At 31.7% G+C, this 72089-nt stretch overlaps 3 protein-coding genes across 3 annotated transcripts; 2 read left to right on the top strand and 1 right to left on the bottom strand.

The window, feature by feature from the left end:
* The first annotated feature begins 15834 nt into the window (after positions 1-15834).
* On the top strand, positions 15835-26019 carry LOC124369745. The gene is made up of 3 exons (XM_046827815.1): positions 15835-15992; positions 21011-21094; positions 25354-26019. Exons 1-3 carry the CDS (start codon positions 15947-15949, stop codon positions 25494-25496), a joined length of 273 nt encoding a protein of 90 aa, XP_046683771.1. The 5' UTR covers positions 15835-15946; the 3' UTR covers positions 25497-26019.
* Positions 26020-33179: 7160 nt separating this feature from the next.
* On the top strand, positions 33180-34013 carry LOC124369536. Its single transcript, XM_046827560.1, has one exon. It carries the CDS (start codon positions 33180-33182, stop codon positions 34011-34013), a length of 834 nt encoding a protein of 277 aa, XP_046683516.1.
* Positions 34014-40576: 6563 nt separating this feature from the next.
* Positions 40577-48348, bottom strand: LOC124369746 (vasotab-like). Its single transcript, XM_046827817.1, has 3 exons — positions 48226-48348; positions 46691-46840; positions 40577-40720 (listed from the first exon to the last, which is right to left on the bottom strand). The coding sequence occupies exons 1-3, from the start codon at positions 48254-48256 to the stop codon at positions 40689-40691; spliced, it is 213 nt and encodes a 70-aa protein (XP_046683773.1). The 5' UTR covers positions 48257-48348; the 3' UTR covers positions 40577-40688.
* Positions 48349-72089: the final 23741 nt, after the last annotated feature.

Genomic DNA, 72089 nt, shown 5'->3' on the forward strand with positions numbered 1-72089 from the left:
TACAATTTTCCAGTATTATTTGTTACTGAAAATCAATCTATTCAAATAATCAATGACGTAGTTTTCAAATAATTATGTGAACAGCCCTTTATAAGTGGGTGCAAAATTAATGAACTTTACTGTATCCCTGAAGAAATAAAACTTTAAACTCTTTTCAAAATGTTTACAGCGTTACTAATTATTCAAATCGCGTTACTTTGTAGATGGGTTTTGGAACAATTCAACGCCTTAATGTTGTTGAATGTGTTCATATATTGATCTCATACACCCATAAGGTTCAAACATATATCTATTTATTTCACTGAAGTATAGTTTAATTCTTTGTGTTTGTTATTTTTAATGCATTTTTTAATGTTTTATATTATTTACTGGCATTATTATATTGTTAGTTTATAATACAGATATATATAACAAATTTTTTGATTACCAAACTAAAATTAATTTTCGACGATATAAATGCATTAAATTTTTACATTTCACACACACATTATTGACACAGGTAATTTGTAAATTGCATCATTTAAATAACAAATTATTGATTTATTAACCTCTTTTGGAATAGGTGAGAAGATAGACACAAGGAACAAGTGACAGTAGTATGTAGAGTTGAGGTGACGCATTCTTGGACGTCATACGTCAGACGGTGCCAGGCGCCACCGAAACTTTATCATCAGTTCAATAAACAAAGAGGCGATAACAAACTGCAGAAACCAAAACATTGCAAGCAGTTACTTGGTAAAGTGTGATTATTAAGGCAACGAACAAATTATTCACTTTCATGATTTTCTTTTTACCATTCGGTTTCGTTATTATACGATTTAAGGATTAAGAGCAGGGTACATTAAAACAAGTTCCATTCATGGTCAAAATTTTCAGTTACCTTTCATCCTAAACAGGAGAAAGGAAAATTAAATTATTTGATAGTTTAATATAAAACCGAATTTCTTTTACTGTATTCGGAATATAATAAATGTGATTTGGGCAACTATGTAAAGATTTAAGAGAAGAGATGTGATATAGGATCTAAAATTGAATCTAACTGAATTTTGATAAATTTTTATTTCAGTAAATATCATGAATCATATCTATTCTTCACAGAATTCAATCTTGCCAAAGCTGTGTGTTATAATAGAGAATCCATGTTTTCACCGTAAATCGGCCGTGTAACTCACAGTATATTTGTCGATCCGTAAATATTAATATACGGATATGTCAAGAAGGATATGGCATTTGGTTATTTTAGGGAGAAAAAAGAAGTATTAATGTTACCACCATAACTTTAACTTTTATACAGACAATCACACTACAGCTAACTTGAAATGAAACAATCATATAAACACTCCACTGACATGGATACACGCCTAGCCGATAACCTTCTAGGAAATTTGTGACAACGTAACATTGTTTTCCAAGGTATTGTCCATTCGTTACCGCTCAATCGCATTGTTCAACTGATATATTCTGGTAACATATTTATTTTCTTACTTTGTAATTGTAATCTTGTCGGTATTAGCTGGGACACAAGCCTAAAAGTAAATAAAGACCCTTTGGTATAAGTTAATATAAACCATAATTAATTACACAGACCATTACTAATCATAATAAATAGGGTCTTTACCATACCATTCAATAAATTTATAGCAAACCCTGATGTTATTTGTAATAAAATTCTGGGACCCAGCTATGTGTCAATGTTTTTAGGAAATCTCATCAGCCGTATTTTAAGGAATTCAGAATTTGAGGTTTTCTAGTAAAACATGCTTCGCCGTACCATATACACATACATACAATATGTATGTAGTTTTCGTATACTTCCCATACTAAAGTTCAAGTAAATATGGCATCAGTGTTATAGTTGGCTTATTTAAAGTAACGTTAAAGACATCATAGTTTTACTACTTCTCAGTACTTTAGTTAAGACGATTTCATTTATGGCATTTTAATTTAAATTAGTTGCACTTTTCTTAATACTATTCTTAATACTGAGGACACTCATTCTTTATTTTAAAACAGTACTATTTCTATTTTTCAAATGAAACTGCATGCACTTTATATTGTAAATATAAACCTTACGTAAATATAATCATAGTTTTAAATAAAAGTAACTTCCAGTTCAATAAAACTTTTGCCTAATTTATATTTGCGATTTAATATGCTAGCGTATTCTAAATTACTAATAATCAAGTCGTCAGTCGTTTGTGAATGTATATAAAATCACTAAAATATGTTTATAACTTCTAAAAACCTAACGGGACCCCGTTTTATATTCAAATAAACAATCAATTTACCAAGTATAAAGTGTTGTAGCGCCTGCACTACTTTGTTTAGCAACCTCTATACAGGTCTGTATTGTGCACTGCATATACAAGTAGATTGGGCGCACAACGCTTTCACGTTCTCACAGCATAAAAATAGAGTATACTCAAATCCGAAGACCATCATCAGTACCATCACCTGTTGGGTGAGGATTACAACTTAATTTCTTTTTATTTGTATCAAAACTAATATTTTGTATATATCAAACATATATTGTATATCTTACCATTATATTCTTCTCCATCATCGCTCTCCAGTACTAGGTTTCATTTATATTATGCTCTAATGCAGTTAATAATACTTAACTTTAAGGCTTTTCTAAAACGAATGTGCCATGAAAAGTTACTGATTGTGGATTTGATGGTTATTGACAGCGCTTTAAGAAAGAAAACAATATTTTTAAGAAGAAAAACTCATAATACTCAAAAAACCCTAACTTAATACCAATATTGTTATATTATTATTCGGACATTTGTTTCAAAGTAATTGTAGATTCTTTTTGTGTTTTATTGTAATTTATATTTTATTTCCATTTGGTTCAATCCTTTACTGTGTTTATATTTACTGAAATGTTGGAGCTCTTAACAAGAACAGATAATTATTTAATTCATGTTCTTAATGTATAAATTAAATTTCACACGTCCTTTTGATATTTCAAATTATAAAAGTTTGAGTAGCCTGTATGTTTTACCAAATTAAAAAGATATATAATAATAATAATATGTTCATACTAAATCTTTTATTATAAAACAGTCATGTTTAAAGTCCACAATATAAAGTTATGAGAGCGCACAAAAGCTAAAGTGAACATAGATTGCAGCTCGGAAAATGAACAAAACTCTTCAATCAGTATTTGTTAGTCTCAAGGGGGTTTCAAGCCATTTATTTGCAAATAGAGCTGAGCAGAGATGTTCCTTTTTGTTTGAGTTGTGATACCCCAGAAGATTAATGTAATACTGCAAATAAATATCTTGATTTATGTAATAATGTTATGGTGGAAACTACTAAAAATGTTAATATCTTTTTTATGAATATTACGTTTAACATGAAAAAAGAACTACAAACTTACTGAAACTAAGACTAGAATTTTCATTATATATCATTTTACTCGGCATTATTAATTTTTTTGTTATTTATAATAATGATAATATTTGGAAATAGATGTGCATTCTTGCGAGTGTTATATGTATCCTAATTGATGAAATACTAAAAATCTCTTATTAATAATGAATACAGATTAGTCATAATAGTGCAAGAGTCTAGAGCCAATTAGCTCTGTAATAAGAACAAAAATTGGTTTTCTTTGAAATCGATGGAGAAATATTTCCAGAAAAAGAAATGTATTATCAGCAGGTCTAACTGTGGTGGAGGTAGTAATAGGAGGGTATAAGGGTCAAGCAATTTTTAAAACGTTTGAAATTATATATTTTTCGTATATTATGTATTTTTTTATAGCTTGACACTTCAAACCAACTGTTAGACGTGTAAATAAAATATTAAACCCACGAAACTGAGAAAAAAATTATAGGTTTATCCGTTTTCGATATCGGCCACCACAAAATGCAGTTAAAAAGCCAGGTTGTGTGTTTATAAAGTGGAAATTGGCTCTCGGCTTCTAGACTTCAAATGTAAAGTTAAGCTTTACATTAATCGAATAGGTGAATATTTTGGTAAAGCTACTATTTTAAATCATACATGCAAATGCTGAGAATTTATTTATTTATTTATTTATTTATTTATTTTTATTTTACATGCTCCAAAACAGGTAATAACCCAATTACATTGGGGCAGTTCTCTTATTACAATACAATATATTGTGGGTTAAAGTCCCCAACCACATGCAACAAGCAATAAATTTTAAAAGCAATAATAATTGAAACTACTACTTAATAATAATTATACCTACACCTTAATTTTAAGGAATACACACGCATATATATCCTTTATGTAAATAGACATAACTCACTCAAATAATATATAAATACAACAACAAATAAATAACAACAATAAGTAAATAACAACAATAAATAAATGGCCAGAATAAAAAAATAACAATAACAATATATAAACAACAACAATTTGTGAGTATAACATGCATTTGGAATTCACAAATAAATCAATTGTACTTTAGTTAATAATCAACAAACAAGCAACATATTTTAAGTTGTACATTTCAACATGCAGAAAAAAAGCAAAACAATATGTTGTGTAATATATCTATTCTAAAAATTTAACAATTTCATAAATAAATTAATAAATAACAATGTTATACATAATTATTAAGATCTCAGTTTAAGAAGCATTAGACACTTGTTTTTAAAAGTAGAATCCGTTTCGAAAAATATATCTATATCACCTCCACCTGAAAGCATCATATTATGTGATCTCACCATCCGGAGCAGAGGCGAGGACGCGTGCGCCACCGTCCGCACGTGTGGCAGTTCAAACAGTAGCCTGCCTCTACTGTTAAAGCTAGGGACCCTAAAACTTATAACCCCCAGACCCTCAGCGCTATAACCCTCAGAGAATATACTATAACTGATCACAGTATGTTGAAGAACAATATTATTACGGCATCGGACGAAATTTACTTTGAAAACTACGAATTATGCATATTGAAGCCCTTAAACAAATGTGTATCATATCTGTGAATGAATTAACCAGTTTAACATAATTAGCAATTGGTAGATGATCACAGTCGAATAGCAATTACTAATTATTTAAAATCAATTTCTTTTGCTAGGCATTCGTACAGGCCTTGTACGGATAAGCTAGGAGTAATAATGTGCCTTTTCCATTTACTGATTAATTGATCATGTTTTGCTCGAGGGTGTTGTTCGGTGTTTTGCTGGAACGTCATTAATTAACTTTGCCACACCCCCACAAGTATCCTGTTTACAGCTAACGTGGAGCATTATTTCAATCAATGCCACATGCCACATTTAGAGTTTCATTAATAACTCATTATTAATATTTCATTAATAAGGATCATATTGGTTTTAATAATGTGTCGCAATTGAAATGTAATTTTTCTTTTTTTTAACTATTTTCACATAACTCTCTGGACCGTAGTCGATTATTTTACCGTTCATTACATAAATTCCTTCCTTGTTCTCCAAGTCGGCAGGCGTGACTCGGAATTGAAGAATGGCTACTCGCAGTTCAGATTAGTTTTCTTAGTTTTATTTGTTCTACCGAGGGAGTCTTACGATGAAACAAGCCATAATTCTTGAAACGTATAACTTAATTCGTACGTACATCGTCAACCCTAGTGACAACACGAGGTGTAGTGTGCTATCATGAGACCGGAGTTTGACTGAGCTAGGGGAAGAAAGTAGCTGAAGGGATTATCATTCCCTTACGTGTCGGGGACAAGTCCAAAGTGTGTTGCCCTAAATTAGTGGGAAATTATATTTGTATGAATAAAAACCCATTTCATTGTTCCCAATCATTTTCCATATGCATTCGGTAAAACATTCTTATATGCAACCATTTTTTTGAGTGTCTTATAGAAGTTATGTTCAAATACTACTTTTAATGCCTGCAATACTTTGTCGAATGAGGAAAGTTTTTGATCTGTTTTCGTGACTTCACGAATGGTATGTTAAAGGGCTTTGACCAAACGATAAACAAATTATCTCCACCTAACAACGATTACTTTTATGTTGCAGATGATTACGCTATGACAATTTTGTTCAATTATTGCTGCTTGTTGAAAACACCAAAGAAATTTATACAAATGTATGGTTTATGCCAGGAATATATGTTTATAAAAACACTTCAATGTTTATTCGCAAATCAGTCACAAAATGTTAATTATGTGTCGTATTGTTGATAAGTAAAATTATGTTACATCACAGTTATTATCTGAGGACGCGTTAACAACTGTTATTGTAGGTTTTGAACCGTATAAAAGAAATGCTAACCTTGAAATTCCCCTTGGAAGCCCTGATGGAATCGTTGAACAATGCATCGTAAATTTAACAACAGGTGTAACTATTACGTTCCGACGCGTACGTCAACCATGACTTGGTTTATAAACTAACAGTTTGATAGTGATATTATGTACTTGATTATAGGTGACTTTTATTATTTAAAAAGGCACTCCAAATTGTATTCTAATGTTAAATCTACGATACGTTATACAAGTCATAGTGCAGCTGTTTTATTTCTAAAATTGTACATTTTTATAGTTCCTTATTCAATAATATTTATATGTATAAAAAATATATCTAAATTTGTGTACATACATTATTTATTATTTCCTTTTTTTACTTCATTGCTCCATGTACTTTAATTTTCTAAAATGTCAAATAATTATTGTGTTGAGAACTTGACATAGGGCTAATGAACATATGGTAAAGATTTTGTTAACCTTATCTTGAATGGTTCCCAATGTATGTGTCCCAAAATTTAAAAAAGTAGATCTCTTAGACTTAAGCAGAATTTAATTTCACAGCAAACATTTTAACTGTTTCTTTTATTGATAATTGATTTGTTACATGAGGGTTTGTCTGGATCTTCTGTAGTTTCATATATTTCCTCTAATTTTCGTCCAAGTAATTTTCGTTAAGAGTTCCACCATCTTTATTTTAGTTATGTAATCATTATTGAAAGAGAGATCTGCTACAAGATTGAATTGACAAAATTTCTTACTCTTTTGTATGATTGTTATGCTGGGATCCCAAACAATTTAATATTTTTCTGAAACCAATTTTTCAACATATTCTTTGCAATTTTCCCGAATAGTAATACGTTGTTTTATAAAAAGGTAAATCAATAGCAAATACAAAATAAATCTGGCAAGGATGGTATATAAAATCAGTTTTCAAATCAGTGTTTTAAATTGGTTATATTTCCTTCGTCAGGGAAGAGAAGAAAGAAAATAAGGTTCATGTTATTAAGGTTGAAATCAGGTCACTTTGTGCGTAATAGAAATCCTTTTTATTACTCAGCCAGGTGGGGTTTTTCATTATGTCACCTTTCCTGCTTTCCATCCATTTCCTACTATTTTTAAAACAACAAAAATATAAGATTATAAGCATGTGAAGTATTCTGCCAACCTTTTAATTTATAGACAGCAAACCTTTATTGTGCTTACTAGAACTTCTCAAATTATAGAGTGAATAAATCGACTTGGATGTAAATATCAATATTAGATTTTTTCAGTCCATCTAAACCTTCTTTCAACATGAGCTACATTTCAGAAACAAAAATAAAATACATAATACCTTCCACTAAGTAAAGAAAACTCCACAATTGTTTAATTATCTCAACCGCTTAAAATTCACCTCCTGTGTCAGAGGACCTAAGAGTATATTTTTATCTTCTTTTGGATTGTTTTAAATTCCTTGTTGGGCCAGTGATGGTTGATAACGTGCCTTAAAAAATATGTAAGTAAGTTGGCATAAACGTAATCTGGACCCATATCTGTGTCTCATTAGTTAAAAACGTGTCATTGATGCTAAGTAGGAACGTCATTCTCCCCGATCAATATTTTTATTGCCATTTTTAAGAATAAGAAGCATAAAAGTATAATAGTGTAAGTTATGTTTTACTATTATTGTTTTAACAATAAGACAACCGCTCTACTTCTGTTATTAGTAAAAAGTTGTGGTGGCTGTTGTTGAACATAACCTAATTGTGCAAAACTAAAAACTATTCAAGACACTATCGAAAGCGTTTAACTTCATCAACTAAAGAAGCAATTAAATTATTGAACTACATTAATGTTTGTTCAATTAAATTGAACTTTCTGTACACCTCCAAAGACACTTGACATAATGTGAGATGGTGCACAATGAATAAAGTGTTCTAATTTGATCATATTTTGCATATAGGCTTAAAACGACGGTAATTTTTTTTTATTGGAAAGGTATTAAAATTAATAGGGCACAGCATCACATTCATATGCATAACTACAACATATTTCATATAGAGTCCTTAATTGGTTGTACATAAATTAATAATTACGCTACGAAAACTGTAATAAAGAGTTATCGCTATAGATGTATTAAGAACTAGAAACTAAGTGAATTGAAAAAGGAACTTGTGAGCAAATGTTCATCAAAAACATGAATATAGAAATATGACAAAATCAATCACAACTACCTAACTTAACTACGCCAAGTGCAGAGTTGCAGTATTGGTTGACTCATAACTCCGTTCTGTGGCATGTTCTTTCATATCTTATCATATTTTCTTTTGGGAACTTTGGTATTTAAAACACTTTGTTAAGTATTAATATTTTAACAATCTCAAATTATTATGATCAAGATTTAACTTATACCAATAGATTTCTATGTCAGTTTGTTGGATATATCGAGAATGAAAAATGAGCTATAGGCTTGAAATTGTGCATGCAATTTCAACTAAACCTGATACGTGTCGTCTAGCGTACGCAATTATTATAATGCTGACCCGATCTATAGTATATGACAATTATCGAGTAATTTCTAACTTATAGTGTTGTAACCCACAAGTTATATTTATTTGATTAAGGCAGTTTGAAAATGCAATGAACCAAGTATAATGTTACAGAACAATTTTATTCGTTTACATTTTAAAATACAAAAGATTCAACTAAAAGACTCAATTTAATGGCTGTTTTTGTATTTTTGAGTCCCTAAATATCATTATTTAACTACTATGCTAAGAACACAGGTCTCGAATATTTTGAAATGTTTAAATGTCTGCATGCATGAATGATTACAACTAAATATGAGCGAATAAGCAAGTTTAAAATGTACGGGCTATCTTTAGTTGGCAGGAGGGGCCCCTCCATCCCCACTCTTTCTCTCCGAGGTGTATGATCACCATCTGAATGGGGTCCTATACTCATAGGTCGAGAAATGTTTCGTTTGGCCGCTAGTCACTTTTATTTTTGCATACAAAAATATTATCTTTGGAATTAGTAGATACACACACCAAACGTTGCACATAGGTACAAAATACATAAAAAAACATACATAAGAGAACATTTAAAAAAATAATTTGTTATTTGCTTTAATATTACGAAATGTCGCTTGTTGAAAATTGTTAAAGTTAAAAGTCTTTTATAATATTTTCAAATAAGTTCAATGTAAAGTCCCATTATCTTTTTAATCAAAATAATATTTCTCTGTCTGTATAACTGTACAGTATAACAACTCTGGAGTTGAGTTCATAGAGACTAATAACTGATTACGTTGTACTTTGTAATCTAGGTAATCGATGGACATTTTTCGTTTCGAGCTTCATCGACGTCGACTTTTCATTGATTGCTTCAGACGGACATGGCTCCAGATTCCAGGAGTAGTCTGTAACAGCATCAGATTCCAGATGCTGCATTAAGAAGATCCTGTTTGGTTCTAATCGCTATATGCAGGAGTTGCACATCCCTCAGAACTCATAACACCCCACAGAAAAAAATCCGTGAAATTCAGATTAAAAGATCTTGCATGCCAAGGAAGACTCCTCAGCATATTATTCTAGTTGGGTGATCTAGAAATACGATAAGTTCTTAAACTTATCGTACGATAACTTTTTTAAGGCAACCTCCTTTTTTAAGGAGAAGGTGCTTTTCACTGCCACAACATACACATGTGGGTGACCACTCATGCAATCTCGGCCGTCATTAGTAAAGTGAGTAGAGGCGTTAGCTTGTAGCTACATAATATTTTGACGATTGGAGGGATCCATTACACACAAATATTGATGCTAATTGTGTTGTAAAGGTCATGATACATCACCTCAGTTACCTCATTAATGTAAGAAACGATCGCCAGTTACAGCTTCTCATAAGTTAGCTAGTTAGCTTTCTTTGAAAGGACATTTATCTGGCTGTGTTCAGGTTTTCAATAATCCACATGTGTACGTTGTGGCAGTGAAAAGCACCTTCTCCTTAAAAAAGTTATCATACGATAAGTTTAAGAACTTTGTTCAAATTACAAGAAGTATGAAATTCATTATTGTGTATAACACTCTAAACTGTAGTCATTCTGTCTACACCTGCCAATTTCCCAATATTAATCTCTTACTTGGTCCATAATTTTCTCTTCAACGTACATTTCCAAAGCTGTTGAACCCCGCATCACCCGCTCCTTGTGTTCAGATTCACCAACTGCAGTTCCACGCTTCCCTGATTTTAAATCGATATTTTGCATTTACCTCGAACATATAAATGGCACAAACCCACTAAAATTTTTTATCCAGACAACACGTAATATTATTATCTTTGTATAATATATTATCTCATGATAAAGTGAGTTATAATCAGACATTAGGAGATTTATTCAGCTATTTTTTCATGATGATTTGATGAACATAACATATACTGCCCCTATATTAATTACTATTTTTTAAGAATCTCCTTAAACTATTTATTTAATGCATCTTATATTAATAGAATTTTATGTATCTAAATCTTGTTGCTAACTGTATACTTCTCAACATATTGTAAATAAATTAAGAATTAAAAAGAATTTCCGTTTTGTTCTATCTATTCCATAGTCTTCAAAATCTTGAAATACCTGACTCTTCATAATTAATAGTCTAAAGTTAGATAGTTAAATGAATTATTACACTTAATACAAGTTATTAAAAAATCAAAGATTTCAATAATGAGAACATTGAAAGTCTTCAAAAATATAGTAGTAAAATGTTTTAAAATTGCTTAACTTTTTCAAAAGGTTGAATATTTTACATACTGTCTAATACCTTTAAAACGCGCTACAAATATATGCTCAGTTGTAGAAAGCTTCCATCTTGAACTTTTATATTGAAGGAGGCTTCCTGACAAACCTTGGGTATATGTCATTAATATTCCCATATAAAGGCAGTGTACATTATGGGAGTTATCGTCTCCACGAAGCAGCATTATGCAATATGTATAAGCCCATCTAACCTGGACAGTCCCAGTGTAACCTAAGGGTAACATTGTTCTTAATCACATTACCCTGGCTGGGACTGAGGAGATTATTGAGTATGGGAGCCTCACAGTACAATGTGCTCCAACTCTGGATATTATTACATGTATACAAATCGGAATCGGAAGCTTTCAGTGCACAACTTTAATCTGGACCAACGGATAATATTATCACATTGTACACGTCAACCCAAGTTTACCGTTTGGGTGACATTGTTCTTAATCACATTACCCTGGCTGGGACTGAGGAGATTATTGAGTATGGGAGCCTCACAGTACAATGTGCTCCAACTCTGGATATTATTACATGTATACAAATCGGAATCGGAAGCTTTCAGTGCACAACTTTAATCTGGACCAACGGATAATATTATCACATTGTACACGTCAACCCAAGTTTACCGTTTGGGTGACATTGTTCTTAATCACATTACCCTGGCTGGGACTGAGGAGATTATTGAGTATGGGAGCCTCACAGTACAATGTGCTCCAACTCTGGATATTATTACATGTATATAAATCGGAATCGGAAGCTTTCAGTGCACAACTTTAATCTGGACCAACGGATAATATTATCACATTGTACACGTCAACCCAAGTTTACCGTTTGGGTGACATTGTTCTTAATCACATTACCCTGGCTGGGACTGAGGAGATTATTGAGTATGGGAGCCTCACAGTACAATGTGCTCCAACTCTGGATATTATTACATGTATACAAATCGGAATCGGAAGCTTTCAGTGCACAACTTTAATCTGGACCAACGGATAATATTATCACATTGTACACGTCAACCCAAGTTTACCGTTTGGGTGACATTGTTCTTAATCACATTACCCTGGCTGGGACTGAGGAGATTATTGACTATGGGAGCCTCACAGTACAATGTGCTCCAACTCTGGATATTATTACATGTATACAAATCGGAATCGGAAGCTTTCAGTGCACAACTTTAATCTGGACCAACGGATAATATTATCACATTGTACACGTCAACCCAAGTTTACCGTTTGGGTGACATTGTTCTTAATCACATTACCCTGGCTGGGACTGAGGAGATTATTGAGTATGGGAGCCTCACAGTACAATGTGCTCCAACTCTGGATATTATTACATGTATACAAATCGGAATCGGAAGCTTTCAGTGCACAACTTTAATCTGGACCAACGGATAATATTATCACATTGTACACGTCAACCCAAGTTTACCGTTTGAGTGACATTGTTCTTAATCATACTACCCAGGTTGGGATTGAGGGGATTATACATATTGAGTAAGGATCCTCACAGTGTAATATGGTCCAACTGAAAATATTATTAAATTCTACACATATTGACACGGAGGCTCACAGGTATGTATACTGTAATTTGTTCCAACTGGTGATAGTGAAATTAACTGAAAAAATTTTTAATACAAAATGCCTTTAATTAATTTGACAAGCCCTCTACACCACTCAAAAGTATATCATGTACAGAAAATGAGCAATTGTTAAATCTGTATTTAACAATTGCTCATTAAAATTTTTAAGTCATACCTGTAATAAAATGTGGACAATAATATAATTCTTAACCAAAAACAAATAAATAAGCTTAAAAATACAAAATAGAGAAGATAAAGAAGAAAACCGATTCAACCACCCTAATGTACGTCTGGCCTCGTGAACGCCACCAATTGCACCGCCTGTCACCCCTCAGTAGCAAGTCCCTAACCCTGCAAAGGAAAGCCTGAATAGTAAACGTTCTATTAAAATTTGTTGATCTATGAATTGGAAAAGATAATAAAGTAACTTCCCTTCTTATAGGTCGTTCATTAATTCCGGAGATAAAATTGAAATTATCAAACAGTAAAATTGGAGTTTTAGTTTGATAATTGAATGTAGAATTGAAAGAATATGGAATATAAGTATTTAACATTATTACATTCTATGCGTTAGGTCCACTGTACCCAATGCATGTCATTGCTCTAAAGTACATTACCCAGGTTGAGAGCGATCAAACGTTTTATATATAACACATACAAAATATATATATATATATATATTTGTACGTGTTTATATATACTGTATGCAGAAATATATGCTCAGAGGCTTCTTTAAACAACACATTAAACACATTATAACTCGGCGGCTCACAATGCATATACTATAATGTGGTCCAACTGATCGGAATATTACATACTATGCGTCAGTCCCAGTATAATAGAAATAGCTTCATTGTTTACAGATCTGACACGGCAGAAAGGGGGGGGGGGCTTGCTCGGTGTCACAAGAGATCTATTTTCACTCAGGAGGTTTAATCAGGAGTTGTCTGGGTTTAGTTTCGATTAACTGGAGGCAAAAACTGTTTGTTTGTTTTTTGCAATTATTTCGCTTCTTCAGTTCATCCTTATGTCCTTGATGCATACCTCAAAAAGTTGTTGCCTATCAAGGACTTCATGAAAATATCTTGAGTATGGATTACTCTACTGCTTGTGGCTATGAATTTACAGTATTTCTGTGTTCATTACCAAAGATACATCCGATATTATTGCTTCTGTGCCTATACATCGCATGCATAAGCAGCACTGTTCAGATGAAGTTTATTGATAACCCGTTAGTAAGAGTGCGATAGTCATGCTGATTCTTAAATAGTGACACTATGCTCTCTTTACGAGTGATTTCTGTTGTATACGTTGTATCAACAATATTTGAAAACATAATGAGCAAATTTCTTTATAAAAATGTTTTGTAAAATGTTTTTTGTACGTGTAAATTCACAGCTCTCTCTCTCAGATAACTTCCCTGAATACAGAAAAAGTAAAACATTGTATCACTCCGCGTGAAACAATCAGACTCATATGAAAAGAGATTGACATGTTTTTTTTGTTCTATCATTGTTAAATCAAATTTAAAATAATTATTATGACATGTTTTAACATATTTTGTTCTTAAAAATTACGTTTTTATAAATAAAAAACTTGTGACTCATTGAAGCTATAACTCATGCGTATGCTGTAAACATTTAACATTTTGTCTTTAGTCGTGTATGCCTGTAATTTACGGGGAATGATTAAAAAACTGTATTTTACATAAAAACCTTTGGTAGTAGTAATCCTTCTTACTTTTGCATGTTTCATCACAAGCAGTAAGCATGCGGGATCTTGGTGTTCTCATACGTTTAAAGTTTATCTTCTCTGATGAACTTGTCTTGGGATTTGAATCACCTTGATCCATAAATTATTATTAGTATGCCTCCACTGATGTCTAGAGTAGGGGCAGAGATTACGCAGATATAGCAGTTGAGGATATAGCACAGGAGATTTCTTTAGTCAATGGTGTAGAAGCTTTCTTAAAACTCGTTTAAGTAGATATACGAAATTAATTACAATTCTCTGCACTTTCAGTTTTTGGTTGTAGTGGATTTGTTATTCTTGTATAGAGTTCATGGTTATTATCTATCAGAGGAAAATATACTTACAAGATTTTTGAGTATAACTTTCTCATGAGGGATTCATTTCTTAATCCCTATTTTGCAGTATGTGATCCGATAACAGATAATTCGGTACTTTGAGAAAGAAAACACGTTTAAGAATTTATATTTGTTATTAAATTTCTTACGGAGCTCGAATATGTTATGTGATCTGTAATTTAATTAAGTTCTACTTTTAAAGTCAGCTTTTTTGATAAGGCATGCTCATGTGTTTCGTGCATGGCTGTTTCGGAAACTTGATTTCTTTTAGCGTTCTATTGGTCGGGAACCACTGCCCAGTAGAAGGTTCGGTGAGGTATAGTTCATGTACAACAAATTATATTTTATTTCGTAGATTCATCGCTACAGTACTGGGTCAGTGCTGTTAACAGTTTTTATCTATTACGAAGTTTTTAAAGCGTTTTTACGGCGTTAATAATAGAAATAGACAAAGTCAATTTTGAATCCATCATAACATTCATGTCAAAACCCGGTTCATTGTTTAGTTTTTCTAAGAAGTAAAACTATTTGTTATTACCTCTTATAAAAACAAAGGAAATATATCTATTCAGTTGTGTCAGTCAGAACTAACAACTGCTTGTTGAATTTTGTTTTTAGTTTCAGGGAAACTTAATTTTCTAAATTAACTGCTTGAATATTTTATAAAGATAAGATTTATTTTAAGTCCACTTAAGCATGTTGAGGAGAGGCTATTACGTTTTTTTTAACATTGTTGTAGTAAATTTTATCTTTTCGGGTTTGTTATAAAAATGTATGCTTCTAATTTATGTTGTGTTTATTTGTGTTGACTCATTTTACGCATAAATAAATTCCAGATCCTAAAATACACTGTTTATTAGTATTTAACTGAAAGTAACATTTTCCTATTTTTATTTTTCACACATTTTAGCTGGTTAAACAGATTTTTAGATATTATTTACAAGCGACAGCATTAGTTGTTTCTATTTTTTACAAGCACTAATGCTTGTTCAAAAACTTCGTACATTTGCAGTAATGTTTATGGACTTGAATGACTAAACACGATTTTGCGGAACCCTCCGCGTAGCAGCAGACAGTATACCTGTAGATAGTATGTACGAGAATGAATCAGTGAGTTGCTTGGTGACGACGCGACGGGAGAGGCTGTACTGAATCACCGGCCCTCCACCGCTTTATCTCAGAGATAACAGTGTCACAACAGGTGATAACAGATTAGCTCGCCACTCCTAGCCTCGACAGCTCACCCGCTCACCTGTTCTCGCGTGTGTTCTACCAAAATGGGGCTCTTCCTCAAGTTTGCCAAGTTGGTTTTCTTCGCACTCTGTAAGTACTGTGGATTGTTTAGAGTTTAGCAGATATATCGCAATCATTGATTCAGTTTTATTGTTTGGAAAAAATTGAAATAATAGTCACTTTTTCAGTTCAAGCAACCGCATTTTCTCTACAGTATATCTCTAGCATAACTTGATTTGTTGAAAGCCTGACAACATCCATAATATATGTTTTTTGTAATATATAGCTACATATTCTGTTTTGTAACGTCAAGCTCATTGTTTTAACATAGCCATCCACATGTCAAAAATTAAAAAACAAGGTTTAACCTTATGATTCACCTTCTGTAGTAGTTTTGTACGTGACTAACAAAAGCGTGTTAAGTACTGTATTGCAAAATTTCACGGATATACTCTTAATCGTCACTCCTCCATTACAATTCTTATATTCTGGATAATCAGTGTAAAAATGGAGCAGTAGTCTTGATTTACTGAACAAAAATTTACTGAATGCATGTTGTTGCTTTTAACTCGGTAATTTTTTTTTAATAATTCAATATTCCTTCTATGTTCAACTATACAACTCATTGGCTCGTATGAACATGCCTCCTTAACTCGCTAAATTATTAAATTTTACTGATGATGATTTTTTATGAAAAAATCGTAAATTGCAAACAATTTTAAATATTGTTGGTTCCATCCAGATTTTTAAAATGATTCTGTATAAGCCACTATTTATTAATTTGAGTATGGCATTGAACTCAATAACTACTACTCATAACTATACAAGGTGTCCAAAAAGTTCCGGCAAGGTTAAATATTTTTAAACGATTTAGGATGGAGCTACAAAACTTGGTACAGACTTACTGGATATAAAAATCTAATTAAAACATATCCAGTGACCCACTACTCAATCAGGAGTACGGCCGACAAGGACTTAGAAGACAATTTTAAATGTAAGCATAGAATATAACAGCGTACTATATATGTGTAAAATGTCACTATATTTGTGTGTACGTATCGGATTAAGATGTTATTTTGTTTTGAAATTTACTGGAAAGTGGCTTAAAGTCGAATATCAAAACCATTTCTTATTGGGTCTGTATGATTTAACATGGATATCTCTGTAAAATTATGTTAATTTGTTAATATACATTTTCTGACATATAGCAGTTTCTATCTTAAATGCCCATTATCTAGGAGTTCTGAAATCTGAAGCACAACCGTGTATAAGTGAGCTCTACCAGGTAACATAAATGGCTAAATTGCTGTATTATTTTATGGTGATTTCTTTCGTCGTTAGTGCTATGTGGTAAGAGCAAGCAACCGTTATAATGAAAACTTGCAGTGTATTAAGCACAAAGACTTTATATTAAAATGCTTTTGTGTTTGTACATTACAAATTACGTAATTGAGAACAATCATTGCAAATTGTTGATTAAACACTAAACGAATATTTGATTAAATTTCGTATAAAATAAAGAAATCCTCTTTACATTGAGTGTTTATAAGTTATATGAATGTGTGCGCCAAACGTTATAGTGTATGATGCAACAGAGTTTTTGTTCAGTCAGTGTATAGATGTGTTGCAAACCATAGCACCTCAACTGCATAATAAACAATATTTAAAATATTATCTTGCTTAGCAACATATCGATTAGAATAGTGACAATGTAACATACATTAGAATAGTATGCATTAGTGTTTTGTATTGAAAACAAAATAATGAGGGAAGCAAATGAAACACTGTCGTTTTTAAGCGAAACCGTGGCCTTACATATAAATTTTTCACTTATGCAAATCATATAGATGATAAGAGATGCATCTGCGAATTGCCCAATTACACGGTTCGTTACGAAGTGATTACAGTTCATTGGGGGTTTAATTTTTAGGAGGTTTTTGCTAGGCGAAGAACTTTAATCTAGGGACGGAAATAATATCGTTTCTAATGATTCGAATGTACGTGTTCGTGGATGTATTCCTGTGTTATCTGTGTTTGATCGAAATGTATGACATTAATGATAACGCTCAGATTGACCACTCTTAAATATTTATTTTTATTAGCGGTAAATTTATGATTATTTTGTATACAGATTTATCACCTTGCATAAAAATGTAATCATAATGGAAAGATAGTTTTTAATAACTTCAGTTAACTGACCATACGTTATGTTGCTTTAGAATTATGTTAATTCTCAGCATATTTAAATTACCAATGTTGTTTATAAGGTGTGCTTGCTTAAAACCTGATCGTCATGAAAATAGGATGCACCATTCAAGAAATGTTCAAAGCTACTAAAACTCCAGGCCGGTTTACAAACAATAATACTTCTGAAAGTCCTCTAAGTGTTTATACAATCACTCCATTGCGTTTACAACCTTTTGTTTTAAGAAGTGACGTCTCCAAATTAGCATCGCTTAAATGTTTTAGAAATTCGATCCCGATAAAGAATCACACTTAAATATTTTGACAAGCAATACAGTTTTCTGTTTGCCGATTCGTACATTTACAAGGAGTCATTGCGTAACAAAACCAGAGAATAAAGGCCGATCTGGACGGGTTGACTGTCAAATGTCAAACGATCACTCCTATCGATCACTGCTGCTCAATCTGACACAAGAACTTGTGACAGACTAGCTCAGCCCGGCCAATTTGTGGTTCTTCCGTTTTATTGTTAAGGTAATATCTGTCACGCTATATTTTTGGTACTTGTAAGAATATTTTTTGACTGCTATAGCATCTTCTAGTACTGCCTAGCGTACGGTTTAGTGAGGTGAAGTTTATAATATTTATATTGAAGTTTTGGAATGTAAGGACATTCAGAAGCATTCAGTAGTAAAGTTGCTTACTGCTAAATAACTTATTAGTATTAGTTCTTCTCTGCGATATCATATGTCAATACGTTTAAATAACATACGTTCCATTGTGTTCGTCATCTTAGAACAGATGTTCCACAATATCGATTCCACCATAGTCACGGACAGCCATCATTAATTGGTTTGAAACTGTGTAAAAAAGATATAACTTTCCTTGTCAATATTTCTAAAAAGTTTTTGTTGTTCTCATATTGCTTAATCTTTTGGCAAATAATATTTAACCTGTCATGTCAAGGCGCAGTTACACAGTGGAGGACTATTATGACCAAATTCTGACTGAATTATCACAATTAAACCATATGGAGATGATTAGTATCGTCATGCTAACGTATCGGTAAGCCACCGTAAAGACCATTCTATCAGTAAGGGACGTGGTATTGCCATAAATTAACCTTTTCCGCAGCAGAGCGGAATAGTTGTTGGCCATCGGATGCTTTGCCGCAGGATCGGCTGAGCCCCGAATTATAAAGGACCCAACATGTCCTTCTTAAAATTGTGTCGTTTAATCAATCTATGGTCTGAGCGATAACCTTTGCTAGAGAAAGCCCTAGAGAATTCAAAGATACATAGATTCATTTTGGTCCAAGGGATAACTATTGATTTTGTAATAAAAAGATCAGAGGGCAATGCAGTTAATAAACATCAAATGCCTCATTGCGTTCTGAAGGGTCCTTCAATACTCCATATTATCAGTTTATTCATATGTAAATGCTTGGTGTTATTAAATGTTTTTATAACTTTTCTTATTATATAATAGCTTTAATGTATGAATTTTTACTGCATTCTAACTATTACAACATAGTATCACATTGTTGCAATAAAGACCCTTACATCACTTTTATTACTCATAAATTAATATTTACAAGAAATTATATATTCCAATAAATAAATCAGTAGTTCTGTTCTAGTTACTAAGAGCTTTACGTTTTAGTACCTACGATCAGGAATTTTTTTATTATTATTTACATGAATGTTGAATATAAAATCTTAATATTTTGTCTTGATAGGGAGTCTATAGTGGGGTATCCAGCATTAAGGAAGTCTATTTAGAGTATCCTCGAAGGGAAATCCCTTTGATTACTTGTAACACCACAAGCTACCCAGGGAGCTGTCTTAGGCAGGGTAGGAGGCTGTTAAATTGGATTGGTTCTTCCTTTTAATAATACACTATATATACAGGGTCTCTAAGTCGGTTAGTGCCTAAGTCCTAAAGGTCGCCTAAGCGCCTTGTTACGTTCATTTATATCTGAATTCTTTGTGAATCAGATTTTTATAAATATGCCATTTTGGTGCCAATTTATATTAGACATTGTAAGACTAGTAAACTCTACTGATATTGAACCTTAAAAATAATTACATACTAACTCGTGGTATAATCCAACAAAATTTTCTATTTTATACATTCCAGAAAATTTTTCTTACATAAAGGGCTATAACCAACATTTTGTATAAAAAATGCTTATGTTCCAACAGAACACCAACAGCACCACCTTAAGGAGTGTGGCTCCTTTAAAATTAACAAATCAGCATACATTATATATAGATAATGGTTAATAAAATATATGTTTAGACTATTCCATAGAGGGAATTGCAGAATCCAAGACATGCAGACCTTTACATAAAATATTTTCAGCTATACAGTTCGTTTTAAAATTAGGTAATATATTAAAACCTTTTTCATGCGGTGAAGTCAATATAAAGCAGCAAATTGACATTGTTGTAGTTCAAGAAACACTGTTAAATAATATATGAAGAATCAATAATGAATAATATAACAGAAATCTAACTGAAGAACAGCAATTAATCTAACAGAAATTCATAAATCACTCAACTATTTTTAGAGGAATAAAATGTATTAACGTTTTTAAAACAACGATGGATAAACGTGTATGCTTTGAAAACCAAAAGTTGCAGATATATAGTTATATGAAATTAACGCTATTGAAAGCTGAGGTGATAAACATGTAGTGAACTGTTATACGAGACTCGTAGTTCCTCGGTTAGTCTATTCAGATCTAGTTGCATATACTGATACTGTTATATAATACTTGATTATTTTAATATATTTAAATTTCTCATTACTGAATCTCTTTGATCAACCGACCATCAAATGGAATCCTGTTTTAAGTAATTCTGTAATCTCTAAAGAATAAAATCTATAAGATAATACGATAACTCTAATCGCTGTTTCAGTTGTTGTGACGCTGTTCTCGGATGAAGCAGAAGCCAGAAGAAAAATTCTCAAGGGCAGGAAAACCATCACCAGGGAATATTACAGTAAGTGCAATATTTTACACACTGAATCAATAAAAACTATTTACAACATCATGAGACTACGTGTATCATAGTCTCAGTCCACTTCACTCTACACGCGATATTTTGTTTCTCTTTATGTTAGAATATTTTTTCTGAGATAATAAGAAGCTTGTTACCAAATACAAGGTTTTATGGTATGCGCCTTACGGAGGTAAGGTATGTGAGGCATTGTGTAGGAGGATATTTGATGACTCAGACATTAACGTCTTCAAAGTGTATAAAAGAAGCTTTTGTCACTGTGTACGAAGCGTTGGAGTAAAAAAATGGTAAACCAAACTCTAAAATGCATATAGTCTTATAGACTAAGGGCACTAGGACCCACTCCACTCCTCCACTTCTTCCACCCCACAGAAACAAAACTCTCTTATCGAATGTCTCACCACACCTATGTACTCACCACATACCACAGCAGGACTAAGGCGAAATTCTAAGTTGGTTATGTCACATATTTCACTTTTGCTGAAGTCAACTTAGGTTAAACTGAAAGATTTTGCCATTGCCAGCGCTAGAATCACCTTTTCTGCGGTGTGAGTGACTATATTCATGAATATAACCTTATTAGTGACCAACTGACGTGGACCAAACAGGTGAACGCTACTATTTTCAATGTATCATATGTACATACATCGATTAGTAATTGTAGTTATCTTCAAACTCTCTATCTTAAGGCATAACATATAAAAAGTTTGAAATTTAAAAATTATTTCTAGGTGCAATTTTTATGTCAATTACAAATACAATTTTAATTGATTTCTTAAGATTAAAAACCCACAATTTTGTGTTTGATTTAATTTTATTTCCATGCTTGTCTTAATTTAGGATGCTGTTTCTTACTATTTCCCTAAAAATAACACTTAACTCAAATATACTGGAAATAACAGTATTTACATTAGTTTCATATTTAAAACAAACTGGAAGTATTTGGATGATATAAATTTAATAAGAAAAATGCAGTTTGTGACATATAAAAAAGTAAATCTATTTGGAATTCAAATGAATTAGTTCCATATTGACTTGATTTTTTAATAGTGCAAAGGTAATATTAACTAGCTCTAATTAAAATATGAACCAGGAAATGTATGTATGGTCTATTAGATAGTCAAAATTATATATCGAGTACAGTAATGTTCTATATGAAAATTTTCATTACACGCTCTGCCAGAAAGCACTTGATGACGAGTATACTTGTTGAAATGCTTTCTGCGTTTCCACACGCTGTTCGTTGTATTATCACATAAACACTACGTTTCGAATAACAGAATCTGCCGTCTTTTTCAGATTTCAACTCCTAAAACATAAGGTTAAACATGGTAACCATACCAAAATCAGTGTCGACAGAAAGAACTTGTGCATGAAAACCCTAAACATACACCTGAAATATGCACTCATGTGTGTGTGTGTGGTTGTGTTTTCACTTTTTCATTCAGTTCTCATACAAATTATAATTTTAAAGAAATTACCATTTTCTCTCTTAAAAGTAAGCTGCAGACTGTACCAAATTGTATTATAATCACGTTACACCGAGAAAAAATATATTGTCTTTAATGAACTGGATAACACATAATGATTACGTTTAATACAGATAATACAGTCATATTTGTTGTTTAAAGATAGCAGCAAAGATGTACACATAGGTGTTGTACTACTGGTCTCAGCACCAGTCATGTGTGATGCAACAATTGAAACATACAGTTTTTACTTCTTATTGTTTCCCAATAAAACTGTTATAGCTAATCAACTACACAACCTACAGAGGTGTAAAACCGTCCATAACTCTGTATTCGATTAGGTTTGTGGCTCTAGTAAAGTCATATATGCATCAGGAAGTTACGTTTGCATGTCCATCATCGATACTTACCTCATATTGGATCTCAATTAATCTGTTAGTCCTACATTTACATTTAGCTATATGTACTATTACCGAATCCTCATATCTCTTTTGTAGTTCCCATGTTTTGTAAATGATATAAGAATAAGAACTAACTTTAGATTTCGAAAGTCAGTGTTTTAATTACATATTAGTCATAGGAGCCCAAACAGAATTTTTTACACATAAACTTATTAAATCAAATATATTCCCCTAGATATAAAAACGAATGATTAAAATTATAAATGCAAATCAGTTTTCGTTTGCCTTTGAATCTTTTGTTTACTACAACAAACATCCAATGTGAAATTAAATATATGTGTGTGTGTGTGTGTGTGTGTGTGTGTGTGTGTGTGTGTGTGTGTGTGTGTGTGTGTGTGTGTGTGTGTGTGTGTGTGTGTGTGTGTGATGGAATTTCCACCTATCCATTTAAAAATACACTTCTCCTTTCCCCCACCGCTACACGGCCTGTTTTGTAGAAATCTCCGTGTTTGTAACTATTTAATACATATAATATTAAACTGCTATATTATTATTTATTTTTTTATCATATATTAATATATATATGTAAGCCCAAATTTTCAATACTGCCAAAATAGTAAGTCGCCAAACTGTATAGTTTTATGACTACTATACAGGCAGTTCTGTGGAGTGGAACTAGGAGCCACTCCACAGAGTGATACAAATGTTTAAATTAACAAAATTCAAAAATGTCGTATTTTTAAATGTTATGTCATATGTTCTCTATTAATTGTTATTTTCGGTTAATTAAGATTCCTTGTTCATTTTTCACGTAATGTACTCTAAATGGCTGTCCAGTTTGGTAATTCATATATGAAATTGGAAACTACAAATATAATTCCAGGTTCACCGACTTTTGCCTTTAGTCAAAACTATAATAAAATTGACAACCCCCAATCCTCTAACAGTGAAGATTTTTCATGAAAAATATGAAGATTCTCAACTGTCCAAATTTTAGTAATTTTACTCATCATATTTTCGAATCCACTAGGCTAAAACCATTCCCCTTGAATAGTGAAAAAACCACTGTCAATTTCAGCAATTCTGTAGTTGTCAGACATGTACTTTTTTGTCTCCGACTGCTTCAACTAACGAGTTAGTCTCAGAGCAATCGTTTTTTTTTTTTTTTTTTTTTTTTTACAAAAGCATTATTCCACCCGAAAACCGATTGTACATTGCGAACTGTGCTCATAGTAAAGTTTATTAGTTTCTTGACTCATGTTATGTTTTTTATTTGAAGTTTTTCTCCGCTTTCTTCGTAAGAAAATCTGTGTGCTTAACGGCAATCTCAAAACAGAATGACCTGATAGTCATCAGAGAGTTCCGTTTCAATTAATGAGGCCGGCCACACGTTTTTTTTCTCTATCTAGTCCGGATTTCCGAGAAAGAGATATTATTTTAGAATTGTTAGAGACTAAGTCGTATTGATATTTCAAACTAAACTCGTCTATAACACATGAATACAAATGACATGAAAATAGTTTTCAATAATAAAAACCATTTTACTCTTAGTGAGGCGTCACATATAACGAACTTTCAGGTATTATGTCATTAATACCTATTATAGTGGCACATGGTTTAGCAGTCAGTAATACATATTTTGTCACAGCATTATACACATTGTATTGGTATTGATAAAACATAGTTTATAACGTTTATTTTATTAATGCCCAATCACACACAACAGTCTTGCTTTCTGCTTTTTCCTCTTATACAATTATATTTTTAAAGATAACTACTGTACAAACTGTTAACGAATAAGGTGATTATTTTTCGTCCTTTTTAACAATCGATTTTTGCTATTAGCATTTTTATTTGTTTTGTAACAACGACAATGAATTACTGTTATTAACTTACGAGACTGGTTCAGAAATAACGTTTTATTCTGAGATATATATTTTAATTTAAGAAACAAAGCGTCCAATAAAACTATATTTACTATGTTTAGTAGTTTTTATAACTTGTATTTAATCCCAAAATATGTGTTTAAAATTCCATGTACATGTGTGGAGATGATACTCTCAAGGACTAACGCAACTATTTTCTGCTTCATTTCAAATCACTTTAGTTTTCATCTGCACATCTCAAAATTATTAAAGCATCAATCTGATAAAAAGTTACTCAACTGTTTGAGCTAAGTATTTAACTTCAGTCGTCTTTACGTTTTCATTTTAATAAGCTTCAAACTTAATATTTACATTCACATACTTTGCAAAATTATATGTGACATTGATGGTTGCTTATAAGAAAGTAAACAGTGCATAAAAGGTGCACAAGAAACATTGTTATATATGTTATATTAACACACAATTTGTGTATGTATTTGTTACAGAACCGTCTTTTCTACCCTCCTGGGCAAATGTCTTGCTGATGGGCATAGGCTTCCTCATCGTCGGCATTATCTTGTACATCGCACTCGCCAAGTTCATCCTAGGATCCACGACAGGAATATTCCTTATGGAGAACGAAGTTTGAGCAGTCAGATGGAAAATTAACAGACAATTTTGAGGTGCTTATTGTAGTTTTTGTCTGATTCTAAAGTTGTTACGTCTGAATCTGGAGAAACAAACAGCATACAGAAGAATGGATTTGAAAGTATTGTTTGTCCAGTTATAAGAGTTACTAACGATAATCACCAAATAGCTGCTAGATATTATTTTTGAAATTCCAATGTTTCCTGACATATTTATCTTATAAAAAAAATATTAAAAACAAAGTAAATTAAATTAATAATTTTATTTTATATAAGTTTCACTTCTCTTTCTCTATTAAGAATAAATTATATCAACATTAAATAAGTTCCAATATGATACAGTATAGCATTAGTAAAATAAAAAGTACAAAAAATGTATTAGATAATTATTGCCGATCAACCTAAGTGTTCTTAAAAACATTTAAACATTGTTAGACAGTAAGTTATAGTATATAAGCCTAGTTTAACATAGTCAATGACAAAGTTCACTTCTCGTTACTTTTGTAATAAAAAGTTTCAAACTGAGTGTCTGTTTTGCCTGTAACATTATCTAGAATGCGTAAACAGTTTAATTCCTCGAGTGTTTTCTTAAAACCTTCTGAATATTTTTGCCAATAGACATGGATCTTATAAAACTGAAGTAATATTATAGGACAAGAATTACGGCCAGAACTTGCTAAATAGAAATGTAACTGGAAATTTTTGTATGTTTTTATGTACGCTTTCCTTAGTAATCGTTTTTTTTTTTTTTAATTTTTTCAAGTTGTTTAGGATGAACTAGAATCTGACTTCCTACTCTGTTCAACTTGGTCTGTTCTAACCATTTCAATAACAAATTACGTTAATTGAGGCAATAAAAGTTCAAAAATAATTCTACATATTAAAATATTTTGAATGGTTTTTCTTCCTTTATTGCTCCTTTCCTTAAAATAAGAAAGGTAGAGGATAATTGTAAGTTTGATACCAATCCCAGTGACATGTGACAAGTCAAAAGAAATATCATTCAAAATCCATAAAATTGTTTACTGTTTAATAGATAGTTTCGTTCTACCCCATTAAGTCCCCCCCAGATAGTCAAGATTATTTGCTTTTTATTTGGAAGTTTAAAAACCTTCCAGCTTGAGAAGGGCGGATACCTTGTAACGGTTTAATACACAAATGAGGCTTATTTTGCATTTTAGGCTTATTTTGTTCAAATGTACATAATTATGGTTAAAAAGGGTTTACTATTCAAAATAAAATTTATGACTCTAGCCTTGAATATCAGACATCTTTACAGAAGCAAAATAAACGTGTTTTTTATGGGATTTCATTTGTTTTACATTTTAAGTATCCCCCTTTTGAAAAAGTGCAAAAGATTTAAGTAGCTTAAAGAACGCCCACTACAGCTTTTAAATATGATTTTTACTCCTAAAGATTTTTAATTATTTATATAATATTGTGTTTTATTTCCACTTGTACATTTGAGTGTAAGTATTTTTACAAGCATAAATGTATTGTGTACGTCATATCTTACTAACTTTTAAAACATTTTAACGTATTAATTATGTCTAGTGTTACTGTGTAAAAGGTTTGAATTACGATGAGTAATATATGCACATAGAGCTCAGGTACCGTAACCCTACGTCACAAAACATCAACTGCTGCCCGGAAAGCTGAGAGTGGACAAACATGGCGAGGGTAACCCGACCTGGTCGCTAGGTATCTTGGGATCGTGCCAGGCTCGCTTATTACAGAACGGAAGTTTAGTGTCCTTTTATGCATTAGGTAATAACGTTTTTGATTGTTTCTGGCTATTTTCAGGCGAATAAGTTCTCTGTACTAAGAGAGAGGGCGTGAATCAGTCGCGCTCGAGTCGTTTTGCAGGTGACACCGCGCGGACCCTGGCCGCGATAATATCGGGGATAATTCAGAATTTCAATTGCGTACACATTCTAATAAATAACACTTTTTAACTTAATACGTGTACGATTGATTTGTAAATTTTAACTGCCATATGTTCTCGTTCTTTATACTCATGGTATTGTGAAATAACGAAAAATTGGGATTGATAAAAGTAATATTCGTGGGACGCGAGAGATAAGTGAATAAATTACTTATTCCACGGGTATATAATTAAACGCATAAGCATAAAATATACTCTCACAACGTAAGACTTCATTATTTCGGAACTTGTGCGCGTATATTAGATTCGTTCATTTGTGTCGCAAACTTACTACAAGCTAACTTCTCCCCAGTTTCCGAAGATGGAAGTGGTGAGTAAACTTTAATGTTAAGATTGACAACATGATTTAAATTATAAATGTTCATGTTTGGCCAGCAATATCTGTCACATCAATACTTGTAATAAATAACTTAAAAGTATGCGACTTTCCATTCACTACAATTAGTTTCATTGTTATGCGTTTCTAGAATTAGCTTTAATTTTTCACATATATAAATACCTTTTTATTACGCAAAAATGTAAAATTAATCTTTTACGAGTGCAAATTACCGTAGTAAAATAAGATGCTCTTTTTTTTAAATATTATAACTAATCAGCTTACATTAACTTTGTTAGTGGAATTATAATAACTGCCGGAGTAACATGACAATGTCAGCTGTTTCAAAGTGAACAAAAATAATAACTTTAATACAATTTTAATCTGATGTAATCATATAATATATTGGTTTCATATTATATTTTGCATTGAAACTTTGGAAACTCATGGGGCAGAAACACTAGGGTAGACACATCTACAACGTTAGAGCTTTCTATGATACTAAATATTAATGTAAAATATTAGATTTAGAAAACTTTAAATCACCGTACAAAATCTATACATTTTTTTGCTATATACATTTGTTTAATATAATAAGGTGTTTTTATATTACACTTAAATTTAAGAGCCCGCTTTTATTCGGCACTATTTTAATTCTTACAGCATAATGTTATATATTTTCCTATACTGCTAAGGTATTGTGACCATTAACACTCCACTCTTCTCGATATTGCACAGTTGCTTCACAATGTGAGCGAACTTTGTGTTTACACAACACTGCACTGTTTATATTGTTCAACTACACGCCTCAAACCGACAGAGCTTAAATTCAAAATTTAGATGTATATTATGTTATAATTGTATGTTAATGTTTACGTTTTAAAACGTTTTTAAGTATACCTTCTTTGAGTTAATTAAATTCTCCACATTATTTTCTGCAGTTTGTTTTGTATGATTACATCTTTAAACTCTTTCACATGTTCTGACTAATTAAATTTGAAAAAAAAACTAACTCTGAAAATACAATGTAAGTTCGTAAATTGTATAGTTTTGTACGCACCTGGAAAAAACCCTGAAAGCCCAGGAAGCTACATCGTTAAATTTATTTTCACATTGTTGTAAAGTTAAAATCTTCCAGTTGAGTATTTAGCACTTGCGCTACAGATTGTGACAAGCAAATTTCGTATATTTTCTGTGCTATTTTCCTAATTTTGACTATAGAGAGGCAAATATAGATTTCTAGTAGCCGATTTACCAATAACACAGAGTATTTATATTAGAAAAATAGTGAGAATGGCGGTTTCAGACTAACCTTCCGCATACAAACCTGGAACATGATGTATATAAAATAACTGGAATAATCACATGACTCATGAATATTCACTCTATTTTCTATATGATCATACAACGAAACTGAAATAAACAAACTTTGGGACAATGAAATCTAACCAGCACTTAAGTTCATGTATGACATAATTGTCCATATGAAAACAATGTAATAACATTCACATTCAATCAATCTACAGAATTCAATGTATCTATTAAATATATCTATTAAATTCATTTTTATTATTTTTTGAATTTATTATTTGAGCTTAATCACAAGTGTCACAGCCATTCATGTCCGTATTTTATGGACACAGCTCAAGTGATATATAATTTCCTCGAAATAATTCATCTGTTTAAGAATATATCAACCGAATTTGGGTTTTAAAAATATGTTTTATTTTAAATTCATAGTCATTTAAAACAACTTTCCTGAAAAGCGAAAGGCAGGAAAATAGTTGAAATTAGCCCAAATAAAAATGGTTGCAGTTTAAGTGTAAAGTTTCTATAGTGAGTTACAACTTCATCGAATAGCATAATTTTTATTCATTTATGCCTTAAGAAATTTAAATGTTTTAATTAAATTTAATGTAATAAAATTATGGTTTAAATATTTTTTAACGAAGTTATTTTTTAATAAATAAATCATGCCACATGTCAAAATTGTATGTACACTTGTACCAAAAGGTACAACCGTTAATATAATACACGTTTATTATGATAGTTAACTAGAAACATTCGTGGTTTTAAGATTGTGTAATCGGTTTTCGGTTGTAATAATTTCTTTTCAGTATGAATTTTAAGCTAAATCTTGGGGCATGATGTATTACGAAGGGAATGACATGTTTTATTTATAAAAATAAAATTTCTTTAGAAAAGTATATTTAAAAACATACTTTTCTTAAGCTATATTTCATTTAAAAATAAAGTAATAAATTATATGTGATTTTCCAACGCCATAACTCATGAGCGTTTTGGAAAGATTTTAATTTTAATTTTCAAACTTTTATTTGGGCTTGATAACACAATTTAAACTCCTCCTAGAGTGATCAGACATCTACTATTTCTGTCTTCAGGGTAGTAAAGTTATTTTAATAGGCTACCAATTTAAAATCCCAAAAATTGACTCCGCCATTTCAATGGCGTTGGTTCTTTTAATCATTGAATATATATTTAAGTATTCAGATACCCTTTTATAACAAGAATAAAAACAAGATAATGCAATGAAATTAAAATCAAACATTTGAAACAAGCGTAAACAATACAACAAAAATTAAGATTCTCTGTCTAAGTTTATAAAAAATGAAACAAAGGGAACGTGTATATCAAAATTAATATGATTATGTTAAAGCAATAATTAATATAAATTTAAAATATAATTCTATCGTTTGCTGAAATAATAATAGCAAGGATGAAATTCCAACACAGTTAACTTTCTAATCAAAAATGTTTTAGATGATGAAACATATTACCAACATTTAATCTAAGGTTTTAAAATGATTATTTGGTTTGCACAACGATGCATTCAATTTATTGCAGTAAAAAAAAATCAAAATAATAACGACTTGCTATTTTAGGATGTGTAAATTAAAAAGTTTAATATTTATATTTTGAGACTTGTGGAAGTAAATTTAATGTGGTATGTATGTTAAATAGTGGTAAAGTTTATGCTAGATTCTTATCCCATCCACCTTTGTGCAATAATTTTCAAATATTACATCTGAACAATATTAATATGTCAAACAGAAATAAACAAAACTCTTACAATATTGCTAAAAATATTATATTGTAGCACAATAATATATTAATAACAGATCAATATAGGATCTGTAAAATTAAAAAAAAAATTATTAATTACATATTTCGGTGAGGTTTTATTTAGTAAGCAGTTGGAGTGTTTAGAAAAATAGTAGAAAATACTACACCAATATGCTAATAATACCAACATTCACAGACTAGTATCGGTTGTTAAATTAAATTCGTGTGTTTAGTTTTCTATGTAGAAAAGAACTGTATTATATATAGATATATCCAAATATGTGTTGCATAAACTGCACAGAATTAATGAATGAGTGATATCCAAGTTTGATGTTGTAAAAGCGACGAGTACACACGAGATCATTGCATGAGTCAAGCAGAGGAATTCGAGTTGGCACAACAGATTACTATCAGCCAAGGCGATATCAGCTTATATGGTGTCATCGCAAACAATGCGTATAGGCCTATCACTGAGTAGTGCCATATCAAACACGGTACTTTCTTTAGGTTTATAAGAGAGTAATGAAAGGTATAGTGTTCTATAAGGAGCAAAATGTTTTGAAATATAAAAATCTTAGAACTGTTTGGAATATGCGTACGTAAATGTATCCGAAAGGAAGACTATCAAACTTCTTATGCGAGTATTTAATGTTAAAGGTAACAGACTTACAACTGGTCAGCTCGACTTATGGAATACATGCATGCAAATTAATTTATAATATTTAATAGCAGTTTTCTCAGGGATTTGTGATCTGGCCTTCTAGAATTGTGGTCCGTTTTGTGAAACAACCTCGAGAAAAGATCTTCGTTCAACGCTAACCGTGCTGCGCAGGACCTTCCCGAGACTAGAAATACTTTCTAATCTTCTCCATTCTAAAAGCCTGTTTTTCTTTTTCTTAATTACTATTGAAATAGTTATAGATCATTATTTGTCTATAGAAAGAGTATGGGATTTTTATCTAATTCATATTATACATGAGCCCCACGCAGGACTCATCCATTACAATTATACATTTCTGTACCATTGATTCTTACAATTTCGTAAAATAGGGTCTAATATTTACAATAAGAAGTTGTTTATCGTATAAGTTGACAACTTTATTTCTGTCCCCCGTACACACCCATATTCTATAAACGAGTAATATTGCTTAAATTTAGTTACATTTCACTAATTGTGTAGCGCTAAAGAGTTAAGTTTCTGTAAAGAATTTATGAAGAAGGATAGACCATATTTATGATAGATAAGAATATATGGTGCAACTCATCGCCACAAAATGCTAACCCGTGTGAGTCTGCGACAAGCCCAACATCACTCAGCTGTAGTGAGTGGCATGCATAACAGTTCGGGTTCAGATATTTATGGAAACTTCTCAATAATGTATTAGGTTTTAATTTTAAGACTTGTGGGATGCTCATTTTTTTAGTTTAACTTATATTGGTTTTTATTTTATCCAAGTCTAATTATTTTACAATTAGTTGGCCATTCAAATATATTTATTTTATATTCATGCCAACGATAATAAAGGATGATTAATTGAATGATGCAATAGCAGTGACACAATATGTTTATGATAAATTTGTTTTACCGTTAAAAACTTTTTAGTAATTAATGTATATCTTAATGTATATTTTGATTTCTCTGCCACCTTCCGCTCTGGTGAGAGCGGAATATCTTATATATTATATTTATATATATATAAAACGGATACAGCGTACACTGCTAAGAGAGTAAATATAGCTAAAGTGGACAGCAGTCCGTAACTGACTTTACTCATGGCTTTGAAAGCTAGCAGAACATCAAAGACAGCTATATTGTGATGGAATTGTCCAATACAAACTGCATTAGCTCTGATGAAGGAGCTAACACTATTCTGCTTTGTCTCGATACAACGTCCAAACAGTCATTTATAAAAGAGTGTCAGTCTATAGAAACAGGCCTGACTGGTCTGCATAAAATCATCTATTGAAGCGGATTGTCATTATTTTTAAATTGTTACTTCTTCTGTACCGTACCCATATTATCGTGGTAAGTTCAATATATCTTTTGTATTTCTTTTTTATTTAGTAATGAGTCGGAGTCCAAGCGGAGCGGACGTATCGCGGCTAAGCTCTCTTATCAGTGTTCCCGTTCCGTAGCTATACTGCATGTGTGCTTACTTGTATAAGCTTGATTGCTAGTGCCGAATTGCTATACTTTATTTTAATACTTTTGAAAACTTTCTTCTTTTCTTTGTTTTGAAAATGGCTTCATGTAAAGTTTATTTGAGTGCTATTAAGAGAAGTCAGTTAAAACTCGTTTGTGCTGATTGTCAGTCGAGTTTTCACGCTAGGTGTGTGAACATGAGTCAGGCGGATGTAGATTGCTTGGAGGAGCTGAACTCAGTGTGGAGGTGTAACTCTTGCAACAACGAACGCAGGAAAAGCATGAGGTTGGAGACGAGTGTGCAGGATGGCAAACTTACACTTGAGGACGTGATGAAGGTGCTTAATGACATCCGAGAGGACCAAAAAGCAACCAAGCAAGACTTCAACACTTCTTATGAGGCTCTACATGTCAAACTTGAGGAAAACGCTCAGTCACTTCAAAGCGCTTTACAGAAAATAGAGGAGTTTTCGAAGAGAGTTGTCGATTTGGAGTTGGAGAATGGTAACTTAAAGAAAAAGGTTGATGAACTGGAAATCAGAGTGGATGACATGGAGCAGTACTCGCGGAGGAACTGTCTGGAGATCCAGGGAATTCCCGAAGAAAAAAATGAAAATGTTCTGGATATTGTCAAGGACGTTGGTCGCGCACTGGGCATGGATGTCAGCGAGGAGATGATAGACACTTGCCACAGATTGGGCCAGAAAGACAGCGGTTATAGAGGACCACGAGGTATCATCGTGAAGTTCGTCCGTCGTCTGGACAGGGAGGCGCTCCTGCAGAAGAGACGTGAGAGGAAGAAGGACTTTTCCACTCGTCACCTTAGTCTTGACAGGCCGTCGGACGTTCCCGTGTACTTGAACGAGTCTCTGTCACCGATGAGGAGGAAGCTGCTGGCCAAGGCGAGGATGCTCAAGAGGGACCGCGGCTACAAGTACATCTGGCTGCGCAACGGCAACATCCTGCTGCGTAAGGAAGAAGGATCTGCTGTAATTCAAATTAAAACCCAGGCTGACCTTGATAAGTTGTAGATTTAAGCATTTTTTTTCCTTTCTCGAACTGGTTTAAAGTAAAACTTTATAATGTAACAATTTTATTAATAAGAAAAAGTAAATTTTTAGATAATACACAATATACATTTGACACAGTTTTCCTTTTTCTTTTAGTTTAAAATGCAGAATTTCAACCTAAATGAGAGTTATTTTACTGACAATGTAGGAGGGAAAAATAGTGTAAGTATTATTCAGCAAAATATTCGTAGTATGCGAAAAAATTTTGATGAATTTATAGCGGAAATTTCTTCTTGGAAAAAGTTACCAGAAATCATTATTTTAACTGAAATTTGGATAGGTATAGATGAATCAGATTTTTATCAAATATCTAACTATGATTTAATAGTACACTCAAATGAGAGCTACAGATCTGGTGGTGTTGCTATATTTTTCAAAAGCAATTTTTTTAATAGCTTTCATTATGAAAGAATTAAATTTCAGTCAGCAGACATTTTGAAAGTTAGATTAAGAATATATGATTTAGAATATGTTTTAATTGCAGTTTACAGATTACATGAATATAGTATTACAAATTTTGTTTACGAATTAAGACGATATTTACTCAATTCTTGTAAAGAAACAGAGTCAAAAAATCTTTTAATTATTGGTGACATGAATTTAGATCTTTTTAAAGTAGATAACGATATTGATAGCTACAAAGCATTAATGGCCAGTTGCGGACTTTAGTCTCTTATACATGAAGTTACACGCGAAACAGACCAGACACGGACATGTATTGATCATGTTTTTGCCAGAGTAGAATGTAAAGACATGACTAGTGTAGAAGCTATAGTAATCAGGAGACAGATCACCGATCACTACATGACGGCTGTGAGGTTGAGTTGTGGTGGAGTGTGTGCGAGCAGTGAGCTGGGGGACCAGTGCACTGTGACCCGCCTTGACTATGACCGGCTGATCGGTCTGCTAGGTGACACTGACTGGGCTCCTGTTTACAATCAGCAGGATGCTTCTGCTGCCTACGACTTGTTTGAAGGTAAACTTTTACAGTATATTAAACAATGTAAAAAAGAGGTAGCGGTTAGTTCGAAATTTACTAAACTCAAACCATGGATAAATGATAATATGTGTAAAAGAATAAAAAAACGAAATGAGCTTTATAAAAAAACAAGGAATAGACCGGTAAACGATCCATTTAAAAATTATTATATTAGATACCGAAACAAATTAAAAACAGATATAGAACTTGTTAAGCGCGAGTATTATAGTAATAAGTTTGAAAGCAGTAAGGGTAATAGTAAGGCAACATGAAAAATAGTTGGTGAGGTTACTGGCCAAGAAAAGCGCACAAACAAGCCTTTTTGTTTAAGTGTAAATAATGAAGTTATTACTAAGTCAGAAGAAGTTGCTAATGAGTTTAACAAATATTTTTTATCTGTAGTAGATGAAGTTATAGATAGGCAACCGAAACCAGTCAGCTTTGAAAATAGTGCATATAAGAATGTATTTAATTTTTATCAAGAGAAATGTTCTATTATGATAGGGCCAGTTTTAAGAGAAGATGTACTACAAGCAATTAATTCATTACAAAATGGAAAATCTCCTGGAATTGATGGAATCTATTCTTTTTTGCTTAAAAACATTTCTCATACAATTGTTAATGTTTTTACTTATATAATTAATCTTAGTTTTTCTACGGGAGTTTTTTCCGTCAAAATTAAAGCAAGCGGTTGTTATACCAATTCATAAGAAAGGTTCAACATTACTTTGTAGTCAGTTCAGACCAATATCCTTAATTTCTACCTTTTCAAAAATAATAGAGAAAATTATGAAAGAAAAACTATTGAAGTTCTTAGAGAAAACAAAGTTTTTTAGTATTAACCAATTTGGTTTTAGAAGCTCAGTCACAGAGGGGATTAACAATAATTTATTTGTTAGTGCACTTTTTTTAGATATAAAAAAAGCATTTGACACTGTTGATCACAACATTCTTTTAAAAAAGTTGTATAATTGTGGTGTACGTGGAGTTGCTTATGATTGGTTTAAAAGTTATTTGACAGATAGAAAACAGTGTGTTAGAATTGATGGAGTTTTAAGTAGCATGGGCAAAATTGTATATGGGGTACCACAAGGCTCTGTTCTTGGGTCAATTCTCTTTATAATATATATAAATGATTTATGCACAGCAAATTTTAAAGGACAAGTTACAGCATTTGCGGATGATACTGCCTTTTTTTATTCAAGTAGCACATTAAATAATATCGAAAGCCAAATGAATCTTGATTTAAAATGTATAAAGTGGTGGTTTTCAAAAAATAATCTTGTGTTAAGTACCGAAAAAACTAATTACATGAATTTTTCACTTAAAAGGAAGGACTCTCCGAAGATAAGGCTAACCTACAACTGTTTAAGTTGTTTAGTAAGTAGCAGCTCGTGTTCTGAATGTTCAGAAATAGAGGAGAAAAATGAAATAAAATATTTAGGTGTTACATTAGATAATGCGCTAAACTGGAAAAACCATATATTAAATTTAAAGGCAAAATTAATATCAGGTGTTAGGCTGTTTTACTTTCTACGAAACATGTGTCCCTTGCAAACTTTGCGCTCTTTATATTTTTCATTAGTTCAAAGTAGACTGCAGTATGGAGTTGTTTGTTGGGGTGGAACTTATAAAACTTCCCTAAACTCTTTAATTGTAATTCAGAAGCATTTTGTCAGATTAATCTCGAAAAAAAGTATTAGAGAACCTTCTCACCCTTGTTTTGTAAACTTAAAAATTCTTCCTTTGCGACATTTGTACGTTTTTGCAGTATTAAAAAACTTTTTTATCGGGAATAGGAACTTAAAGAACTTAAACATTTTTAAGCAAAGATTACGAAATGCTAATGAATTCCAAATATCTAAGCCTAAAACAACATTTTATGTCAAATCATATAACTATATAGGTCCAAAATTGTTTAACAAATTACCGAAAACCATTAGGCAGATAGAAGGTTTAAATAAGTTTTTGAAGGAAACAAAAAAATGGCTATATAATTATAAAAACATTGAAGATCTGTTTTTGACATTAAAATAAAACCGCTAAGGGTATTTAACAGTAGCAATTTAAGTTAGTTTTAAGTGGTATATCTTGTAACGTTATGTTATAAGTACATTTACTATAGCAGAATAGTTTTTAATTTTCTATATATTTTCTTTTTAACAACTAAGCACACATCTCTTGTTTTTATATGTAGTAGTGGTGTGGTTATAATTCATATGATTTTTAGTAATGTTAGGGAAACAACGTTGTTACAATTTAGTTGCCGCTATGGATTTTCTCTTAGTTATTTTGTTTAATATTATGATGGAACCCCAAAACAGGTTTTCAAACCTTAGGGGCCCTATTTATTTTCTCCTTAGTTAATTGTCTCGAAAAATTTATTATATTTTAAAATGTTAGTTTAGATACTTAAATTTTTACTCTTTATTTATTTATTTTTTTAGCTGCTAAGCATTATATAAGTGTAAAAGTTTATTTTGTTTAGGAGGCAGCCTGGCAAGTGTTGTTTTTGTATTCTATACTTAAATTGTTAATGTATGTGTTCTTTTGAGAAAAGGAGAAAATAAACGTATTCTTATTCTTATTTACTATACACGTTGAGACTTGAACCACAATTCTTCATGCAATTTAATTATCATTTTGTCCATCCAGCCATATGAAATTTAACACTAATAAACGTTTCATTATTAAGTTGATTATAATTGATATTTTTTCGAAAAATTGAACTGATTTGATTTTGTATCAAAACAGGGACGCTAGGCGCCTCATACTATTGACACGTATAACGTCAAACCTAGATAAAAGACATTAAAGATACAATCAATTTGCTGCATAATATATTAGAACAATTGTTCTGGAGATATCATAGACCCATTATTTCATAAAGATAAGCAATTGAAAACAAGAATTTAGTCTTTTTGGATTTTTAAACAGAATTTTAACATAATTTGTTAACAATAAAATTCAATTTAATCCACTCTTATTCCAAAATACAATAAAGTTTCAAAATGTTCAATCACATATCTGGCATAATCAATCACATAATTGTTATAATAGTCTATAGGCAGTTTATAGTTTTAAAATAGCTTAACTATTGGTTAAGTAAAATAAAATACCAAAATATGATAATAAATACTCATGGTACATGTGGGCATATAAATAAGTTTGGTACTAAGGATTTTCACATTTGTTGTAAATTAAGAGCCAAAATTAACGATTTAATATAACTTAAGTTTCAGTAGCTAAATCCATTCATGTAGAATAATGAAGATATTTAAATAAATTCCAAAAAATTACCTTTTCTGTCAAAAAATGGATCATTGAATATTTGTCTTTTTTCCTCTGGCTTCCCGAAAGTCTGCTATTATACCAAAGTTGTGGAGTTGACTGGTTGTCCAAGTCCTATACTTTAATCCTCTTTATAAAAAAAATCAACCCATTCTTTGCCCAAGATTGGCACTGCTAAATCGAGAATCCACTGTGCTTTTAAAATTAGTACTTCTTCAAGGAAAATTTTAGCATCTTTTTTCGTGTATAACATTACTCTTTATTCTGTTACTAAAATAATAACTGTTACTAAAAATGGATGTTTAGGTTTTTATTAATCATATAATTGTATTAACCAGATCGTTGACTCTTTTTTTACCAAATTAAAGTCACTTGGTGTACAAATGTGGCCTTCAACAAAACAATTATGTACTATTTAGTTCTTGAGAAGCACCATATAGACCATATAGACAAAAATTTTATTTTCATATTTTTGGTGCAGTTATTCCTCCACATAAAACAAAAATTAGTTATTTTTGTGTTACTTCTAGTCAATCATTTAAAGCACGGGAAGCTATTTCATTTTCTCCGTGACTAGCATGACCCTTATGCCATGAAAACACATATCCGGTACTGTTATACGATAAATGGATATTGTTATAATTAGATATTTGCCGCATTAGTAAACCACATATCACTGTTGGTAGTGACAGCTGTCGCTTAGCCCGTATTTTAGCAAGCTGGCCTGTTAGTTGTAACGTGCTATTATTCAGTGAATATTATTTCTACTATTCCCTGATTTACTTACGTTTGGCTCGCTATTTATTGTATTGGAGTAGACGTGTAGAACATTATTTACAAAAAGTAATATTTTATGTCTTGGTGCTTGACTAGTTATTTGTATTAGTTAATCAATTTCCATTTCATTTTGTAAACTGTCTTTATTGTTGTTACTGATTTAAGGTAGCAGGCAAAGTTGCATGTCTTTGTTAAAACATCGTAATGCACTCAACTGTGCACTTGATGAGACATGAGAACATTTCTTCATCTATATTATATTTGTTTTTGTACTGTAAGTGTCTCTGATATCGAAAAGATGTTAAGAATTCATTTTGAGCTTCGTCGTCACCGACTTTTTTGGATCTCTTTATACGGACGTTGACTACGGATTTCAAGAGTCTGTGAGAGCGTCAGATTTCAGACGCTGCACTAAGTGGAAAGTGAAATATAGTTGAACTCAACATTCGCATTGAATCAACCCTTCTCACCATTGATACCATATTTGGTAGTTTCACTATAATGTGCAATACTGCAGGTATGAGTATTGTATGTTATTTGTTTATAAGGTGACGTTATTTTGAAGTAATCTTTTTAAGCATATGCATATTGTTTATATTCGTTACTGAAAGGTCATGATCAGTATCATGTTCTCGTGATACCCAAACGACTAAAGCTAAGAATTTATATGTTATACAGTAGGATCTTTTGTGTTGTAGTTACCTAAGGTGTTGGTTCATAGTTAGATAGAGCTTCTTAACCCTAAGTTGTATAGTACAATAAGACTATATACCTTTTATTGTATATGTGTTTATTGCTGTTATGAATGTGCTTGCTTGTGACATCTACACTAACTACCTTTTGCGATATTTCTAATATTTGGGAAATCTTGTTTGGAACATTCAGTTTAATTCCTAGTCTCTGTTCTCACACTGTGACTAGGATACAGTTTGTAACTGCGTGTATTAAAAAACATATATAAATTATTTATTTATTCTTCATTCAAATATTTGATTCATTCGCGCATACCTTGTGAGTTAGTCAGTTTAAATTTTTAAATTTTTTAAACGCTTCCTACAACTCTCGAAGACTTGCTCCAGATAGTTGATAGCAAAGAATATCATATAATTTTAAAGGTTATGTGGGTTAAAAACCTGAAGGTTTTGCTATACGCTGTAAGTATTTTTTTTTTTATATAAATTATTTTAAATAATTTTAAAATTTTTTTCGAAATGTAAAAGATTTTAATTTGAGCAGTTTAAGCCTACCTTTAAATTTGTTTAATCTATAACCATTTTAACGTATATGAGAGGGATGTTTAATTCCTCTGATTATTAGGGTACTAATTAATTACCCTAATGACACTATAGACTTCAAATTACTCACTTTTTCTTTACATTATTATCAATCAATCAGTGTGACTACTGAACCATTTTTATCGTTACTACTGAGGGTGGTACTTACCATTCATTAGGATCATCAAATCAAAATACTACTCTTTTTCCGTTTATATTTTATTAGAAAAATATACAAATCTATTAGGTGACGTATACATTAAAACAAAATAATTTTGAGGAACTTGAAGTTACTTAGCAGCTAGTGTGAAACCATCAGCAGGTAGAAAATTTCGATACTTGGTAATCTGTAAGAAAGAAACAAATCATCAAACCTTCTTAGATGTTTGGACACTTGAATGTTTTGAAAATGAAATCTCCATTTGGTAGTTCAAAATGTAGCTTACATATTAACTTATCAGATTAACAATTTACAGACAGTGGAGAAAGTTGGATAGCATGAAACTATAAATGTAGTTAATTATTAATATGGAAGAATCCGCTTGGACTTATTAATACCAAGCCTTGTGTTGTTGATTGATTGGCCGATGAATTGTCAAAAGATGTTTTATTGAAAAGAAACCTGTATCTAATAAATTTAATTTTTAAATTAATAAGCTATAGGGTTTGTACCATATTACGTAACAGAGTAACGTACTTTTAAATGATTGCTTCTGGCTCTTCAAGATATTACTTTTATCAGATTATTAACATTTGTAGAAATTTAAGATGGGCATTGAGAATATTCACTTTTCAGAGTTTAACTGTTGAGGGGTTGCGATAATTATTGCGAGAAAGGTAAATAAAATGGTGTTTCAATGTTATCGGACAATGAATTAGTTCAAGGTAAAATGAAAATTGAAAAAAATGGATACGTATGTGAAATGGTTCTTAATCAGAGGGTGCTTCATTAAAGGATAGTTCCTCAATGGTAGAATGACGAGCCATTTAAAGTAAATCACAGGGTATAAGTTCATGAAGTAGTTAAGTTCGCGCAGGGGTGCTATGAAAATGTGGTTAAAGAGGTTCATCAGTAGATAAGCTCATGAAAGGCCTTGTTTTCGCTATTTTACATACAGACCTTACGACCAATACTGTTGTTTTAAATTTTGTTGTCGATAAGCTAATTATATTTATGATACCTACTATTTTGTTATCGTGCTCTTTTCAATTAGTATCTGTATGTTTAAATACGATAAATTTTACTGAGGTTAAGTGTAAAATAGGACTTTACAGTCCTAAATTTGCCTCTAATAAAGACAAGTTTCATTTCATGTTTCATTTCAAGTCCCACGGTAGGTGCTATGAAAATTTAGAATAAGCAATTCATCAGCAGATAGCTCATGAAGTGGTTAATTTCTCCGGGAGTTCCCATGAAAATGTTGTTAAAGCAATTAATGGTAATGATCAATTCACCAAAAATAGGTTGCGTAGTAGAGGACTAAAATCATGATTTTACTCTCTAATATTATTGCATGGAAAGCTCTAAAAATATTGATTTTGATGACGTGTATGTGTGTTTTTTACAATCTTTTGTTATTTGATTTAATAAGTCACCGTTTTCGTTACCAAATTAGTAGAGAATTTTAATTAGAGGAAAAGACATTTAGTTGACATTACTTTACGAAACGACAAATAATTCAAATGTATTTGTACTGTACGATATGTTTTTAAACGCAAAATTGAAAGGTCGTAGAAAGAGGAAATTGTCTTTTTAAGTTTACTTTCATCGTGTTTGTTCCACATGAAATATTCGTCTAACAATTAATTATAAAGTTGCAAACTACAATATTTCACTTGCTTTGGAGCTGGACAACCTGGAATATATTGCGTTGGACCATGCTTATTAAGATACATAAATCTTCACGTAGAATACAAGCATTCAATCTTGTGTCTCCTGAAAATTTTAAAAAGCTACGTTGTTGTTTGCGGAACGTCTAATACATGTAAGGTATTATAAGTTATGTTTATTCCATCAATAGCGATCTATAAAATCTTCTGAGAAAGCTTTTAGATAGTCTCAGTTAATGTTTATCTAATTTTTAATTCGTGTAGACTGGCTATAGGACTTAAGTAATGATCAGAACATAAAATACAAATATTAATTACATATTAATAATAATGACAAAAACCCACTAAATAAGTATGGAGACTGCAGGCCCTAGTGTGGAACTTCTGCAAACCTTTGCTAGTTTGATCAAACGTGAAGTAGCGTAAAATGATTATTATTTAACTATATGAATTTTGCATCCTCAAAGGCCTAGTAATATTTAATATCGACTCCTCTTTTTGTCTCTTCTAAATGTACTTCAATTCTTAAAAGTGTATTAAAATTTCTTGGTTCGTAGTGAAAATTTGACCGTACGGACCAAAAAGCTGTAGTAGATAAGAAGTTCGGTGAAGTCTACATTAAAATTTACATGTAAAACACTCCCCTATTTTTTGTTACTTTACACTTTATAATTGTATACCATTAATATTGTAATTTTTAAATTATATATTTAATTCCTTACACCTTATATAAAAATATGATGTGTGTGTGTGTGTTTTTTTTTTTTAATAAATAACAAATATTTATAATTTTTTTACATTCACACTATATTTCGGTAAACCCCGTTTTAAGGTGCATAAATTCAATAAAATAGAAAAGAACATAATACAAACAAAAGTGAATAAACAGTGAATAATCGTATACATACAACAGTGAAATTATTAATTTGGAGTGATTAAAAAATATTGTCTGATTGTTACTACAAGTTAATACAATACATCATTCCCATAACACTATTAAATATTTAGAACGTTCTGTTGATTAAGTTTTTAGGTAACCTGAAAGACTCGGTCAACTAAGTAACTCATTAGTCTTATCAGTTATTACCCATTCCTATCCATTTGTGTAATAATCATTAAAGATGTTGGGTTATCGGAAAAGGTAGACAAACATTAAGTACAAACAAGTTTTCAAAAACGATTAATTTCCGTGCACTGGGCAACAACCAACAGTCATGTCGTGTACATACAGACGGATCGAGGTGAATTGAGATGGTATAAATGTGGTTATTACAATTGTTACAGCTATTCTAATTTATTTAATTTCTAGAAATTATGTATATCAAATTTAGTCATTCTTACTTAATAACTTTTCTTCGCATACACGTATTTCATCATATGCTGGCGTACTGTGTGTCGGTTATGTCTTTGTTAATAATTTACTGTACGTACATAAATAACACACTGTACGTAGGTAACTTGCAACACTATTAAAAAATAGAAAGGATGAAAATGTATAGTTTTAGATCAGCAAGTGTTGCTGTAAAACAGGCTTGGATCTGTACTTCCACTGCAAGTCTTGTGATGGCTCTCGTTCCAATCCTCCTCCCTGCATTTGAAACCACAGTATGCCCTGGTCTTGTACACACATATGATTAAAGCTTTCTTGATATAATTGCTTCTCAAACAAACTGGATCATAAGGCATTTCATGATCCTTAACCACCCTATGCCAATCCGTAGTATGAGCTTCTTCCCAAAAGGCAATAAAGCCCTTATGTTCTTTACATGAAATGTATTTATTCCCAACCATCTGATCATCTTCGACCTGACAAAAGTCTAGACAACTACAACAATCAAAGCAGAAACAACAGCGCTCAGTTAGCTTGTTGACACACATCCCATTTGTGCAGCTTTGGAGTAAATCTATACTTTCCTTAGATTCAAAGTTGTTAGATGTTTGTTCATCCTGCTGCAATGAACCCTGTACATCCAAGCTTTGTGAGTCTATGTTTGACGTTGGCTTTTTGTGATCAACATCAACACTACTCACAACTGATGACACAGCATTAGAGTTTTCAGTCACTTTGATACTTCTATCCTCAATAGAACAGTTAGGTTGTGTATTCTCACACTCAATGCTTTGCAAAATACAATCACTTCCTTTGTTTATTTTATTAAAACGACAAAAAATTTTCCGTGTTTCGTATTGTATTTTACTAACCATCTTTCATAAATATTAAGCATTTTCTGGGACACAATATGAGTTTTGCTGAAAATTACATCATGTTCACAATTATTGTAATTTTCTGATATCAATAACTTCAAAATATTACTTCTTACATCTTCTAACTTCATGTAACACACAGGGGTAACAGTTTCTGTAAGGATAACTAATTAGATGATTGGAATCATTTATTTTTTATGAAAGTTCTCAAATATATCTACAATGGAACAAAACGTTTTAAAAAACTGTTTACTGTACTTTTGCAGAACTGATCTATAAGAATAATGATCCAGTAGAATATCTTCTATTGTAATTCTATGTAAAGAAAAAACACTTAATCTTTCACAATTATCTGATATTTCTTTTAATAGTTTTTGTAATAAGTCAATTAGGTTATATAATTGATGTTCAAAGAAACTATTAAAATAATAATCAAACGGTCTACAGTTTCCATACTTTTTCTACAAGTGAATTACTGCTACTAACAACTTAGTTCTACAATCCTCACTTGTGTTATACTTATTTTCTTCAACAATGCCCAAAGTTTGAGGGTGTTTTACTTTAATTACTGGATTTACAGAATTTGCATTTTTTCGTTTCCTTTTAAACGGTTTAGGAACTTTCTCAGCATGCTTCTGAAAAGGTACTGTTACCAATTTATGTTCACCAACTAATTCAATGACTGAACTAGAATTGCATTTATGATCATTTTTTGGAGTAAGTGGTTCATTATGCTCAATTTTGACCCACACTTCTTCAAGTTTCTTAATACGTTGTATTTCTGAATTTGTGTTATCATCCAATTCTTCCTCCTTCAATTCACACTTTACATCTTTAAATGTTTCAAATTTTATATTGTTACCAAAGTAATTCTGAAATTCACTGAGTTCGGTTTTGACTGCATTAAAAATTGTATCTTTCTTTTCTTCTTTAATATGCTTATTACTATTTATGATCTCACAACTAAATGTCTTTAATTGTTGTTCTTCTACAAACTTTACACATTCTTTGTCTTCATCACATTCATACAATCTCACATTGGTGTCATCTGCTGTCTTACAAATCATTTAAGAAATTATCACTATTTAACAACTATGAATATAGCTCAAATGCTTTAGTGGCTAACTAAAACATCTATGAACTTATCTTTTGATAACATACAAGTGTCAAGTACTCGATCTAAGTTACTGACTATTCAGTATTCATTTTCACTCACACTCCACTGTAAGTATATATAAAATTTAAAACAAATATTATATTTTGAATACTCTCTTAAATACCAAATCCATCCTATATTCTGTTAGTATTTTTAGATTTCTTCGTTTTCTCGTAAGGTCTAAGTTAATATTTACGAAGTGGTTAAAAAAATCTTTTGAATTTAATGCGCATATCCGAGTATTCATGAAATGGAATTTTTAGGTATATGAGGGTTGCCGATTGCAAATTAAAAGAAGGATCCTTTCACGAACTACAAAGAAAGTCTCTTTGTGCCGGGTCCTAAATAGAGATTAGGCTTACATAGAAAGACTGCTTTTTCTTGAAGTATTTGTTTCCTTTATCAATTACATCATTCCCAGTTTAACTGTAAAAAATTATTTATTTATGAGCATATACATTAAAGATAGAGCACAATGACCTTGCAATAAATTACATTCCGAATAACTACAAATGACAAATAAATAAATAACGTTGAAAGTGTACTGTACTGACCTAAAAGTGACATTTTATTAACATAACATTTATCATTGTAGTTCACAAAAGATAAGCGTTACAGAAATTTAAAACTAAATAAATCAGTAGTATTGGGTTTTTACTTGGGTCCCTAGAGTCTGTGGTCAATGGAAACGACTCCTTCACCGAGCATGCGTCACCAGTCAGGAGATCATCGGATATATTCAACATTTCAAGGGAGATGCGGCGGATTTCAGCGAAGGACTCACACCACACACTCAAGTGATAACATTGCCTGTACATTTAAGCCTTCAACATTTCTATATTCTAGCTTCATATGTAAATAATTAATATTAATATTATTGTATCCTTTTAAAAGTTTGTAATCGCATGTTGATTATTTATCTGATGCTTCTGTTACGGCACATATTATACGCAATTTCATAGTTAAGACTTTACTTGCTTAAAATAAAATTACATTTTAAATTATAGACACGTACTTGAGATTTAACTCGCATTGTTTTATTATCCATTCCGTTCATGTAGATCAAAGTCAGTGAACCCTTCAGTTGTCCCTATATGATTACAGCCATGTTTTATACAGAACTAACCTCCTTTGTTGCAACGGTTCCAGTCGCTGAGCTCGCATACATTGCGGAAAGTTCGGAGCAATTTCTTGCTGTTGAGGCCACACACCGGCATCCACTCGCCCCCACACTTGCCGGGGCAAGGTTGCTGGGCCCACACTAGGGCTACACACACTAGAAACACCATACACTTTAATATTTACCAGAATTTAAGCAACTCTTATTGTTAGTAGAGGGTCAAAACACAAGACAATACTTTAAGAGTTACCAGAGTGAAAACAAATTGGGGTTGAGTATTAAGTTACTTGGCCTCAAGTTGGAACGTGAAAGACACCAAAAAGCTCTCAAGAGTTATCAGACAGTAGGCTAAGTTGGTGGTAGCTTTTAAGATGTCAAGTTTGAAACACACACACACACAGCTTTGCTTTTGAGTAAATCCTTGTTAGATAGACCACGTAGCTAGAAGAAGAATTTCTAGACCAATACCAATATTTAGTAATCCCGCATTCGTATATTTCATAAACAACAATTCTACATCATGCCTTTCAGAAAAAAAAACATTTTCTTTTCAATCCAAACTAAATAAAGGTAAACAATAAATCTGCAGTAATATGAAATCTAATCTATATTTAACTTACTGAGAGAAACGCATTTGTTAATGTAATGTCATCATTTTAAGAGCACATATTATAGTACATAACTCGTACTTTTTAAACTAAATTTATTTTTATATTAATGTAATAATATAGGAACCATATTTAACAACCAAAAAAACTAAAAATTTTCCCACTTGGGATTTGTATGCTCTACGTCTCTTACTGAAAAAGTCATAAATATTTAGTTTAATAAAATATTTTCTTTAGTGCTGAACAATTAATTTATTTTAAAATGCAGTATAAACATGACACTACAAAAAGCACGTATCACACTATCAACTAATATGGACTTGAAAAATCTTAACCTAGGTGTAATAAGGATCCACAAGACGAACCATTGGATGAGCTATGTAACTTATCATATTTTAAAGGAATTACATTAAAATCAATTAAATTTTAGCATTTAATTTAAGTTAAAATTATCTAAGTATTTTAAGTGAAATAATAAAGTTCTTGAATGGAGAGAAATGTTACTTAACGATTTTAATGATATAAGAATACATCGTGGAAATTATAATTATGGTAGTAATTTAGATAACGGTATAACAAGATTGAAAACGTTATATCTTGTGTATAAGTTTTGAAATGTTCCATTGCATATAAACGGTTTTTTAGAAACGGGATTTTAAAAGATATAACTAATATGTAGTCAATTAATGTTCAAAACCAGCTACAAGTTGAATATCAAATTTCAAGCCAACATTAGCTCTTTTGTTTCAGAAATATTTTAACTTTGTAACTATTATATTCTGCAACTCAATGAATCATTATAATAAATGTAGATGATTTTCAACTTTTCGTCATAAGTTATGAATTTGTTGAAGTCTTAATACAAATCACTTTCAATACAAAAATCTAATTTATTGATAAGCTATCAGTAATTTATGAAACCATGTAACTCACGAGCAAACAAGAGGACCGCCAAGAGCCTCATCTTTCGCCTTGTGAATCCGTGGAGTTGGAAACAGCTGAAGTAAACTGTCCGTTTAAGTGCGGCTATCTGTTTTATACTAACGCCTGGTTATTGAGCAGGAAACGGAGCGCGCGTAAATTACAGAGTTGGTGTGACCTTCACCTTCTAGAACGATATAGCGAGGATTCCAGACAGAAACGTAGATGAGGAATTAAGATAAAACAAAGCCTACCGGCAAGGTGAGTAATATCAATTAATACGGTGTTCAACATTCTTACTAAGCAACGTTTCAGTAAACATTCTAGATGTTTATGAATGACGAAATTACCACATACGTTGTTTTTAATGTTACTCTGTATTTTTCGATTACTCTAATTCAAAATAATTTTGTTTAAACAGGGTGAGTCAGAAATATGGTAAAATATTTTAAGACGTGATTGTAGAGCTTAAAATAAGACAAAATGTTATATAAAGGTAGGTCCGGAAACGCTCCATTAGTGAGTTATTTTCATCCATTTTATTAGTGATTTTGTGTTGTGGGTTTCATTTATTAAAAATGGAAGGTAATATTCTTTTGTATTCAAACTCTGAATTAGCAGACATGCATTTAATGGCTGGCGAAAGATTTTGCTTTGTCGTTTTCAGTTCACCTGGTGAAGTTAAGTGATTCTGAAATTTTTGTTCTTACTTTTTAACTCAAATAAGGTGGATTTATACGGAAATTACCTGAAAAATCAAATAAAGGTTGTAGTGTGAACAGTTTTTGAGAAAAAGTGTAAAATTTACCAAAAATCTAATAACAAAAATACCGTCTTAAATGTTTTTCCTAATACAGATTGTAGAGAATTTAATTCTGAAAACAACCATAATAAGTAAATTTAACTAAATGTGTACAAAAAGTTATGAAATTGACTCCTCACGTATTACACTACACAGCAAACGTTTGCTGTTTTATAATAAGGAATGAGTATCTGATTGGTAACAGCTGGTAATAATTAATCGTTTAAACAAAAGCGGTTTTAACATTTTTTTTAATAATAAATAATCAGCTGGGGATTTATTATTAGATGACATATGTCAACTAATTGTTGAACAAAACAACAAACTGTAAAGATACTGTGTGTTTGTATTAAGTATTTTAACCAGTTATTTTCATCCATTTTATTAGTGATTTTGTGTTGTGGGTTTCATTTATTAAAAATGGAAGGTAATATTTTTTGTATTCAAACTCTGAATTAGCAGACATGCATTTAATGTATGGTTTGGGACGCTGCAATAGTACTGCAGCAAGACGTCTGTATCAAGAGAACTTTCCTAACCGCAGGTGTCCAAGCGCAAGATTTTTTGCAACTATTCATCAACGCCTATCTGAAACAGGTTCATTGAAGTCCTCGGAGCATAGTAATGCAGGCATCACCCGATCATGTAGGACTGTTGAATTAGAAGAGTTGGTTCTTAATTAAATTTCTGATTATCCTGAAAAGAGCACCAGAGAATTGTCACTACAGTTCAATGCCAGCCAATCTAGTATTCGGAGAATACTACATGAGTACCAGTTACACCCATTCCACTTCCAGCATGTCCAAACTCTTTTGCCACAAGACTACGCTCCCCGTGTTGCTTTTTGTCGATGTCTTCTGGGAATGTGCTGATCCAAACTTTTTAAATACAATTTTGTTTACCGATGAGGCTCACTTTACAAGAACAGCTATCATTAACTTCCATAACAACCACACTTGGGCAGACAGAAATCCTCATGCTATCAAACCTAATCGCCCACAACATCAGTTTTCAGTAAATGTTTGGGCTGGAATCTCAGCAGTTCATTTAGTCGTATTCGTGCTTCCTCCCAGGCTTAATGGCGTGGTGTACTTGAAATTTTTAAGAGACGAGCTACCTAACCTGCTTGATGATGTACGTCTGTATTTGCGCCAAAACATGTGGTTTATGCATGACGGGGCACCTGCGCACTACTCTCTGGCTGTTCGTGGACACCTAAATGAGAGTTTCACAAATCAATGGATAGGCCGAGGTGGACCAGTTTCATGGCCAGCAAGATCACCGGACTTAATTCCTTTGGACTTTTACCTTTGGGGACATTTAAAAACATTGGTTTACTCTTCCCCAATACATACCATTGAAGAACTCCGATTAAACATTTATAATGGAATATAAACCATTAAGCAGACACCTGGAGTTTTTGAACGGGTCCGAAACTCGATGAGAAGACACCTGAACGCGTGCATTTTGAACAACGGAGGTCATTTTGAGCATCATCTTTAATCTTCCGGTGAGACTTAAAGCGATTGTAGATAATATATATATATATATATATATATATATATATATATATATATATATATATATATATATATATATAATATATTATTGTATAATAATGTTATTTTTAAATACAATAAACATATTATGTTTATTGTATTTAAAAATAACATTTTGAGCTAAAAATTTGTTTGTTTTTCACCAGCTGTTACCAGATACTCATTCCTTATTACAAAACAGCAGAGAACAGCAAAAGTTTGCTGTGTAGTGTAATAAGTGAGGAGTCAATTTCATAACTTGTTGTACACATTTAGTTAACTTTGCATGTTATAGTTGTTTTCAGAATTAAATTCTCTACAATCTGTATTAGGAAAAACAATTTGTTTATTGGACATTTAACAATGTTATTGGACATCAAACATTTAAGACGGTATTTTTGTTATTAGATTTTTGGAAAATTTCACACTTTTTCTCAAAACTGTTTCTGTTCACACTACAACAGTTAAAAAGTAAGAACAAAACATTTCAGAATCACTTAATTTCACCAGGTGAACTGAAAACAAAGCAGAATATTTCGCCAGCCATTACTCACTAATGGAGCGGTTCCGGACCTACCTTTATATAACATTTTTTCTTATTTCTAGCTCTAGAATCACATCTTAAAATATTTTACCATATTTCTGACTCACCCTGTATAATGTATATAACTATATTCAAAATTATACAAAAAACAACGGTATCGATCAAATTTTATTTTAAATATTTTTATATCTTCATAAATTCTTTAAATGAATATAAAACCTCGTTAGTCAAAAATATCTTAAGGTGTTTTTGAACAATAAATCATTTTCTATTCTGAGTAGGTTTTTTGGGAATTTTTTAACTTAATGCCTGACGAGCTTGGTTTCTTATAATAATTAAATTCCAACAAGTGTTTATGTACTGCTAATTGGTTTCTATTTCCTTTTTTCAAATTAGTGTTTCCGTAACGTAGATCAAAAAACATGGAGAATATCAAAATGTTTCACAGATATGTTTGCAGATATTAGCAAAGATCTCATTTCTTAATTTTGAAAAACTGTAAATTTTGAGTGACACACTAATTCTTGCAAACTAAATCATCAAAACAAATTAAAATGTGAAACATAAGATTTTAGAATGCATATATTAAAATTTATAATTTAGATTTTAGAATTTCTTCACCAAGGAACCATAAATATGTGAGTTCTAAAATTGTATCACCATTGGTTTGTTGTAGTAAGAATTGATAATCTATTTTACTGTTTGTTGTCCATTTTAGAGCACATTGACTATTAAATTCTGAAAACATAATTTAGGAATAACTTATTTTTTTATAGTATATATTTTTTTATAAAAATGTATATATAAAGTCTATTTTTACGTTTGTAAAGCTTTGTTAAGTAACTTGTTCTAATCGGTTTTTATAATTAAATGTTTTTTTTTAATATAATGATACTTGACTGTTGGTTTTATCACATGTTTATGTGCCTAGCCCGCATTATTCATCAATTAGTTCCCTTAAAAACACCATCGAGATTTTTTTGGATTAGATGCTTAAAAACTTATCTACGCTTCATATTTCAACTGTTAAAATGGGGCGTCGTTAACATTAGTAATACATTCTGCCTGCACGATAGGTTCTCGAGAAGTATTATGTCATATAGGTATGTGATGCAGGAATGTTTTGTAAAATCATGTGGAAGGACGTAATATCGCATATGATGGTCTTCGGTCGTTCTTTAACTTGTTGGTATTTAAGGTAAAATGATTATGTGGTGTATCTGATGAGAATGTTCTGCAATAGTTTTTCTGTGTCTAGGACCAAGCAATCATCTGACTTGTAGCATGGAACAAATCGAACAAATATTATTAATAATATTCCATTTTTTAAATTATTTATAATCTCTGGTTAAGACCGCAATTTATTTGCTAACGCTAACAAATGTAAAGTTTAAGAGGAATGAAACAGGTATTTGTTAGTTTTACACAGCCTAATCTCTAAATATTTATACTCTTATATTTAAAGTAATTTATATAAGTATGTGGTTCACAGGCAGTTGAAGCTGTAATGCATTATTAAGCTTGTGCTTAGACTAACACTAACACTGCGCAAGCAGCATAATAAATCACGTAGGTTGTTACTTGTTAATGTGCGGTGTCCATTTTATATAACAAATCAGTCTGTAAACTGGTATACTAGTATACAACAGGCAGTATATTCAACTCCTTCTACATGTACAAATAAATTTGAAAATAAATTATTCACAATTAAATGGGTATCTATCAAAAGACATTATTGGAAACATTTGAAACTCTTACTATGTCAAGTTTTGAACGGTAAGTAATTATGAAATTTGTTTTTACATACAATTGTTTGTTACTGAATTATATAAATAACATCGAATTAATTTGGATGAAAACCCTAGATTTTATTTTACCACACCAACTTTTGCTAATGTACTTGTGACAGTTTGATTTAAAAGAATATTATTTTCAAATAATATCACTTAAACAAACAAATATTGTTTGCTACTTGTACATGAAATTTTAGAATGAAGTAAAACACTTTTGATAACAGTAAAATGAGCTTGTTACAAGTTGAGGTATTAATGCAACAAGGGATTATTATCTTTATCACCACAACTGAAATCCCGTTCAATCTTCTCACAACCTCGCCTACTAAGCTGTATAAACAGTATAACGGCCATTTTAGTTTTATTGGAAGTATTGAAGTCCGACAGTTAACAATCATTCTTGATTAATTTTGTCACCTATCACGTGCTGCACCAACAATCTATTTAATAAAACTTAAACAACAAGTAAATATTATACACTAAAAAAGCAATGGTATGTGAGTGTCCAAAGATCTTAATCGACATAAAGAAATTAAAACTATTACTTGAATAAAAAAGTAGTTGCTTTTAAATCTATACACAGGTTTACTATTACCCAGTAAATTTAAATCAAAATGATTTTGATGGCCTCAGGCTTAGTTAGATAACTAAACTTTGAGATCTCCTCTTTTATATATGCAATTGCTGTGCCTCTGTGAATCACCGTATCTGAAACGAACCGTGGAGCTTGAAGTATTGTTATCAGCACTTTGGATTAGAAACGTAGAATTATTTTCATTTTTGATAAAGACGCAGTGCTCCGCTGTTGAATCCCATATTTCCAGATAGGTTTCAAAACAACTACTTGTAAACTGTAAAAATTGATTTTTAGGAGAGAGATATGAGTTTCTTCCAAAGCTACAAGATCTGTGAAGCCACAAATCGATTTTGATTAGTGCTTTTTCATCTGCAAACGTTGCAGTTAACGTCGCTTGATTCATTAGTATGTCTGCTGGGAAGAGTGTGTTCAAAAAAGGGGCCCAATACACTTCCCTGCAGAACTCCAGATTCAATTTTTTAAATTTAGTTCTGAAGTATGTTACAGATATATTCACACCTTTCATTAAGGTGGCATGTACGCAAGTCAAAAAATGTCATTTAACAGTATAGTTTTAGGAAAATAATTCCTTTCCCGTAATGAGGTCATAACCGGGACTATGTTCAGTATTCAGCTCTCTTATTGTTTCCCTCACTTCCGAATGTGTGAAAGAGCTTATCGGCATTGAAAACTCGTTAGTTCATTCTTAGAATTCCTTTAATGCAGGGCTTTCATCACAATTATTGCCTACAGAGTGCCATTTGAACACGTTAAAATGGTTGGCAAACAACTCTACATTTTATATTTTACTTTTCACCTGTAAGGCTTAGAAATAGGAAGTATTTGGGGTTGGATGTTGATTTAATCCTTTTGATCACCTTCTACATCGACTCATCTCATTACGGAAAATTGTGGCCGTGAATTCCTGAAACCACATATTGTTTATGTTTTTAACAGTCTCTTCAATTGTCTTGAATCTGTATTAAAATTAATTTTATCAATATTATTAATTTAATTTTTCCAGATTCTTTGCAAGCAACGTTTCTCGGCATTATTTTCTTTTGTATACAATGGATAATCTATATACATAAAGCTCAAATACCTCTGATTTACTCACTCACCACGAAATCTCAAAAACCATATCACGGATCTTAGGTGTCACTAAGAATGGGTTTAGAAACATTCGTCCTCGATCATGGCTAACTCACAAAACACGATTTCTGACGCATTGTAAATTCCTACGGGTAAAGTCTAACCGAAATAACATTACGGGTTTTACGGAATGTTTCTCATCAGATGTTCGACGCACTATAAAATATATTTTCCAAGTATTTTGTCCTGTATCGGTACTAAAAAGCTGTATAACCACGAAAACTGACATCTAAATTTCATCGCGATCCAAATAGTCCAGTGCCTAAAAAAAAGGTGCCAGCCTGCAATGGATATATATATCCAATTGCCAACTGAGTATTACTTTTAGTACAAAAATAACTTTTAGAACTTCAATAACTTAACTTGTAGCTTACTTAGGCCTACTGTGAAAAATCATCATTTTAAGGCTAAAAACATTTGAATATTTTTATTCAGTCTCCCTAGATTTGAAATAAGTCTTTACGTGAATAAATGTTTAGTGGATGAATTCTTTCAATTTTAGTTACAGTAAAATATAAAAATTAGTGTTCAACCATCACGTGCTCTCTGTAAGACTAATATACAAGGTCAGTGCAGTAACAATAAAGACTATGACCTATATTGATTACCATGACACCTGAGAAACCCTGCCCTCCCGCACTCCGCCTCAACCTGCACAATGATGGTAGATACAACGTAGCTCACTGAAGTCCTGACCAGTACAGACAGACGCTCTGATCGCTAATCGTCCAGTCATGCTTAGTGCTCATTGCTTATTGCCGTATCTCTGAGTTTTCTGCCTTCTATTTGAAGAGCAATTTCTCTTTCACTCCACTACTTCTAGGTTTTCTTCCTTATTCATAACTTTCAAACCAACCAAGTTTGCTCGTAGTATCTCTTCCATTTCAATTTAAGTAAACTTACTGTCCTTTACATTTCTGGGAATCCGGCTCCCTTTATTTTATACAGCTTTTTTCGTTTGTTTATGTTAAAAGATATCTGCAAACTCGTATTTCAACTTTTCTAATAAATATTTATTAAATAATTTGGTTCTTTCAATCCACTTCTTACAATTCTTTTTAGATTCAGTTTAGGTCAAGGCTCTTTAACTTCATTAACAGGATTGTGTTTATCGTTTTTTATATCTGTTCTGACATCACATTTTGTTACATAATTAGTTTATGTACTTTTTAAGCAGTTTATTGTTATTTCCGTATTTCTAATTGTGCCGTAATAATAGCTCTAAAAACTGTAGGAATTTATGGTGTTCCTCAGCGAGTCATAAAGATCACGAGGGGCGGTGCTTGCCTTTTCTCCACTCATACTATCCATCATACATACCATCCACGGTACAGCTTCATTGCTGTTTTTTGTGCGCACAGACAACTTTGACCAATAACAAATAATATTCCTTGTAGTGGTAAATAAAAATATATTTCTGAGATGTCAAAACCTACTTCTGTGGTAATTTCTGTGAACTCACGGTGGCTGCAGAGATGTCCCCTTGCAACGTATTGAGTTGTTTTGTGACGGGAAGCTAAAAGCCTGATGTGGAGAGAAATTAGAGGGGGTTAAAAGATTTAAGTTCTCTTGTGATGGCATGGAAAATCACTTCTGTGTACCTATCCGTTGTGAGCAATCCACCAACCTTGTTTCACCAGTAGCTTCGGCTTCAACTCACTCCTTTCAGCTTTCCGGTCACAAGATAGTTGTGCTGAACATGGTCTTTCTCAAATCAATTTTTCTCAACCAGGCCATCTCAAGTTGTTTTTCCCGAATCTGAATAAGTTGAACCAATTTTTGCTTAGTTTAATCCCATAAACCTAGAATCTACATTTGATCTCAGTACAGACGAGCGTATTTTAAAATTGAATTCAACTCATAAATCTAAAAAACATAGGAAACGATTCATATATTCGGTTCGCAAGGAGCAACTACTAAGGAAAACTGCTGAAAATACAGTCAAACACATGTTCAACAGGGAAGCTCTAAGAATTACAGGAGATACTACCTGTACTAAATTTAACAGAAAGCTAATTAACAAATATAAAGAGAGTCACCCTGCAATTAATAGAAATACGGTTAAGAAATATACGGAGAGCCACCTCGAAGTTAACATAAAATGTGTTCACACCTATACTTAGAATCACCGTCATGTTCATAGATGGTCTGTACAAAAGTATAACAAAAACCAACATGAAATCCATAGAAGGGCTTTAAAAAAGTACTAAGAAAATAATTCTCAGGTTAATCGCGAAGATGTAGTAAAATGTAATGAAATGTGTTCAGCGGAAAAGATACAGCCATGGACAGTACATTCAGGTTACAAGTATGACCCAAAAAATGAATATGCAAAATAAAAAAGCAGTAAAAATTGGACAACAGTAAAAACTGTCAACTTCCAATTCATGTGTTGTAAAATGGAAGGACGAGAGCCCTGACATGTGCTGCAGTAACGGAAAGGTTTACTTCCTTCCGTTGAATAATATCCTGAACCATTGCACGGCCTCTCTCACTCACGAAAACCCTGAGTGAACATTTTCTGAATAATATTCGAAAATATTATGGTTATTCCAAATGATGAAGTTTCAAGCTTAAGAGATGAAAGAGGGACATAATATACTAGCTTAGACAAGGTCAGGTCTACCACAGACTATGGTTGATGCTTAAAACACCGTAGCAGCCGTCGTTTCTTCAGATATATTTTTTTGTGATGATGCCATGAAAGAGACATTCGCTATGGTTACTTTCAAAATGTCAAATCAACATTGGTAGGCCAGCTCCAGAAAATTCTTCATGAACGAAAGAACTTGAAGTATTATATCAAGTACTTCAAAACTGCTGTTGAGTTTTTTCCTCGAAGATCTACAAAATTTCTAGGAAGATAAAAAAAGTGCAGAATAAGGCCTTAGAGTGCTCACAGGGGACGTTACATTACTCCTGCCACTAACGAAGTTGCTTTCTTGATTGTTGACTAGGTATTTAAAAAGCGAGACATCGTTCTGCACACCAGGGACAACAAACTGATAAGAATCAGTGAGCTCCATCGTGCGAATGATTTCTGGTATCCTCTTATGTTCTGCTGTGGATAATATGCCATGGGAATTGAATCAGTATCCCTCAGCGTGACGCAAACACTAATACACCACCTAAGAAAACTGTGTCTGCAGATGATTTCTACGATTATATGTTGATGAAGCGAGAAGGCGAAAACCTTATTTACTTTTCGTAATCTCCTCAACCAAAAATTGGTTGATATGTATACAAAAATAGAAACGGAACGTCTGAACTTTATTCGAATCATCAAAAAACGTCGAGAGGTGAAGACTATATTCACTTGAAGGATGTCAAAAGAAAATCTGATGTTCAGTCAACGCAGCTGGGTAAGATGGTAGTGCTGCTATCAAGCTTCACTGGAGGACCTCGCTACGTGCATGAGCATACTCAGGATGCCATGACCTATGTGAATTGGGCTTCAGTTACCAGCATGCTTTTGCATAGAAATAAAATCCTTAACACCTGGACTATGATGAGCCAAGCCATTGGCATTCCAGTCCTATCAAAATTCATCATTTCAATTTTGCGACGACGGTTATCAATAGGTTAATGAAGGTACCTTTTTTGGACTTGTTGACATATAAGTATTTCAATTTTTTCAGAAATCCGTTGAATGCTTGATATCAATTTAGTTTTTCTTCAAGCTTAGGTCGACCCGATGATACCACAGAATAAGACAGGGATTATGCAAGTGTTACAGTAGACTCTTGGGCCTGTGATACAGATGGATTTAGGTTTTGAAAACATGTATCAGCTTTGTAATTTTCTAGTGCTTTCTTCGTACTCGGCTTTAGAGGTGAGAAAGATTTATTTTTTAAGTTCCTATATACAGATCATACTTTGTAAATTGCTTAGATCTCTCCACCACATAGCAAACATTTGGTGGAGCATTTGTAGATTTTTTTATAACCAGTAGTAGCATGATCAGAACCGCATTTTACACAACGGTTTGGATGACAGTAATAAGACTAGTATGGCCATGCCGCTGGCACCTTTTACATTGTACCACGTCATTACGTTAATGGGGAGGTTCAAATACAATTTTGGCATTCAGTATTAACTGGACGTTGTGAATGTCCTAGTTATTATGGTACAGGCTTTTAATGTATTAAATATATAGCTACAGGGTCCTTATATCTAGCACTTCTTAGATTCTATACATTTCTAACATTATGACCATAAACTTCTATAGCTGTTATTATTTACTCTTGCACAGTTAAGAAGTCCATGTGTTAAAAACAACAATGAAAGCCCGGTTTTTCTTGATTTGGTAAGGATGAAAACTCACCTCAAGCTGAGTCACGTACTTGACAAGAACACGGTATACATCAATGGCCACATGTTAGTATTTACCTTGTCTCTGTTAATGCATGTGTACGAATATTTATTAATACAATTTGTTACTCGTTATTACCTTTTCAATGTTTACAATCATATCCTTCACATTGGAAATGTTGGGGCCAAATGCAAAAAGAGGTACTACTTCCTACGTACTACATTCTATATGTTCAAAGTTTATTTCAACACCTACAGCTTGTTTCGTACTGTTTAGTACCTCAACGCTATTGCGTATGTTGATAGTATGTCTTGTGTCTGACTCTGCACAAGATATTTCAACATTGAAATCATAACCTGAAGGCAATTGTCTCTTATTTCTAGTTGGCACCAGTTGCCAACAAGTTTGGTTTTGGTCGCCGTCTTCATTTTCACTAGGAGCAGTTTTTCTACGCGTTTCAGGAAAATTCGCAATTAACACAATAACTGTTGTCAGCCCAAACAGTTAATCTTAAAGTATCCAATTTTGCTTTACAAATTAAGTTAACAGTTTGTGTAACAGAATGTTATAAATATACACTAACTAGAAATTTTACTACATATTTAATTATTTCTACTACAAAATAAAGTATTAATTATTATAAATAGAAATAATATTATAAATATAAAAATAATGTGCTGCTGCCACCAACAACAAGATTCAATGGAGTACGATATAACGGCACCAATAATTAAAAAACAGTAAACGTTCTGTTTATTCTTTACTCCAGATTAAAGCATAATGCGCAGCGGCTGTAAAACCATGCTCTGCACAGCATTCTGTGAAAACAAGCGTTGGGTGGGAATTTTATCCAGCAGAATAAATAATGCCGGGATTTAGACGACAATCTGCCGCATTCTGGTGATTTCCATCTTGCAACAAAAACAAGGTTTGTTTTGAATACTCTTTCCCCATTCAATCATGAATAGCTTCAATATTCTCATTTAAGCAGTATTCAATCCGTGTGAAATTTAAATCGTTATATTATATTTTAGTGTAGCAGAGGATACCACACACAACTTGCATCTGGATTATAACTGATCGCATTTACTGCACCAATTATTTTCAAAGCTCAGGATTAATTCATATTCGGCAAAATGAATGTTTTCCCAGAAATGATTCGTTAATTATTGTAATAAACTGCATGTATGATTTATCAGTTTTATAAATCACTAGAGCTGAATGTCGTTTCACCATAATAATTGATGTTATAATAGTTTCTATTTATTACGAAAATATGGACAGGACTTTGCGTGTATGTGTTTGAGCATGTGTATGAGTGTATTCAAAAAGTGATCAGGATTTGACAATTTTATCTGTAAACTAATAATTAAAAATACTTTTTTTACGAGCAATATTGTAATTATTAGTGACTATCACATAAAATAAACAAAACATGTGGACTTTGTTCAACTGTCAAGTAGGCTATAACCTTTCCTGTTGTGATGTATTTAATATAATCGATGATATCATAATGAACGAGTACTTTTTATATTTATTTTACAATATTACTTCTTGTTTGTTATGCTGTACACTTGCTAGAATGGAAATGACATTTATGAGAAAAATGGCATAAGATTTTTGCTTCATTGAACCTACCGAGCGATTTGCACCTAAGATCTATTTCAATAAATAATTATAATATTCCCACAAGTCAATTTTTGATAAAAGACACTTTTAAATGTTGTTCAAAATTATAATTCGATTATTCCGCTGGTAAAAATATATATCTTAGACATCCCACAAATTTTGATATTTGTGCGTCTACATGTTGATCAAATAATGCGCCTTTGCCAAATTGTTGATGAATACAAGGATAAAATCTGGGACTCCTGAATTCACGCCAACTTGATAAAATTTACACCAAATTTATTAAATTTACGCCAACTTTATCAAATTATGCCAAGTTGATCAACTGCGTTTCAGCTGTTCAAACTTTAAATAGTCATTTCCTGAAAAGAACTTGCTCCCTCCCCCCTCCCCCCCCCCCGAGTATTCAAACTCTGTTGTAATATATAAATGAAAAAGAATGAAAGCAAGATTTTTTCATACCGGAAGTGTTTTTTTTTTACAATTTTACTAGTTTTAGTAAGATTAAAGTTTAATTTGAGAAAGTAAAAGAGTTCATAGGTTAATTTAAATTTTCAAATTTTGTGAATTACGAATGAATTATATGGATCATTGAAAAGAGTTGTGAGACGAAATATGTTTTGCCGCTTTGCCGACATCATGTGTATATTAGAGTTTTAGAATTTATAATGGGATGATGTTTAATGTGGGTCATTGTTCCATTTTTTTCGAATGCTCCAATAGAGTTTATTTCATTGTAGTGTGTTAAAATGGAATTTTAATCTTGAATATATATATATATATATATATATATATATATATATATATATATATATATTCGCGTGTGTCTGTGCGTGTGTACAGGTTGAACTGTTCATTCTGAATAACAGAAAAAAACTTTAAAATCTCTGCTTTTCGTTAGGCTTCTTTAATGTTGTTTTTTTTATAATGATACATTACAAACGGAGACATCCAATTAAACATCTATTTGGGAATCGTAACTCTTAAGGATTTTCCTTAGAAAACTTTAAATATGACCAAACTTTGCTCACTCTGAATTCAACATATTAAGAAAATATGTTTTAATTGTTCTAAAAGGATGGAAGTCTTATTTATATTTATGCATATTACGCTTTTTTTATTTATTGACACTGGCAAACACTAAACAGTTATGTCGATTTTGAAAATTTACAAAACTGACATATAATACAAAGCAGTTTAAAGTACGAGATAAAGATAAAGAGGGGTACTTAATCGTTGTGTCAATATTGCATGAATATGATTAAGTACCTATTGTACAATCAAATTCTTAAGGATATGTATATATGCTGTATTTTGATAGTCAAACTGTTATATTCAAACTTTTTGCTTGGTTCCTTACCACCCCTATACAATAACAATAAAGACTGTATAGTACGAAATCTTGGATAATACGAATATTGTACTGGTCCCTTCAACTTAAAATGAATCAAGTTCTACTAAATGTATCAAAGAATAATATACATTCTCTAATAAAGTACACTTCAACTTCAACGATATTTTATGTTTCCTTAATTCATGGTGTTGAATTTAAATTATTTACCTTTCATTGCACATATGTGGTCTGGTATTTGTAAAAAATCAATAGTTACAACCATTCAATGATTCTGTACTTAATATATTTAATAAATGTAATAATATTCATTTTTAAACTACCACACTACATAGCATTTTATTCGTAGTGCCTACCCTAAACCACCCGTAATGGAGTTATAAATACTGTATACAACTAATATGTCATTATTATGCAAGTAAATTTACACATTTATTTAAATTCAATTTTTTTAAATGGAACTCGCCTACAATTTTTGTTTAGCTTGGTAAAGTGAAAACTTTGTAAAACCATTGCTCGATCAATTAAATAAATGAAATGCTCGTGAGAGTTTTAAAACGGTTACGACTAGCGACGACAGAAATATGATTTTTTCCTCTTGCATTAAAATTGTTTTGTAATACAAATAACTACACTGAATTGCAATGCTATACCCATACAATCAATAAATGTTTTACTAGGAAATACAAACAAACGTAAAACGAAGTTAAATTGAAAAAGGATGTAATCCAAGCTGTCTTGCACAGGAACAGCCTTTATCAGTGTCTTGCATTCTTTTAGTAAATGGGAATTGCATATGTAAGGCTATATAATGACATTAGTTTTGTTTATTTATGAAACAGTTATGTAATCATATCAATAAATCATAGGTACAGGACTCAGAGTTCTGTTCTTGTTATTACTTTCAGAAATACAAATTTATGTTTCATATATTCTCCCTGCATAATGCAATTGGTATTTAGAAACTCGAACATTTGGAAATTTTGAGATTAAAAAGTTACCTCTTACAAGAAACAACCCGTAAACTAATTAATGGAATGAAACACGAAGCTTTTATTACAGCCTGGCAAAGCTGACATATTAAAGAGTGTTTGGAAAAAAACACATAAGAGACCGAGTTTATACTCTTTCATTAGTTTAAATTGTACTTTTGACTAATATAACAAACTTAATTATTATATTGGCGATGGATGATTTAAAAGGATAATATAATTTTGGACAATTGCAATCATGACACATGACAAAACTCAAACACTATATATAAACACGTAAAGTCTTAAATCTTAAGTTTTAAGAATATTATAACCTACTTTTCATAAATATTATTCCATTTAAATTTTTAAATCAATCTTGGACGGTCCATCGTTCTTGTTTTCGTATTAAATATCCTAGAGATGCCCTCCAGCAACCTTAGTTCTGTTACAATAATCCTCAAGTTAAGTTACTCAAACAGTCTTGAAAGTTACAAAAGTGTAATTTAAAATAAACGAAACCGATGAATATAATCAGCTTATTGATATTTGACCATTAAATATTCACTTGCATTCGACATGAGGCAAATATTTAAACTGGATTTTTTTTATTCCAATCAAACAATTGATAAATTGATTTGATTGTCTCAACAAATTGTCTCAAAAATACTGGAAACTATGATTTTTAAAGCAACTAAAAAACGATACAAAATAAAATAGCACATTTCAGGGGACTAATAAAGTTAAGTTTACGATTCCGAAGAAACCTGCAAGGGTTACAATTTTGTATTATGTAAAAATAGCACTCATGATAATGACTGGCTCTAATAGAGGTTTTTATTGTAGACTAATCTTTGATTACTTACAGATTTAACAGTTTATTCAGTGTTTGTATTCTATGTCTATTTTATGTCAAAACAATATCAGTCAGCTTAAAGACTATCACGTCATAATTATCTACACGTCAAATGAACAACATTTTCATAAATTTCAGTTTTTACAGCAAAGCCTACAATAGAATTAACATGGTCAGCACCAAATTATTTAACTCTTTTGCTAGATAATATTAAACAGATGACTATTGATCGGCTCAAGTCAATAATCTATTCCAAATTAAAAACACGTTGTCTACGTTCAGAAGAGGAGTTTTATATCATAGATTTTAATTTTGAAATATTAGTTGATTGTAAATTTAAGTTTTATTGAAGTACCATGTTGGTTTTGATGATATACTTTTCTATTAAATTAGATGTTGTTGTTGAAGACTTAATATTGTTTTCGTTCACTTATCTTGTTGAATATTATTACTTTACTATTGTAAACCTCGTAATTTCTATATTGTTCTTGTCCACACTACAAATTGTATTGAATTCTTATATTTCTATTACGATACGGTTATTTTCATTTGCATTAATCTTTAATCTTTTATTAGGCATGTTACGTAGCGTAACTATTAATTTTCTTCAAACTTCCATTTCAAATAATTAATTCACTACAAATCACAATATTAACACTACAGTTCTAGTATGTCACAGTTTTAATAGTAGGGCTAAATAATGAACGATATACTTTAGTAAAATGTATATTTTATAAAATAAAATTGGATTTGACATAGGTTAAACTTAAGGCGTGCCTGGACTACCTTGATGTTTCTCGCCACTAAAAACAAATAAAGACCATGACTTGATTCAATCTCAGTTACATGATGAAAACCTCAAGCGATACCAGAGACCCTTTTATAAAATAATAGAATATTTTTAACATATGCTATTTGACTGAGTGATTCTCAAGGAGTTTTACAACAGGGTGCTAGTGTGCCTACCAATTAATGTTGCTCTTGACAGCAATCAAGGCCGGGGTCGGCTCTAGCTCCGACATTACAGACTATAAATCTGCTGACACTTCATTTCGCAGTGGCTTGCCTCGTTGTTCGCAGAGTTCAAGGTGACAACACCAGTGCCGTAGCTATAAAAGCGACGTTTGAGCTCATAAAGGGGCTCGAAGAAGTGGGGAAGGTGGTTGGTTAAAGTATTGACTTAAGGTTACAAAATCTTCATACCACGCACGATTTGAAACCTAATATATACAATATTATCAAAAGTGATTTTTTTTAGTTGGACATTATACTTCGAGTACTGGGCGCGAAGGAGTGCTGCGCCTCTATCTTTCATAAACAAATAGTTTTATATATGTTTTATTATTTATATTTAAAAAAACATTAATTATCAATGACATCTTAACACCATTTACTAAATTGATAACTCTGTCCTTCGCCCAAGGTGTTTTCCCTTCAGCTTCGAAGACAGCAAGAGTGGTTCCGATCTTCAAAAAGAATGAACCTTGCTTTGCAAGTAATCAAATTTCGTCTCAGTCAACAAGAAGTCGAATACAGGCCAATTGCGATGGCGGATGAAGCTATCATAGATGAAGCCGAATACACCTAGTTTCTGGGGATGTACCTTGACCGGGGACTGACCTGGATCGATCACATTGACAGAGTTTGCTCAAAGGTTGCCTCAGGCATTTATGTCTTACGCAATCTAGCAAAATTCTGCTCTTGGATGTACTGAAAACATCCTATTTTGGCATAGTACATCTACATTTGACCTACGGTTTGAGACTGTGGGGCACCTATTCTAAATAAAATTTTTGTAGAGTATTTAGAACACAAAAGATAGCTGTTAGAATAATTTCGAAATTAAAACCCAATCTCTATATTCACGATGTCACTCTGTACTGCCGATTCAAATGTGAACTAGTTCAAGGCAGGGACGTCCACCAGTACGATACCAGAGGCAGGAACAACTTCAGAACTGTACAGCATATAACGACTAACTATGTTCGAACATCTCAAGTGGGTGTCAAGATTATCAATAAGCTCCCTGGAGATCTCAAACGAATTAATGAACCCAAACATTTCAAATCTCGATTAAGACACTTTTTGTTGTCAAAGGCATTTTACTCCGATGATGATTTTATGATGGACTGCTGGGATGAAAATTAGCATTTTATTCTATTTCTCCTTTTCTGATATCCAAAACATGCAAAATACAATATATTGTTAGGTTCACACATTAATATGTGGAATTGACTGTGCCTATGATACTCGTAACTATGCATAGATAGGTTAAGGTCATAGATTTTTAATCAATATTATGACATGACGCTTGCAATACAATTTTGTTAATTGTTTTACTGCAATAAAAAATTATTATTATTATTATTATTATTATTGTTATTATTATTATAGTAGATTTTATACTCGGTTACCGAATTATATGGTACAGGTAGAAGCCGATAGAAATAGTAAGAATTAACCCCACTCTCGTGCTTGCAGCAACAGAAAAATTAATATATTTAAGGTTTTGAAAAAAAATTATTATTATTTTTGCAGTGTCGTGTATTTCGTTAATTTAAAGAGGTATGAGGTTTGAATTTATATATTTAATTGTGATTTATTTCAAGTTCCAACATAAATGTTATTTTAGTCAAAAATATACTATCAGACGATCGATAATTTTGAAATACAATTATCTTGACGGAGGACAGGACCCGTTCGTATATGTCAATCCAGTCACACAATGTGGTCATTTCACTTAAGTTTATTTCACTAAATTGACAGGGCCTAAAATGCCCGAGCTCCCTCTTGCTTCTTATAGCTTATGTTCTCAGCGAAAATTAGTTTAAATATCAAAACCCTTTTTGATCATTCAGGCATAAACTTTTTAAGTTGATCAATGTTATGTGTATATTAAACTAAAACCGATTTTCCGAGGCATAAATGTCCTCTTTATGTGATATAAGAACTTATCTCTTTGTTTTTAAAGTCTGCATTTTATTCGCATAGTATGCATTTCAGGGTTGATGTTTTTAGATATGTTCTAGTTTAGACATCTGCAATGTCTATATGTAACAATACTGAAACACTGCGGATTTCTTATTAAATACTCCACTCTTTCAGAGAGCAACAAGTTAACTAGTCACTATAAAGAGGTAAAAGAGCATCAATGTTATTGACGAACATACATTCCAAGAGCTAAAACTTTTAGATAATGGCTTGGGTATCTGTAACTTTAGTATATAAAACTAAAGGTTTTAAGTTCTAAACAGTATGCCTTATTGTTAATTTATTGATCGAATTGCATTTGGAACCCAATCTCCCTATATACTATTATTTCAAACATTTGAATCGGGAAGTAATGCATATAACGCGTTGAGTATTAAAGTTTTACTCAATGATTATAGACTAAATGCTGATTTCCTTGATTGAGCTCTTTAAAATGTCTCTAACTCATTTGGGCTCATAAACTTGGGCTGCAGAAAAAGAATAGTAATTACGTTTTGTATTTCATATTGATTGACGTTTATATGTATTTTCATTGCAATTCTAAACGGTAGGAAAACTTCCCACATTTAAACTTACTGTGACTATATCACCGAAGCTAGTACCACAGATCTGCATATTATGAAGTAGAGTGAGCGAGTAGCTGCAACACGAGGTGGATATTATCGATTCGACAATGTCCTAAGTTCTTGGTAAGAGGTGAACATACGAGTACGTCACCTCTATAGAGGTAAATGCCCACACTTACGTTCGACTTGGTCTGAGTGAGAAACAAGGACATTCTGATAAAAAGAAAAGCCCATTACTATTTAGCGCTCTAAAACATTCTCCGATGACTGTTTATCACCAAAATGTATAGTTATTGTGAACTGTACATTTAAGGTGGTGCAGTCCATTTTCGGAAGATATTAAAAAAAATGTTGGTCATAGCCCTTTAAGATATCATACCTGGAAAATATTAAAATTGTATTATTTCGATTCACGAAGAGTGGATGGAATTTTAAGCTGAATTTTATAAAATTTTATAATCTGGTCTAAAGTAAAACGGTTGAAGATAAGGATTTGAACATTTTAAAGTAGATTAAATATGGCTAAAACGAGTGAATATCATGTTCTTATTTACAACAAGATTTAATTTCCATAACAATTTTTAAAAAACTGTAATTTTCTTCCTTAAGTCATTACTGTATAAAAGCATGGTACTCCCTAAAGCTATACCTAAGCCACAACTCACGTACATACAGTAACAATTATACATTTTTGTCTTCAGCTGGTTTTATTTGGGCCTGATTACAAAATTATCTGAATTTTCTACTTAAAATTGTCTGTAATTCATTGTGGAATGATGTACAACATTTCTACTTCTCTGTTTCTCAGGGAAAGTCTCTTAAAAGGATATTTAATGTAAGATATATTTTAGAAATGTATATGTTCTCTACTCAAAATTGATTGCAACACCTTAAGTGACCATTGCATAACCACTCGGCCAAATCTCTGAATTATTGATTCTTAACGTCATCTAGTAATAGCTATAAGGAGCTTTAGCCGTTAGCATTGGTTTTCAGTATAGTAATAGCTAATGACAAACCGAAGTTTTGACAATACCGGAGTATGTTCCTCAGTAATTAAAGGTTGTGTCTGTCACTTGATTTTGAAAAATAAAATTTGATTTTCCTCTTCAATGAAGTCTTTCTCAGTTCCACTGCCGAGACACAGGGATTGACCATCGTGCAGGCAAGCCAATAGGTTGAGACAAAAAATATTAACAATGTTAATTAAGTCTTTTAAACAAATAATTCTGCAATAATTAAATAATATATAATATAATAAATAATAATAATAATAATTAAACAATATTCTGCATAAAAATATACATTTTTTGTTGTATAATAACATTAGCGAAGTGTCCCGTTACATAGAATGGTTTCCACCGTGTTCTTTCTTTTAATTAGTGGTTTGTACCTTGTTCTGATACATGCACTTTTTAATATGTTATTTAATGTGTTTTGTTACGCTTAACTTAATAACAGTAACGGGCTGAAAAGTATACAATTACGGTGGATTACGGGTGGTTTTTTGCGAATATCAAGTACGTAAGGTATATGATTTTCTTGATACTTTTTTAAACTTGGCGGATTAAAAATTAAAACTATACATGCACTATACCAACCCGTACACAATTTTAGCTATACGGCAAATAAGATACATAATTGTACTTCTGTTATAGGAAATATAATTTAGAAAGATTTTAAAATACAAAATTAATTACTAAAGTATAGATTTTAAACTTTTAACGATTTATTTCATATTTTTAAGCGTGATGTCCTCCCAAGATGACGGCCCTGATGACTTTATTTTTGTTTCTGGCGTGAACTCCATCCACGTTGACATAGAATCCGTCAAATAGTTTTCTGACAATGATCACTTGACCTACACAAACGAGCAGGATGGAGATAGTGACTGTCAACGACCACCACAACACCATCTCGTTCAGGACGTCCGCCTTCTTCCTTCCGGCCGTCTCCTTCACCCGGTTGTGTTTCTGGTACTCCCACACTAACTTTATGTTCTTCTGGATCACCGCGGATCTTTCCTCCAACTGTGGACAAATCAATACGAGAACCGTTTATAACATTATTTTTATTTTTAAAGTGTTAGAACATCTTCAAGCGTACTACTCTAATATTTTTAACATTAATATTAGGATAAAATTTGCTTATTTTTATCTTTCGACGAATCATTTATATTTACAAATCAAAGAGCCTAAGATTTACAATATAAAGAAATAATAAATAAATGTATATTATATAATCTACAATAAAAAAAATACTGAGGCCTTGGTTAATTGTCGTTCTCCAGAGTTTCAGTCTGGAGAGTTGGAGAGGACCTGAACCCCTCATCCCATATTTTATAAATCGTATGAGAGGAGAAAGTAAATTGGCATCTTCTCTTAAGCAGATTAATATATTTACATTACGTAAACTGTTAAAAAGGTTTTAAATGTGTTATAATTCCTCCGAATTCATATTCTACCTCTCCTCGTTTCAGCATGTGTTTACTTTTTTACTAAAAAAAAGTATTAATCGTCATTGTATATGACCTTGTCAATATTTTCCATGACTTATACCAACAATTAAAAAATGTGTTTAAAAGCTGTTTTTAAACGTTGGTGTTCAATTTCACAGAGCAGCAAATATACAGGGTAACCATTTTTTTTAACACACAAAGACAAAGAACTTTATTGAGAAATTGGATTAAAGAAACATCTCAACCCAAATGCAAATGTATGAGTTTTCTTAGGATGTGAAGCTTATTATACCATGAACATGTATTTTTTAACTATTGTCCATAAGCCCTTGCACATAAACTTCATTTTTGTATTATTTTAAAAGTAACTTACAATTGTATTTGTATTTGCGTCTTGTAAAATTTAACAAAGAATATTCTAACAGCCCCAACATTTTAACAATTATTAGATTTTTAGCGGTGGGTTTTGCATACAAATATAAAGGTACAGCTCAATATTACAAAATTAACAAAGACAACAATATTTTGAATTTATAGAATCATAAAAATTTTGTATTAAGAACATCCTTGAATTTGGAAGTTAGTTTTGAAGAATTGCGAGCCTTTGACCATTTCAGTGAATAGGTTACTGAATTGACATGATTTGAAGAGTCCTGACTAGAGTTGCCTGGTGAATGAGAATTCTGCTAAACCGGGTATATTAATGTTTCGTAGTTCACTACTAGCATAGATAAAATAAGATTGCAGTATTCGTATAAAATGTATTTTTTAATTTCTCTCTCTTAAGAAACTCATATTCTAATTGTGTCCACTTTGGGGATCTGTTTACTAGAATTGGTACCAATCCTGTGAATTCCCTAAAAGACTAGAGATATTTCTGATATTCATGTCACATAGCGGTAATGTAATCTAAATTGATTACTCCTGTTACTTTCCAGAGTGTTATAGGACAGTTGTTAGTATCGGTCCTCTTTTTGGAAAAGCCTAATGTCAAGTGTGGACGTTTCCTCAAAGTTCTTAAACTTAACGTAAAGCGTCCAAGGTTCGTTTGATAATCACAAGTCAGATATTATGTTGACTTAAACATATATAAGTAATACTTTTATTTTTTTTAATTTCTATTCTTGCAAATAAATTGACATTTATAGCAATAGTTACAATTACTGTTATATACACCAAAGGATAGTAGTAATTTTAGTATTTTACAGAAATTTGGCTGTGTCTATAACTTTTGAATTGAGAAATATCACTAACTGCACGTCGATTCTTTGGTGCACTGGTTTCTGCATAATTAGTAGTATTGACTTCCCATTAGGTATCTCTTTGCTTTATAAATAATAATTTACTGTGTCAGAATTGATAACTCCAACGTGCAAACAGGTACACGGCTTTTTATCTCACTGGTGCGTGTGTTCTTACAGCAACACTGGTTATTATGGTGATGTTACTATACTGAATTTATGTTTCAAACATAACTATTGTGAGACTAATATAAAACTGATATCATTATTTTAAGTTCATTATTTTTTTTATTTTTTTAAACTTTACTAACTTTTAATCCACGTCTCTAGTGTGAAAGATTTATGCTTAAAATCTTGTGGATGGTGTCCAGAATAAAAAAACTTTTATTTTCAATTTCTTTTTGACGTTAACTCCTGTACATTACTTCAAATTTTAATTCGAATAAACGTTGATTCTTAAAAGAATAACGTATTTTAATAATATTTACTCAAAAAAGCACTATTATGATATTTATTCAATAACACAGCTTCTAGCACGCAAATAAGAATACCATGAACCGAATTCCCAAGACCATTTAGCTTAGATTGCTGTTAAGCTTAACTACTCTAAATTTTATATATTATACACTATAAATTTTATACTCTAATGTTAACATTTGTTTACTTAGAAATGGGCAGATGTAATTAGGCCCATGGGCATCGTGCACTAAACGGTAATCAGAAAGCGATGTTAGACATTGTTTCGAATCACACAATAGATATTTATTTATAGAGGTTGTAGATTTATAAAGGCTTATTATTTATAGTAGTAACGTTGAACCTGATGCAATTGCCCATTAGAAATGATTGGTTACGTTGTAGCACATTCAAACATCAGTATTCATTTTTGAGGCGTTTATTTTATTTCACTATCTTTCACTGCCTACCGATTTGCTTCACGAGCCCGTTTCTATTATTCTTTAAATTCTAGTGAACCAGTCATAATATATTCCTTTATCAAGTATAATAGGTTTTATTCAAATATTCACGACGCAATCACAAATGCATCAATACGCATTGTGAAAGTTCATCTGCTGTACATTGATGTAACGTTAT

This window comes from Homalodisca vitripennis, chromosome X, assembly GCF_021130785.1.
Source record: "Homalodisca vitripennis isolate AUS2020 chromosome X, UT_GWSS_2.1, whole genome shotgun sequence".
Classification (NCBI taxonomy): Eukaryota; Metazoa; Arthropoda; class Insecta; order Hemiptera; family Cicadellidae; genus Homalodisca; species Homalodisca vitripennis.

Coding starts and splice junctions, on each gene's coding strand:
- LOC124369745 (XM_046827815.1), top strand. CDS start 15,947: ATGGGGCTCTTCCTCAAGTTTGCCAAGTTGGTTTTCTTCGCACTCT. Junction 15,993..21,010: donor GTTGGTTTTCTTCGCACTCT/GTAAGTACTGTG, acceptor TCGCTGTTTCAG/TTGTTGTGACGCTGTTCTCG. Junction 21,095..25,353: donor CATCACCAGGGAATATTACA/GTAAGTGCAATA, acceptor TATTTGTTACAG/AACCGTCTTTTCTACCCTCC.
- LOC124369536 (XM_046827560.1), top strand. CDS start 33,180: ATGAGTCAGGCGGATGTAGATTGCTTGGAGGAGCTGAACTCAGTGTGG.
- LOC124369746 (XM_046827817.1), bottom strand. CDS start 48,256: ATGAGGCTCTTGGCGGTCCTCTTGTTTGCTC. Junction 46,841..48,225: donor GGCGGTCCTCTTGTTTGCTC/GTGAGTTACATG, acceptor TGGTGTTTCTAG/TGTGTGTAGCCCTAGTGTGG. Junction 40,721..46,690: donor GAACCGTTGCAACAAAGGAG/GTTAGTTCTGTA, acceptor TCTTTCTTACAG/ATTACCAAGTATCGAAATTT.